Raw genomic sequence first — 72089 nt, 5'->3', positions numbered from 1 at the left:
GATAAGCACGTTTTCTGAAATGCCGCTCTCCCGTCACTCTGGTTAAAGTGTTATGAAAAAAAAGGCTGTTGGGGGCTAGGGAGTATCGAGTTGATCATTATACATGAAGAAATAACCAATTTCATCGTTTGGTTTATGTTTTACACGCGTTTTAAATTTTATTGCCGAAATCGCTTTTTCTCGCCGAGATAAGCACGTTTTCTGAAATGCCGCTCTCCCGTCACTCTGGTTAAAGTGTTATGAAAAAAAAGGCTGTTGGGGGCTAGGGAGTGTCGAGTTGATCATTATACATGAAGAAATAACCAATTTCATCGTTTGGTTTATGTTTTACACGCGTTTTAAATTTTATTGCCGAAATCGCTTTTTCTCGCCGAGATAAGCACGTTTTCTGAAATGCCGCTCTCCCGTCACTCTGGTTAAAGTGTTATGAAAAAAAAAGGCTGTTCGGGGCTAGGGAGTATCGAGTTGATCATTATACATGAAGAAATAACCAATTTCATCGTTTGGTTTATGTTTTACACGCGTTTTAAATTTTATTGCCGAAATCGCTTTTTCTCGCCGAGATAAGCACGTTTTCTGAAATGCCGCTCTCCCGTCACTCTGGTTAAAGTGTTATGAAAAAAAAGGCTGTTGGGGGCTAGGGAGTATCGAGTTGATCATTATACATGAAGAAATAACCAATTTCATCGTTTGGTTTATGTTTTACACGCGTTTTAAATTTTATTGCCGAAATCGCTTTTTCTCGCCGAGATAAGCACGTTTTCTGAAATGCCGCTCTCCCGTCACTCTGGTTAAAGTGTTATGAAAAAAAAGGCTGTTGGGGGCTAGGGAGTATCGAGTTGATCATTATACATGAAGAAATAACCAATTTCATCGTTTGGTTTATGTTTTACACGCGTTTTAAATTTTATTGCCGAAATCGCTTTTTCTCGCCGAGATAAGCACGTTTTCTGAAATGCCGCTCTCCCGTCACTCTGGTTAAAGTGTTATGAAAAAAAAGGCTTTTGGGGGCTAGGGAGTATCGAGTTGATCATTATACATGAAGAAATAACCAATTTCATCGTTTGGTTTATGTTTTACACGCGTTTTAAATTTTATTGCCGAAATCGCTTTTTCTCGCCGAGATAAGCACGTTTTCTGAAATGCCGCTCTCCCGTCACTCTGGTTAAAGTGTTATGAAAAAAAAGGCTGTTGGGGGCTAGGGAGTATCGAGTTGATCATTATACATGAAGAAATAACCAATTTCATCGTTTGGTTTATGTTTTACACGCGTTTTAAATTTTATTGCCGAAATCGCTTTTTCTCGCCGAGATAAGCACGTTTTCTGAAATGCCGCTCTCCCGTCACTCTGGTTAAAGTGTTATGAAAAAAAAGGCTGTTGGGGGCTAGGGAGTATCGAGTTGATCATTATACATGAAGAAATAACCAATTTCATCGTTTGGTTTATGTTTTACACGCGTTTTAAATTTTATTGCCGAAATCGCTTTTTCTCGCCGAGATAAGCACGTTTTCTGAAATGCCGCTCTCCCGTCACTCTGGTTAAAGTGTTATGAAAAAAAAGGCTGTTGGGGGCTAGGGAGTATCGAGTTGATCATTATACATGAAGAAATAACCAATTTCATCGTTTGGTTTATGTTTTACACGCGTTTTAAATTTTATTGCCGAAATCGCTTTTTCTCGCCGAGATAAGCACGTTTTCTGAAATGCCGCTCTCCCGTCACTCTGGTTAAAGTGTTATGAAAAAAAAGGCTGTTGGGGGCTAGGGAGTATCGAGTTGATCATTATACATGAAGAAATAACCAATTTCATCGTTTGGTTTATGTTTTACACGCGTTTTAAATTTTATTGCCGAAATCGCTTTTTCTCGCCGAGATAAGCACGTTTTCTGAAATGCCGCTCTCCCGTCACTCTGGTTAAAGTGTTAAAAAAAAAGGCTGTTGGGGGCTAGGGAGTATCGAGTTGATCATTATACATGAAGAAATAACCAATTTCATCGTTTGGTTTATGTTTTACACGCGTTTTAAATTTTATTGCCGAAATCGCTTTTTCTCGCCGAGATAAGCACGTTTTCTGAAATGCCGCTCTCCCGTCACTCTGGTTAAAGTGTTATGAAAAAAAAGGCTGTTGGGGGCTAGGGAGTATCGAGTTGATCATTATACATGAAGAAATAACCAATTTCATCGTTTGGTTTATGTTTTACACGCGTTTTAAATTTTATTGCCGAAATCGCTTTTTCTCGCCGAGATAAGCACGTTTTCTGAAATGCCGCTCTCCCGTCACTCTGGTTAAAGTGTTATGAAAAAAAAGGCTGTTGGGGGCTAGGGAGTATCGAGTTGATCATTATACATGAAGAAATAACCAATTTCATCGTTTGGTTTATGTTTTACACGCGTTTTAAATTTTATTGCCGAAATCGCTTTTTCTCGCCGAGATAAGCACGTTTTCTGAAATGCCGCTCTCCCGTCACTCTGGTTAAAGTGTTATGAAAAAAAAGGCTGTTGGGGGCTAGGGAGTATCGAGTTGATCATTATACATGAAGAAATAACCAATTTCATCGTTTGGTTTATGTTTTACACGCGTTTTAAATTTTATTGCCGAAATCGCTTTTTCTCGCCGAGATAAGCACGTTTTCTGAAATGCCGCTCTCCCGTCACTCTGGTTAAAGTGTTATGAAAAAAAAGGCTGTTGGGGGCTAGGGAGTATCGAGTTGATCATTATACATGAAGAAATAACCAATTTCATCGTTTGGTTTATGTTTTACACGCGTTTTAAATTTTATTGCCGAAATCGCTTTTTCTCGCCGAGATAAGCACGTTTTCTGAAATGCCGCTCTCCCGTCACTCTGGTTAAAGTGTTATGAAAAAAAAGGCTGTTGGGGGCTAGGGAGTATCGAGTTGATCATTATACATGAAGAAATAACCAATTTCATCGTTTGGTTTATGTTTTACACGCGTTTTAAATTTTATTGCCGAAATCGCTTTTTCTCGCCGAGATAAGCACGTTTTCTGAAATGCCGCTCTCCCGTCACTCTGGTTAAAGTGTTATGAAAAAAAAGGCTGTTGGGGGCTAGGGAGTATCGAGTTGATCATTATACATGAAGAAATAACCAATTTCATCGTTTGGTTTATGTTTTACACGCGTTTTAAATTTTATTGCCGAAATCGCTTTTTCTCGCCGAGATAAGCACGTTTTCTGAAATGCCGCTCTCCCGTCACTCTGGTTAAAGTGTTATGAAAAAAAAGGCTGTTGGGGGCTAGGGAGTATCGAGTTGATCATTATACATGAAGAAATAACCAATTTCATCGTTTGGTTTATGTTTTACACGCGTTTTAAATTTTATTGCCGAAATCGCTTTTTCTCGCCGAGATAAGCACGTTTTCTGAAATGCCGCTCTCCCGTCACTCTGGTTAAAGTGTTATGAAAAAAAAGGCTGTTGGGGGCTAGGGAGTATCGAGTTGATCATTATACATGAAGAAATAACCAATTTCATCGTTTGGTTTATGTTTTACACGCGTTTTAAATTTTATTGCCGAAATCGCTTTTTCTCGCCGAGATAAGCACGTTTTCTGAAATGCCGCTCTCCCGTCACTCTGGTTAAAGTGTTATGAAAAAAAAGGCTGTTGGGGGCTAGGGAGTATCGAGTTGATCATTATACATGAAGAAATAACCAATTTCATCGTTTGGTTTATGTTTTACACGCGTTTTAAATTTTATTGCCGAAATCGCTTTTTCTCGCCGAGATAAGCACGTTTTCTGAAATGCCGCTCTCCCGTCACTCTGGTTAAAGTGTTATGAAAAAAAAGGCTGTTGGGGGCTAGGGAGTATCGAGTTGATCATTATACATGAAGAAATAACCAATTTCATCGTTTGGTTTATGTTTTACACGCGTTTTAAATTTTATTGCCGAAATCGCTTTTTCTCGCCGAGATAAGCACGTTTTCTGAAATGCCGCTCTCCCGTCACTCTGGTTAAAGTGTTATGAAAAAAAAGGCTGTTGGGGGCTAGGGAGTATCGAGTTGATCATTATACATGAAGAAATAACCAATTTCATCGTTTGGTTTATGTTTTACACGCGTTTTAAATTTTATTGCCGAAATCGCTTTTTCTCGCCGAGATAAGCACGTTTTCTGAAATGCCGCTCTCCCGTCACTCTGGTTAAAGTGTTATGAAAAAAAAGGCTGTTGGGGGCTAGGGAGTATCGAGTTGATCATTATACATGAAGAAATAACCAATTTCATCGTTTGGTTTATGTTTTACACGCGTTTTAAATTTTATTGCCGAAATCGCTTTTTCTCGCCGAGATAAGCACGTTTTCTGAAATGCCGCTCTCCCGTCACTCTGGTTAAAGTGTTATGAAAAAAAAGGCTGTTGGGGGCTAGGGAGTATCGAGTTGATCATTATACATGAAGAAATAACCAATTTCATCGTTTGGTTTATGTTTTACACGCGTTTTAAATTTTATTGCCGAAATCGCTTTTTCTCGCCGAGATAAGCACGTTTTCTGAAATGCCGCTCTCCCGTCACTCTGGTTAAAGTGTTATGAAAAAAAAGGCTGTTGGGGGCTAGGGAGTATCGAGTTGATCATTATACATGAAGAAATAACCAATTTCATCGTTTGGTTTATGTTTTACACGCGTTTTAAATTTTATTGCCGAAATCGCTTTTTCTCGCCGAGATAAGCACGTTTTCTGAAATGCCGCTCTCCCGTCACTCTGGTTAAAGTGTTATGAAAAAAAAGGCTGTTGGGGGCTAGGGAGTATCGAGTTGATCATTATACATGAAGAAATAACCAATTTCATCGTTTGGTTTATGTTTTACACGCGTTTTAAATTTTATTGCCGAAATCGCTTTTTCTCGCCGAGATAAGCACGTTTTCTGAAATGCCGCTCTCCCGTCACTCTGGTTAAAGTGTTATGAAAAAAAAGGCTGTTGGGGGCTAGGGAGTATCGAGTTGATCATTATACATGAAGAAATAACCAATTTCATCGTTTGGTTTATGTTTTACACGCGTTTTAAATTTTATTGCCGAAATCGCTTTTTCTCGCCGAGATAAGCACGTTTTCTGAAATGCCGCTCTCCCGTCACTCTGGTTAAAGTGTTATGAAAAAAAAGGCTGTTGGGGGCTAGGGAGTATCGAGTTGATCATTATACATGAAGAAATAACCAATTTCATCGTTTGGTTTATGTTTTACACGCGTTTTAAATTTTATTGCCGAAATCGCTTTTTCTCGCCGAGATAAGCACGTTTTCTGAAATGCCGCTCTCCCGTCACTCTGGTTAAAGTGTTATGAAAAAAAAGGCTGTTGGGGGCTAGGGAGTATCGAGTTGATCATTATACATGAAGAAATAACCAATTTCATCGTTTGGTTTATGTTTTACACGCGTTTTAAATTTTATTGCCGAAATCGCTTTTTCTCGCCGAGATAAGCACGTTTTCTGAAATGCCGCTCTCCCGTCACTCTGGTTAAAGTGTTATGAAAAAAAAGGCTGTTGGGGGCTAGGGAGTATCGAGTTGATCATTATACATGAAGAAATAACCAATTTCATCGTTTGGTTTATGTTTTACACGCGTTTTAAATTTTATTGCCGAAATCGCTTTTTCTCGCCGAGATAAGCACGTTTTCTGAAATGCCGCTCTCCCGTCACTCTGGTTAAAGTGTTATGAAAAAAAAGGCTGTTGGGGGCTAGGGAGTATCGAGTTGATCATTATACATGAAGAAATAACCAATTTCATCGTTTGGTTTATGTTTTACACGCGTTTTAAATTTTATTGCCGAAATCGCTTTTTCTCGCCGAGATAAGCACGTTTTCTGAAATGCCGCTCTCCCGTCACTCTGGTTAAAGTGTTATGAAAAAAAAGGCTGTTGGGGGCTAGGGAGTATCGAGTTGATCATTATACATGAAGAAATAACCAATTTCATCGTTTGGTTTATGTTTTACACGCGTTTTAAATTTTATTGCCGAAATCGCTTTTTCTCGCCGAGATAAGCACGTTTTCTGAAATGCCGCTCTCCCGTCACTCTGGTTAAAGTGTTATGAAAAAAAAGGCTGTTGGGGGCTAGGGAGTATCGAGTTGATCATTATACATGAAGAAATAACCAATTTCATCGTTTGGTTTATGTTTTACACGCGTTTTAAATTTTATTGCCGAAATCGCTTTTTCTCGCCGAGATAAGCACGTTTTCTGAAATGCCGCTCTCCCGTCACTCTGGTTAAAGTGTTATGAAAAAAAAGGCTGTTGGGGGCTAGGGAGTATCGAGTTGATCATTATACATGAAGAAATAACCAATTTCATCGTTTGGTTTATGTTTTACACGCGTTTTAAATTTTATTGCCGAAATCGCTTTTTCTCGCCGAGATAAGCACGTTTTCTGAAATGCCGCTCTCCCGTCACTCTGGTTAAAGTGTTATGAAAAAAAAGGCTGTTGGGGGCTAGGGAGTATCGAGTTGATCATTATACATGAAGAAATAACCAATTTCATTTTATGTTTTACGACGCGTTTTAAATTTTATTGCCGAAATCGCTTTTTCTCGCCGAGATAAGCACGTTTTCTGAAATGCCGCTCTCCCGTCACTCTGGTTAAAGTGTTATGAAAAAAAAGGCTGTTGGGGGCTAGGGAGTATCGAGTTGATCATTATACATGAAGAAATAACCAATTTCATCGTTTGGTTTATGTTTTACACGCGTTTTAAATTTTATTGCCGAAATCGCTTTTTCTCGCCGAGATAAGCACGTTTTCTGAAATGCCGCTCTCCCGTCACTCTGGTTAAAGTGTTATGAAAAAAAAGGCTGTTGGGGGCTAGGGAGTATCGAGTTGATCATTATACATGAAGAAATAACCAATTTCATCGTTTGGTTTATGTTTTACACGCGTTTTAAATTTTATTGCCGAAATCGCTTTTTCTCGCCGAGATAAGCACGTTTTCTGAAATGCCGCTCTCCCGTCACTCTGGTTAAAGTGTTATGAAAAAAAAGGCTGTTGGGGGCTAGGGAGTATCGAGTTGATCATTATACATGAAGAAATAACCAATTTCATCGTTTGGTTTATGTTTTACACGCGTTTTAAATTTTATTGCCGAAATCGCTTTTTCTCGCCGAGATAAGCACGTTTTCTGAAATGCCACTCTCCCGTCACTCTGGTTAAAGTGTTTATGAAAAAAAAGGCTGTTGGGGGGCTAGGGAGTATCGAGTTGATCATTATACATGAAGAAATAACCAATTTCATCGTTTGGTTTATGTTTTACACGCGTTTTAAATTTTATTTGCCGAAATCGCTTTTCTCGCCGAGATAAGCACGTTTTCTGAAATGCCGCTCTCCCGTCACTCTGGTTAAAGTGTTATGAAAAAAAAAGGCTGTTGGGGGCTAGGGAGTATCGAGTTGATCATTATACATGAAGAAAAAACCAATTTCATCGTTTGGTTTATGTTTTACACGCGTTTTAAATTTTATTGCCGAAATCGCTTTTTCTCGCCGAGATAAGCACGTTTTCTGAAATGCCGCTCTCCCGTCACTCTGGTTAAAGTGTTATGAAAAAAAAGGCTGTTGGGGGCTAGGGAGTATCGAGTTGATCATTATACATGAAGAAATAACCAATTTCATCGTTTGGTTATGTTTTACACGCGTTTTAAATTTTATTGCCGAAATCGCTTTTTCTCGCCGAGATAAGCACGTTTTCTGAAATGCCGCTCTCCCCGTCACTCTGGTTAAAGTGTTATGAAAAAAAAGGCTGTTGGGGGCTAGGGAGTGTCGAGTTGATCATTATACATGAAGAAATAACCAATTTCATCGTTTGGTTTATGTTTTACACGCGTTTTAAATTTTATTGCCGAAATCGCTTTTTCTCGCCGAGATAAGCACGTTTTCTGAAATGCCGCTCTCCCGTCACTCTGGTTAAAGTGTTATGAAAAAAAAGGCTGTTGGGGGCTAGGGGGTATCGAGTTGATCATTATACATGAAGAAATAACCAATTTCATCGTTTGGTTTATGTTTTACACGCGTTTTAAATTTTATTGCCGAAATCGCTTTTTCTCGCCGAGATAAGCACGTTTTCTGAAATGCCGCTCTCCCGTCACTCTGTTTAAAGTGTTATGAAAAAAAAGCCTGTTGGGGGCTAGGGAGTATCGAGTTGATCATTATACATGAAGAAATAACCAATTTCATCGTTTGGTTTATGTTTTACACGCGTTTTAAATTTTATTGCCGAAATCGCTTTTTCTCCGCCGAGATAAGCACGTTTTCTGAAATGCCGCTCTCCCCGTCACTCTGGTTAAAGTGTTATGAAAAAAAAGGCCTGTTGGGGGCTAGGGAGTATCGAGTTGATCATTATACATGAAGAAATAACCAATTTCATCGTTTGGTTTATGTTTTACTACGCGTTTTAAATTTTATTGCCGAAATCGCTTTTTCTCGCCGAGATAAGCACGTTTTCTGAAATGCCGCTCTCCCGTCACTCTGGTTAAAGTGTTATGAAAAAAAGGCTGTTGGGGGCTGGGGAGTATCGAGTTGATCATTATACATGAAAAAATAACCAATTTCATCGTTTGGTTTAGTTTTTACACGCGTTTTAAATGTTATTGCCGAAATCGCTTTTTCTCGCCGAGATAAGCACGTTTTCTGAAATGCCGCTCTCCCGTCACTCTGGTTAAAGTGTTATGAAAAAAAAGGCTGTTGGGGGCTAGGGAGTATCGAGTTGATCATTATACATGAAGAAATAACCAATTTCATCGTTTGGTTTATGTTTTACACGCGTTTTAAATTTTATTGCCGAAATCGCTTTTTCTCGCCGAGATAAGCACGTTTTCTGAAATGCCGCTCTCCCGTCACTCTGGTTAAAGTGTTATGAAAAAAAGGCTGTTGGGGGCTAGGGAGTATCGAGTTGATCATTATACATGAAGAAATAACCAATTTCATCGTTTGGTTTATGTTTTACACGCGTTTTAAATTTTATTGCCGAAATCGCTTTTTCTCGCCGAGATAAGCACGTTTTCTGAAATGCCGCTCTCCCGTCACTCTGGTTAAAGTGTTATGAAAAAAAAGGCTGTTGGGGGCTAGGGAGTATCGAGTTGATCATTATACATGAAGAAAATAACCAATTTCATCGTTTGGTTTATGTTTTACACGCGTTTTAAATTTTATTGCCGAAATCGCTTTTTCTCGCCGAGATAAGCACGTTTTCTGAAATGCCGCTCTCCCGTCACTCTGGTTAAAGTGTTATGAAAAAAAAGGCTGTTGGGGGCTAGGGAGTATCGAGTTGATCATTATACATGAAGAAATAACCAATTTCATCGTTTGGTTTATGTTTTACACGCATTTTAAATTTTATTGCCGAAATCGCTTTTTCTCGCCGAGATAAGCACGTTTTCTGAAATGCCGCTCTCCCGTCACTCTGGTTAAAGTGTTATGAAAAAAAAGGCTGTTGGGGGCTAGGGGTATCGAGTTGATCATTATACATGAAGAAATAACCAATTTCATCGTTTGGTTTATGTTTTACACGCGTTTTAAATTTTATTGCCGAAATCGCTTTTTCTCGCCGAGATAAGCACGTTTTCTGAAATGCCGCTCTCCCGTCACTCTGGTTAAAGTGTTATGAAAAAAAAGGCTGTTGGGGGCTAGGGAGTATCGAGTTGATCATTATACATGAAGAAATAACCAATTTCATCGTTTGGTTTATGTTTTACACGCGTTTTAAATTTTATTGCCGAAATCGCTTTTTCTCGCCGAGATAAGCACGTTTTCTGAAATGCCGCTCTCCCGTCACTCTGGTTAAAGTGTTATGAAAAAAAAGGCTGTTGGGGGCTAGGGAGTATCGAGTTGATCATTATACATGAAGAAATAACCAATTTCATCGTTTGGTTATGTTTTACACGCGTTTTAAATTTTATTGCCGAAATCGCTTTTCTCGCCGAGATAAGCACGTTTTCTGAAATGCCGCTCTCCCCGTCACTCTGGTTAAAGTGTTATGAAAAAAAAGGCTGTTGGGGGCTAGGGAGTATCGAGTTGATCATTATACATGAAGAAATAACCAATTTCATCGTTTGGTTTATGTTTTACACGCGTTTTAAATTTTATTGCCGAAATCGCTTTTTCTCGCCGAGATAAGCACGTTTTCTGAAATGCCGCTCTCCCGTCACTCTGGTTAAAGTGTTATAAAAAAAAAGGCTGTTGGGGGCTAGGGAGTATCGAGTTGATCATTATACATGAAGAAATAACCAATTTCATCGTTTGGTTTATGTTTTACACGCGTTTTAAATTTTATTGCTGAAATCGCTTTTTCTCGCCGAGATAAGCACGTTTTCTGAAATGCCGCTCTCCCGTCACTCTGGTTAAAGTGTTATGAAAAAAAAGGCTGTTGGGGGCTAGGGAGTATCGAGTTGATCATTATACATGAAGAAATAACCAATTTCATCGTTTGGTTTATGTTTTACACGCGTTTTAAATTTTATTGCCGAAATCGCTTTTTGTCGCCGAGATAAGCACGTTTTCTGAAATGCCGCTCTCCCGTCACTCTGGTTAAAGTGTTATGAAAAAAAAGGCTGTTGGGGGCTAGGGAGTATCGAGTTGATCATTATACATGAAGAAATAACCAATTTCATCGTTTGGTTTATGTTTTACACGCGTTTTAAATTTATTGCCGAAATCGCTTTTTCTCGCCGAGATAAGCACGTTTTCTGAAATGCCGCTCTCCCGTCACTCTGGTTAAAGTGTTATGAAAAAAAAGGCTGTTGGGGGCTAGGGAGTATCGAGTTGATCATTATACATGAAGAAATAACCAATTTCATCGTTTGGTTTATGTTTTACACGCGTTTTAAATTTTATTGCCGAAATCGCTTTTTCTCGCCGAGATAAGCACGTTTTCTGAAATGCCGCTCTCCCGTCACTCTGGTTAAAGTGTTATGAAAAAAAAGGCTGTTGGGGGCTAGGGAGTATCGAGTTGATCATTATACATGAAGAAATAACCAATTTCATCGTTTGGTTTATGTTTTACACGCGTTTAAATTTTATTGCCGAAATCGCTTTTTCTCGCCGAGATAAGCACGTTTTCTGAAATGCCGCTCTCCCGTCACTCTGGTTAAAGTGTTATGAAAAAAAAAGGCTGTTGGGGGCTAGGGAGTATCGAGTTGATCATTATACATGAAGAAATAACCAATTTCATCGTTTGGTTTATGTTTTACACGCGTTTTAAATTTTATTGCCGAAATCGCTTTTTCTCGCCGAGATAAGCACGTTTTCTGAAATGCCGCTCTCCCGTCACTCTGGTTAAAGTGTTATGAAAAAAAAGGCTGTTGGGGGCTAGGGAGTATCGAGTTGATCATTATACATGAAGAAATAACCAATTTCATCGTTTGGTTTATGTTTTACACGCGTTTTAAATTTTATTGCCGAAATCGCTTTTTCTCGCCGAGATAAGCACGTTTTCTGAAATGCCGCTCTCCCGTCACTCTGGTTAAAGTGTTATGAAAAAAAAGGCTGTTGGGGGCTAGGGAGTATCGAGTTGATCATTATACATGAAGAAATAACCAATTTCATCGTTTGGTTTATGTTTACACGCGTTTTAAATTTTATTGCCGAAATCGCTTTTTCTCGCCGAGATAAGCACGTTTTCTGAAATGCCGCTCTCCCGTCACTCTGGTTAAAGTGTTATGAAAAAAAAAGGCTGTTGGGGGCTAGGGAGTATCGAGTTGATCATTATACATGAAGAAATAACCAATTTCATCGTTTGGTTTATGTTTTACACGCGTTTTAAATTTTATTGCCGAAATCGCTTTTTCTCGCCGAGATAAGCACGTTTTCTGAAATGCCGCTCTCCCGTCACTCTGGTTAAAGTGTTATGAAAAAAAAGGCTGTTGGGGGCTAGGAGTATCGAGTTGATCATTATACATGAAGAAATAACCAATTTCATCGTTTGGTTTATGTTTTACACGCGTTTTAAATTTTATTGCCGAAATCGCTTTTTCTCGCCGAGATAAGCACGTTTTCTGAAATGCCGCTCTCCCGTCACTCTGGTTAAAGTGTTATGAAAAAAAAAGGCTGTTGGGGGCTAGGGAGTATCGAGTTGATCATTATACATGAAGAAATAACCAATTTCATCGTTTGGTTTATGTTTTACACGCGTTTTAAATTTTATTGCCGAAATCGCTTTTTCTCGCCGAGATAAGCACGTTTTCTGAAATGCCGCTCTCCCGTCACTCTGGTTAAAGTGTTATGAAAAAAAAGGCTGTTGGGGGCTAGGGAGTATCGAGTTGATCATTATACATGAAGAAATAACCAATTTCATCGTTTGGTTTATGTTTTACACGCGTTTTAAATTTTATTGCCGAAATCGCTTTTTCTCGCCGAGATAAGCACGTTTTCTGAAATGCCGCTCTCCCGTCACTCTGGTTAAAGTGTTATGAAAAAAAAGGCTGTTGGGGGCTAGGGAGTATCGAGTTGATCATTATACATGAAGAAATAACCAATTTCATCGTTTGGTTTATGTTTTACACGCGTTTTAAATTTTATTGCCGAAATCGCTTTTTCTCGCCGAGATAAGCACGTTTTCTGAAATGCCGCTCTCCCGTCACTCTGGTTAAAGTGTTATGAAAAAAAAGGCTGTTGGGGGCTAGGGAGTATCGAGTTGATCATTATACATGAAGAAATAACCAATTTCATCGTTTGGTTTATGTTTTACACGCGTTTTAAATTTTATTGCCGAAATCGCTTTTTCTCGCCGAGATAAGCACGTTTTCTGAAATGCCGCTCTCCCGTCACTCTGGTTAAAGTGTTATGAAAAAAAAGGCTGTTGGGGGCTAGGGAGTATCGAGTTGATCATTATACATGAAGAAATAACCAATTTCATCGTTTGGTTTATGTTTTACACGCGTTTTAAATTTTATTGCCGAAATCGCTTTTTCTCGCCGAGATAAGCACGTTTTCTGAAATGCCGCTCTCCCGTCACTCTGGTTAAAGTGTTATGAAAAAAAAGGCTGTTGGGGGCTAGGGAGTATCGAGTTGATCATTATACATGAAGAAATAACCAATTTCATCGTTTGGTTTATGTTTTACACGCGTTTTAAATTTTATTGCCGAAATCGCTTTTTCTCGCCGAGATAAGCACGTTTTCTGAAATGCCGCTCTCCCGTCACTCTGGTTAAAGTGTTATGAAAAAAAAGGCTGTTGGGGGCTAGGGAGTATCGAGTTGATCATTATACATGAAGAAATAAGCAATTTCATCGTTTGGTTTATGTTTTACACGCGTTTTAAATTTTATTGCCGAAATCGCTTTTTCTCGCCGAGATAAGCACGTTTTCTGAAATGCCGCTCTCCCGTCACTCTGGTTAAAGTGTTATGAAAAAAAAGGCTGTTGGGGGCTAGGGAGTATCGAGTTGATCATTATACATGAAGAAATAAGCAATTTCATCGTTTGGTTTATGTTTTACACGCGTTTTAAATTTTATTGCCGAAATCGCTTTTTCTCGCCGAGATAAGCACGTTTTCTGAAATGCCGCTCTCCCGTCACTCTGGTTAAAGTGTTATGAAAAAAAAGGCTGTTGGGGGCTAGGGAGTATCGAGTTGATCATTATACATGAAGAAATAAGCAATTTCATCGTTTGGTTTATGTTTTACACGCGTTTTAAATTTTATTGCCGAAATCGCTTTTTCTCGCCGAGATAAGCACGTTTTCTGAAATGCCGCTCTCCCGTCACTCTGGTTAAAGTGTTATGAAAAAAAAGGCTGTTGGGGGCTAGGGAGTATCGAGTTGATCATTATACATGAAGAAATAAGCAATTTCATCGTTTGGTTTATGTTTTACACTCGTTTTAAATTTTATTGCCGAAATCGCTTTTTCTCGCCGAGATAAGCACGTTTTCTGAAATGCCGCTCTCCCGTCACTCTGGTTAAAGTGTTATGAAAAAAAAGGCTGTTGGGGGCTAGGGAGTATCGAGTTGATCATTATACATGAAGAAATAAGCAATTTCATCGTTTGGTTTATGTTTTACACGCGTTTTAAATTTTATTGCCGAAATCGCTTTTTCTCGCCGAGATAAGCACGTTTTCTGAAATGCCGCTCTCCCGTCACTCTGGTTAAAGTGTTATGAAAAAAAAGGCTGTTGGGGGCTAGGGAGTATCGAGTTGATCATTATACATGAAGAAATAACCAATTTCATCGTTTGGTTTATGTTTTACACGCGTTTTAAATTTTATTGCCGAAATCGCTTTTTCTCGCCGAGATAAGCACGTTTTCTGAAATGCCGCTCTCCCGTCACTCTGGTTAAAGTGTTATGAAAAAAAAGGCTGTTGGGGGCTAGGGAGTATCGAGTTGATCATTATACATGAAGAAATAACCAATTTCATCGTTTGGTTTATGTTTTACACGCGTTTTAAATTTTATTGCCGAAATCGCTTTTTCTCGCCGAGATAAGCACGTTTTCTGAAATGCCGCTCTCCCGTCACTCTGGTTAAAGTGTTATGAAAAAAAAGGCTGTTGGGGGCTAGGGAGTATCGAGTTGATCATTATACATGAAAAAATAACCAATTTCATCGTTTGGTTTATGTTTTACACGCGTTTTAAATTTTATTGCCGAAATCGCTTTTTCTCGCCGAGATAAGCACGTTTTCTGAAATGCCGCTCTCCCGTCACTCTGGTTAAAGTGTTATGAAAAAAAAGGCTGTTGGGGGCTAGGGAGTATCGAGTTGATCATTATACATGAAGAAATAACCAATTTCATCGTTTGGTTTATGTTTTACACGCGTTTTAAATTTTATTGCCGAAATCGCTTTTTCTCGCCGAGATAAGCACGTTTTCTGAAATGCCGCTCTCCCGTCACTCTGGTTAAAGTGTTATGAAAAAAAAGGCTGTTGGGGGCTAGGGAGTATCGAGTTGATCATTATACATGAAGAAATAACCAATTTCATCGTTTGGTTTATGTTTTACACGCGTTTTAAATTTTATTGCCGAAATCGCTTTTTCTCGCCGAGATAAGCACGTTTTCTGAAATGCCGCTCTCCCGTCACTCTGGTTAAAGTGTTATGAAAAAAAAGGCTGTTGGGGGCTAGGGAGTATCGAGTTGATCATTATACATGAAGAAATAACCAATTTCATCGTTTGGTTTATGTTTTACACGCGTTTTAAATTTTATTGCCGAAATCGCTTTTTCTCGCCGAGATAAGCACGTTTTCTGAAATGCCGCTCTCCCGTCACTCTGGTTAAAGTGTTATGAAAAAAAAGGCTGTTGGGGGCTAGGGAGTATCGAGTTGATCATTATACATGAAGAAATAACCAATTTCATCGTTTGGTTTATGTTTTACACGCGTTTTAAATTTTATTGCCGAAATCGCTTTTTCTCGCCGAGATAAGCACGTTTTCTGAAATGCCGCTCTCCCGTCACTCTGGTTAAAGTGTTATGAAAAAAAAGGCTGTTGGGGGCTAGGGAGTATCGAGTTGATCATTATACATGAAGAAATAACCAATTTCATCGTTTGGTTTATGTTTTACACGCGTTTTAAATTTTATTGCCGAAATCGCTTTTTCTCGCCGAGATAAGCACGTTTTCTGAAATGCCGCTCTCCCGTCACTCTGGTTAAAGTGTTATGAAAAAAAAGGCTGTTGGGGGCTAGGGAGTATCGAGTTGATCATTATACATGAAGAAATAACCAATTTCATCGTTTGGTTTATGTTTTACACGCGTTTTAAATTTTATTGCCGAAATCGCTTTTTCTCGCCGAGATAAGCACGTTTTCTGAAATGCCGCTCTCCCGTCACTCTGGTTAAAGTGTTATGAAAAAAAAGGCTGTTGGGGGCTAGGGAGTATCGAGTTGATCATTATACATGAAGAAATAACCAATTTCATCGTTTGGTTTATGTTTTACACGCGTTTTAAATTTTATTGCCGAAATCGCTTTTTCTCGCCGAGATAAGCACGTTTTCTGAAATGCCGCTCTCCCGTCACTCTGGTTAAAGTGTTATGAAAAAAAAGGCTGTTGGGGGCTAGGGAGTATCGAGTTGATCATTATACATGAAGAAATAACCAATTTCATCGTTTGGTTTATGTTTTACACGCGTTTTAAATTTTATTGCCGAAATCGCTTTTTCTCGCCGAGATAAGCACGTTTTCTGAAATGCCGCTCTCCCGTCACTCTGGTTAAAGTGTTATGAAAAAAAAGGCTGTTGGGGGCTAGGGAGTATCGAGTTGATCATTATACATGAAGAAATAACCAATTTCATCGTTTGGTTTATGTTTTACACGCGTTTTAAATTTTATTGCCGAAATCGCTTTTTCTCGCCGAGATAAGCACGTTTTCTGAAATGCCGCTCTCCCGTCACTCTGGTTAAAGTGTTATGAAAAAAAAGGCTGTTGGGGGCTAGGGAGTATCGAGTTGATCATTATACATGAAGAAATAACCAATTTCCTCGTTTGGTTTATGTTTTACACGCGTTTTAAATTTTATTGCCGAAATCGCTTTTTCTCGCCGAGATAAGCACGTTTTCTGAAATGCCGCTCTCCCGTCACTCTGGTTAAAGTGTTATGAAAAAAAAGGCTGTTGGGGGCTAGGGAGTATCGAGTTGATCATTATACATGAAGAAATAACCAATTTCCTCGTTTGGTTTATGTTTTACACGCGTTTTAAATTTTATTGCCGAAATCGCTTTTTCTCGCCGAGATAAGCACGTTTTCTGAAATGCCGCTCTCCCGTCACTCTGGTTAAAGTGTTATGAAAAAAAAGGCTGTTGGGGGCTAGGGAGTATCGAGTTGATCATTATACATGAAGAAATAACCAATTTCATCGTTTGGTTTATGTTTTACACGATGCTGAGCTCCAGCTGGAAGTGTAAAAAGAACCGGGCTGGTTAAAAAAAGAACCGGGCGACCCGGTAAAATTGCTTAGCCGGGGCTCTGGAAGCCTAACACGGCGTGATCTTGTCCAAAAAGCCGCTGCTGAGCTCCAGCTGGAAGTGTAAAAAGAACCGGGCTGGTTAAAAAAAAGAACCGGGCGACCCGGTAAAATTGCTTAGCCGGGGCTCTGGAAGCCTAACACGGCGTGATCTTGTCCAAAAAGCCGCTGCTGAGCTCCAGCTGGAAGTGTAAAAAGAACCGGGCTGGTTAAAAAAAAGAACCGGGCGGCCCGGTAAAATTGCTTAGCCGGGGCTCTGGAAGCCTAACCCGGCGTGATACTGTGCAAAAAGCCGCTGCTGAGCTCCAGCTAGAAGTGTAAAAAAAACCGGGCTGGTTAAAAAAAAGAACCGGGCGACCCTGTAAAATTGCTTAGCCGGGGCTCTGGAAGCCTAACACGGCGTGATCTTGTCCAAAAACCCGCTGCTGAGCTCCAGCTGGAAGTGTAAAAAGAACCGGGCTGGTTAAAAAAAAGAACCGGGCGGGCCGGTAAAATTGCTTAGCCGGGGCTCTGGAAGCCTAACACGGCGTGATCTTGTCCAAAAAGCCGCTCGTGAGCTCCAGCTGGAAGTGTAAAAAGAACCGGGCTGGTTCAAAAAAAGAACCGGGCGGCCCGGTAGAATTTCTTAGCCGAGGTCCTGGAAGCCTAACCCGGCGTGATCTTGCGCAAAAAGCCGCTGCTGAGCTCCAGCTGGAAGTGTAAAAAGAACCGGGCTGGTTCAAAAAAAGAACCGGGCGGCCCGGTAAAATTGCTTAGCCGGGGTCCTGGAAGCCTAACGCGGCGTGATCTTGCCCGAAAGTCGGCCTCTATACTTCCATATTAGGTACCAGGCGCTCAGAGCCAACTTGGCAAAAATTTTCTAAGTGCCCACGGCTCTGCGGGGATTGTGCGTCCGACCCGCGCCGGTTCTCCAGCCGGCCTAAAATAACGCAAAACCAGCCTCTCCCCCTGGAGCTCACAGCCAAAGGCGAAACTTTTCTAAGTGCCTACGGCTCTGCGGGCTTTTGAGTCCGCCCCGCGCCGGTTCGTCGGTCGGCCTCAAAAAGCGAAAAATCAGCCTCTCTCCCTGGAGCTCGACTCGAGTTGATCATTATACATGAAGAAATAACCAATTTCATCGTTTGGTTTATGTTTTACACGCGTTTTAAATTTTATTGCCGAAATCGCTTTTTCTCGCCGAGATAAGCACGTTTTCTGAAATGCCGCTCTCCCGTCACTCTGGTTAAAGTGTTATGAAAAAAAAGGCTGTTGGGGGCTAGGGAGTATCGAGTTGATCATTATACATGAAGAAATAACCAATTTCATCGTTTGGTTTATGTTTTACACGCGTTTTAAATTTTATTGCCGAAATCTCTTTTTCTCGCCGAGATAAGCACGTTTTCTGAAATGCCGCTCTCCCGTCACTCTGGTTAAAGTGTTATGAAAAAAAAGGCTGTTGGGGGCTAGGGAGTATCGAGTTGATCATTATACATGAAGAAATAACCAATTTCATCGTTTGATTTATGTTTTACACGCGTTTTAAATTTTATTGCCGAAATCGCTTTTTCTCGCCGAGATAAGCACGTTTTCTGAAATGCCGCTCTCCCGTCACTCTGGTTAAAGTGTTATGAAAAAAAAGTCTGTTGGGGGCTAGGGAGTATCGAGTTGATCATTATACATGAAGAAATAACCAATTTCATCGTTTGGTTTATGTTTTACACGCGTTTTAAATTTTATTGCCGAAATCGCTTTTTCTCGCCGAGATAAGCACGTTTTCTGAAATGCCGCTCTCCCGTCACTCTGGTTAAAGTGTTATGAAAAAAAAGGCTGTTGGGGGCTAGGGAGTATCGAGTTGATCATTATACATGAAGAAATAACCAATTTCATCGTTTGGTTTCTGTTTTACACGCGTTTTAAATTTTATTGCCGAAATCGCTTTTTCTCGCCGAGATAAGCACGTTTTCTGAAATGCCGCTCTCCCGTCACTCTGGTTAAAGTGTTATGAAAAAAAAGGCTGTTGGGGGCTAGGGAGTATCGAGTTGATCATTATACATGAAGAAATAACCAATTTCATCGTTTGGTTTATGTTTTACACGCGTTTTAAATTTTATTGCCGAAATCGCTTTTTCTCGCCGAGATAAGCACGTTTTCTGAAATGCCGCTCTCCCGTCACTCTGGTTAAAGTGTTATGAAAAAAAAAGGCTGTTGGGGGCTAGGGAGTATCGAGTTGATCATTATACATGAAGAAATAACCAATTTCATCGTTTGGTTTATGTTTTACACGCGTTTTAAATTTTATTGCCGAAATCGCTTTTTCTCGCCGAGATAAGCACGTTTTCTGAAATGCCGCTCTCCCGTCACTCTGGTTAAAGTGTTATGAAAAAAAAGGCTGTTGGGGGCTAGGGAGTATCGAGTTGATCATTATACATGAAGAAATAACCAATTTCATCGTTTGGTTTATGTTTTACACGCGTTTTAAATTTTATTGCCGAAATCGCTTTTTCTCGCCGAGATAAGCACGTTTTCTGAAATGCCGCTCTCCCGTCACTCTGGTTAAAGTGTTATGACAAAAAAGGCTGTTGGGGGCTAGGGAGTATCGAGTTGATCATTATACATGAAGAAATAACCAATTTCATCGTTTGGTTTATGTTTTACACGCGTTTTAAATTTTATTGCCGAAATCGCTTTTTCTCGCCGAGATAAGCACGTTTTCTGAAATGCCGCTCTCCCGTCACTCTGGTTAAAGTGTTATGAAAAAAAAGGCTGTTGGGGGCTAGGGAGTATCGAGTTGATCATTATACATGAAGAAATAACCAATTTCATCGTTTGGTTTATGTTTTACACGCGTTTTAAATTTTATTGCCGAAATCGCCTTTTCTCGCCGAGATAAGCACGTTTTCTGAAATGCCGCTCTCCCGTCACTCTGGTTAAAGTGTTATGAAAAAAAAGGCTGTTGGGGGCTAGGGAGTATCGAGTTGATCATTATACATGAAGAAATAACCAATTTCATCGTTTGGTTTATGTTTTACACGCGTTTTAAATTTTATTGCCGAAATCGCTTTTTCTCGCCGAGATAAGCACGTTTTCTGAAATGCCGCTCTCCCGTCACTCTGGTTAAAGTGTTATGAAAAAAAAGGCTGTTGGGGGCTAGGGAGTATCGAGTTGATCATTATACATGAAGAAATAACCAATTTCATCGTTTGGTTTATGTTTTACACGCGTTTTAAATTTTATTGCCGAAATCGCTTTTTCTCGCCGAGATAAGCACGTTTTCTGAAATGCCGCTCTCCCGTCACTCTGGTTAAAGTGTTATGAAAAAAAAGGCTGTTGGGGGCTAGGGAGTATCGAGTTGATCATTATACATGAAGAAATAACCAATTTCATCGTTTGGTTTATGTTTTACACGCGTTTTAAATTTTATTGCCGAAATCGCTTTTTCTCGCCGAGATAAGCACGTTTTCTGAAATGCCGCTCTCCCGTCACTCTGGTTAAAGTGTTATGAAAAAAAAGGCTGTTGGGGGCTAGGGAGTATCGAGTTGATCATTATACATGAAGAAATAACCAATTTCATCGTTTGGTTTATGTTTTACACGCGTTTTAAATTTTATTGCCGAAATCGCTTTTTCTCGCCGAGATAAGCACGTTTTCTGAAATGCCGCTCTCCCGTCACTCTGGTTAAAGTGTTATGAAAAAAAAGGCTGTTGGGGGCTAGGGAGTATCGAGTTGATCATTATACATGAAGAAATAACCAATTTCATCGTTTGGTTTATGTTTTACACGCGTTTTAAATTTTATTGCCGAAATCGCTTTTTCTCGCCGAGATAAGCACGTTTTCTGAAATGCCGCTCTCCCGTCACTCTGGTTAAAGTGTTATGAAAAAAAAGGCTGTTGGGGGCTAGGGAGTATCGAGTTGATCATTATACATGAAGAAATAACCAATTTCATCGTTTGGTTTATGTTTTACACGCGTTTTAAATTTTATTGCCGAAATCGCTTTTTCTCGCCGAGATAAGCACGTTTTCTGAAATGCCGCTCTCCCGTCACTCTGGTTAAAGTGTTATGAAAAAAAAAGGTTGTTGGGGGCTAGGGAGTATCGAGTTGATCATTATACATGAAGAAATAACCAATTTCATCGTTTGGTTTATGTTTTACACGCGTTTTAAATTTTATTGCCGAAATCGCTTTTTCTCGCCGAGATAAGCACGTTTTCTGAAATGCCGCTCTCCCGTCACTCTGGTTAAAGTGTTATGAAAAAAAAGGCTGTTGGGGGCTAGGGAGTATCGAGTTGATCATTATACATGAAGAAATAACCAATTTCATCGTTTGGTTTATGTTTTACACGCGTTTTTAATTTTATTGCCGAAATCGCTTTTTCTCGCCGAGATAAGCACGTTTTCTGAAATGCCGCTCTCCCGTCACTCTGGTTAAAGTGTTATGAAAAAAAAGGCTGTTGGGGGCTAGGGAGTATCGAGTTGATCATTATACATGAAGAAATAACCAATTTCATCGTTTGGTTTATGTTTTACACGCGTTTTTAATTTTATTGCCGAAATCGCTTTTTCTCGCCGAGATAAGCACGTTTTCTGAAATGCCGCTCTCCCGTCACTCTGGTTAAAGTGTTATGAAAAAAAAGGCTGTTGGGGGCTAGGGAGTATCGAGTTGATCATTATACATGAAGAAATAACCAATTTCATCGTTTGGTTTATGTTTTACACGCGTTTTAAATTTTATTGCCGAAATCGCTTTTTCTCGCCGAGATAAGCACGTTTTCTGAAATGCCGCTCTCCCGTCACTCTGGTTAAAGTGTTATGAAAAAAAAGGCTGTTGGGGGCTAGGGAGTATCGAGTTGATCATTATACATGAAGAAATAACCAATTTCATCGTTTGGTTTATGTTTTACACGCGTTTTAAATTTTATTGCCGAAATCGCTTTTTCTCGCCGAGATAAGCACGTTTTCTGAAATGCCGCTCTCCCGTCACTCTGGTTAAAGTGTTATGAAAAAAAAGGCTGTTGGGGGCTAGGGAGTATCGAGTTGATCATTATACATGAAGAAATAACCAATTTCATCGTTTGGTTTATGTTTTACACGCGTTTTAAATTTTATTGCCGAAATCGCTTTTTCTCGCCGAGATAAGCACGTTTTCTGAAATGCCGCTCTCCCGTCACTCTGGTTAAAGTGTTATGAAAAAAAAGGCTGTTGGGGGCTAGGGAGTATCGAGTTGATCATTATACATGAAGAAATAACCAATTTCATCGTTTGGTTTATGTTTTACACGCGTTTTAAATTTTATTGCCGAAATCGCTTTTTCTCGCCGAGATAAGCACGTTTTCTGAAATGCCGCTCTCCCGTCACTCTGGTTAAAGTGTTATGAAAAAAAAGGCTGTTGGGGGCTAGGGAGTATCGAGTTGATCATTATACATGAAGAAATAACCAATTTCATCGTTTGGTTTATGTTTTACACGCGTTTTAAATTTTATTGCCGAAATCGCTTTTTCTCGCCGAGATAAGCACGTTTTCTGAAATGCCGCTCTCCCGTCACTCTGGTTAAAGTGTTATGAAAAAAAAGGCTGTTGGGGGCTAGGGAGTATCGAGTTGATCATTATACATGAAGAAATAACCAATTTCATCGTTTGGTTTATGTTTTACACGCGTTTTAAATTTTATTGCCGAAATCGCTTTTTCTCGCCGAGATAAGCACGTTTTCTGAAATGCCGCTCTCCCGTCACTCTGGTTAAAGTGTTATGAAAAAAAAGGCTGTTGGGGGCTAGGGAGTATCGAGTTGATCATTATACATGAAGAAATAACCAATTTCATCGTTTGGTTTATGTTTTACACGCGTTTTAAATTTTATTGCCGAAATCGCTTTTTCTCGCCGAGATAAGCACGTTTTCTGAAATGCCGCTCTCCCGTCACTCTGGTTAAAGTGTTATGAAAAAAAAGGCTGTTGGGGGCTAGGGAGTATCGAGTTGATCATTATACATGAAGAAATAACCAATTTCATCGTTTGGTTTATGTTTTACACGCGTTTTAAATTTTATTGCCGAAATCGCTTTTTCTCGCCGAGATAAGCACGTTTTCTGAAATGCCGCTCTCCCGTCACTCTGGTTAAAGTGTTATGAAAAAAAAGGCTGTTGGGGGCTAGGGAGTATCGAGTTGATCATTATACATGAAGAAATAACCAATTTCATCGTTTGGTTTATGTTTTACACGCGTTTTAAATTTTATTGCCGAAATCGCTTTTTCTCGCCGAGATAAGCACGTTTTCTGAAATGCCGCTCTCCCGTCACTCTGGTTAAAGTGTTATGAAAAAAAAGGCTGTTGGGGGCTAGGGAGTATCGAGTTGATCATTATACATGAAGAAATAACCAATTTCATCGTTTGGTTTATGTTTTACACGCGTTTTAAATTTTATTGCCGAAATCGCTTTTTCTCGCCGAGATAAGCACGTTTTCTGAAATGCCGCTCTCCCGTCACTCTGGTTAAAGTGTTATGAAAAAAAAGGCTGTTGGGGGCTAGGGAGTATCGAGTTGATCATTATACATGAAGAAATAAGCAATTTCATCGTTTGGTTTATGTTTTACACGCGTTTTAAATTTTATTGCCGAAATCGCTTTTTCTCGCCGAGATAAGCACGTTTTCTGAAATGCCGCTCTCCCGTCACTCTGGTTAAAGTGTTATGAAAAAAAAGGCTGTTGGGGGCTAGGGAGTATCGAGTTGATCATTATACATGAAGAAATAAGCAATTTCATCGTTTGGTTTATGTTTTACACGCGTTTTAAATTTTATTGCCGAAATCGCTTTTTCTCGCCGAGATAAGCACGTTTTCTGAAATGCCGCTCTCCCGTCACTCTGGTTAAAGTGTTATGAAAAAAAAGGCTGTTGGGGGCTAGGGAGTATCGAGTTGATCATTATACATGAAGAAATAAGCAATTTCATCGTTTGGTTTATGTTTTACACGCGTTTTAAATTTTATTGCCGAAATCGCTTTTTCTCGCCGAGATAAGCACGTTTTCTGAAATGCCGCTCTCCCGTCACTCTGGTTAAAGTGTTATGAAAAAAAAAGGCTGTTGGGGGCTAGGGAGTATCGAGTTGATCATTATACATGAAGAAATAACCAATTTCATCGTTTGGTTTATGTTTTACACGCGTTTTAAATTTTATTGCCGAAATCGCTTTTTCTCGCCGAGATAAGCACGTTTTCTGAAATGCCGCTCTCCCGTCACTCTGGTTAAAGTGTTATGAAAAAAAAGGCTGTTGGGGGCTAGGGAGTATCGAGTTGATCATTATACATGAAGAAATAACCAATTTCATCGTTTGGTTTATGTTTTACACGCGTTTTAAATTTTATTGCCGAAATCGCTTTTTCTCGCCGAGATAAGCACGTTTTCTGAAATGCCGCTCTCCCGTCACTCTGGTTAAAGTGTTATGAAAAAAAAGGCTGTTGGGGGCTAGGGAGTATCGAGTTGATCATTATACATGAAGAAATAACCAATTTCATCGTTTGGTTTATGTTTTACACGCGTTTTAAATTTTATTGCCGAAATCGCTTTTTCTCGCCGAGATAAGCACGTTTTCTGAAATGCCGCTCTCCCGTCACTCTGGTTAAAGTGTTATGAAAAAAAAGGCTGTTGGGGGCTAGGGAGTATCGAGTTGATCATTATACATGAAGAAATAACCAATTTCATCGTTTGGTTTATGTTTTACACGCGTTTTAAATTTTATTGCCGAAATCGCCTTTTCTCGCCGAGATAAGCACGTTTTCTGAAATGCCGCTCTCCCGTCACTCTGGTTAAAGTGTTATGAAAAAAAAGGCTGTTGGGGGCTAGGGAGTATCGAGTTGATCATTATACATGAAGAAATAACCAATTTCATCGTTTGGTTTATGTTTTACACGCGTTTTAAATTTTATTGCCGAAATCGCTTTTTCTCGCCGAGATAAGCACGTTTTCTGAAATGCCGCTCTCCCGTCACTCTGGTTAAAGTGTTATGAAAAAAAAGGCTGTTGGGGGCTAGGGAGTATCGAGTTGATCATTATACATGAAGAAATAACCAATTTCATCGTTTGGTTTATGTTTTACACGCGTTTTAAATTTTATTGCCGAAATCGCTTTTTCTCGCCGAGATAAGCACGTTTTCTGAAATGCCGCTCTCCCGTCACTCTGGTTAAAGTGTTATGAAAAAAAAGGCTGTTGGGGGCTAGGGAGTATCGAGTTGATCATTATACATGAAGAAATAACCAATTTCATCGTTTGGTTTATGTTTTACACGATGCTGAGCTCCAGCTGGAAGTGTAAAAAGAACCGGGCTGGTTAAAAAAAGAACCGGGCGACCCGGTAAAATTGCTTAGCCGGGGCTCTGGAAGCCTAACACGGCGTGATCTTGTCCAAAAAGCCGCTGCTGAGCTCCAGCTGGAAGTGTAAAAAGAACCGGGCTGGTTAAAAAAAAGAACCGGGCGACCCGGTAAAATTGCTTAGCCGGGGCTCTGGAAGCCTAACACGGCGTGATCTTGTCCAAAAAGCCGCTGCTGAGCTCCAGCTGGAAGTGTAAAAAGAACCGGGCTGGTTAAAAAAAAGAACCGGGCGGCCCGGTAAAATTGCTTAGCCGGGGCTCTGGAAGCCTAACCCGGCGTGATACTGTGCAAAAAGCCGCTGCTGAGCTCCAGCTAGAAGTGTAAAAAAAACCGGGCTGGTTAAAAAAAAGAACCGGGCGACCCTGTAAAATTGCTTAGCCGGGGCTCTGGAAGCCTAACACGGCGTGATCTTGTCCAAAAACCCGCTGCTGAGCTCCAGCTGGAAGTGTAAAAAGAACCGGGCTGGTTAAAAAAAAGAACCGGGCGGGCCGGTAAAATTGCTTAGCCGGGGCTCTGGAAGCCTAACACGGCGTGATCTTGTCCAAAAAGCCGCTCGTGAGCTCCAGCTGGAAGTGTAAAAAGAACCGGGCTGGTTCAAAAAAAGAACCGGGCGGCCCGGTAGAATTTCTTAGCCGAGGTCCTGGAAGCCTAACCCGGCGTGATCTTGCGCAAAAAGCCGCTGCTGAGCTCCAGCTGGAAGTGTAAAAAGAACCGGGCTGGTTCAAAAAAAGAACCGGGCGGCCCGGTAAAATTGCTTAGCCGGGGTCCTGGAAGCCTAACGCGGCGTGATCTTGCCCGAAAGTCGGCCTCTATACTTCCATATTAGGTACCAGGCGCTCAGAGCCAACTTGGCAAAAATTTTCTAAGTGCCCACGGCTCTGCGGGGATTGTGCGTCCGACCCGCGCCGGTTCTCCAGCCGGCCTAAAATAACGCAAAACCAGCCTCTCCCCCTGGAGCTCACAGCCAAAGGCGAAACTTTTCTAAGTGCCTACGGCTCTGCGGGCTTTTGAGTCCGCCCCGCGCCGGTTCGTCGGTCGGCCTCAAAAAGCGAAAAATCAGCCTCTCTCCCTGGAGCTCGACTCGAGTTGATCATTATACATGAAGAAATAACCAATTTCATCGTTTGGTTTATGTTTTACACGCGTTTTAAATTTTATTGCCGAAATCGCTTTTTCTCGCCGAGATAAGCACGTTTTCTGAAATGCCGCTCTCCCGTCACTCTGGTTAAAGTGTTATGAAAAAAAAGGCTGTTGGGGGCTAGGGAGTATCGAGTTGATCATTATACATGAAGAAATAACCAATTTCATCGTTTGGTTTATGTTTTACACGCGTTTTAAATTTTATTGCCGAAATCTCTTTTTCTCGCCGAGATAAGCACGTTTTCTGAAATGCCGCTCTCCCGTCACTCTGGTTAAAGTGTTATGAAAAAAAAGGCTGTTGGGGGCTAGGGAGTATCGAGTTGATCATTATACATGAAGAAATAACCAATTTCATCGTTTGATTTATGTTTTACACGCGTTTTAAATTTTATTGCCGAAATCGCTTTTTCTCGCCGAGATAAGCACGTTTTCTGAAATGCCGCTCTCCCGTCACTCTGGTTAAAGTGTTATGAAAAAAAAGTCTGTTGGGGGCTAGGGAGTATCGAGTTGATCATTATACATGAAGAAATAACCAATTTCATCGTTTGGTTTATGTTTTACACGCGTTTTAAATTTTATTGCCGAAATCGCTTTTTCTCGCCGAGATAAGCACGTTTTCTGAAATGCCGCTCTCCCGTCACTCTGGTTAAAGTGTTATGAAAAAAAAGGCTGTTGGGGGCTAGGGAGTATCGAGTTGATCATTATACATGAAGAAATAACCAATTTCATCGTTTGGTTTCTGTTTTACACGCGTTTTAAATTTTATTGCCGAAATCGCTTTTTCTCGCCGAGATAAGCACGTTTTCTGAAATGCCGCTCTCCCGTCACTCTGGTTAAAGTGTTATGAAAAAAAAGGCTGTTGGGGGCTAGGGAGTATCGAGTTGATCATTATACATGAAGAAATAACCAATTTCATCGTTTGGTTTATGTTTTACACGCGTTTTAAATTTTATTGCCGAAATCGCTTTTTCTCGCCGAGATAAGCACGTTTTCTGAAATGCCGCTCTCCCGTCACTCTGGTTAAAGTGTTATGAAAAAAAAAGGCTGTTGGGGGCTAGGGAGTATCGAGTTGATCATTATACATGAAGAAATAACCAATTTCATCGTTTGGTTTATGTTTTACACGCGTTTTAAATTTTATTGCCGAAATCGCTTTTTCTCGCCGAGATAAGCACGTTTTCTGAAATGCCGCTCTCCCGTCACTCTGGTTAAAGTGTTATGAAAAAAAAGGCTGTTGGGGGCTAGGGAGTATCGAGTTGATCATTATACATGAAGAAATAACCAATTTCATCGTTTGGTTTATGTTTTACACGCGTTTTAAATTTTATTGCCGAAATCGCTTTTTCTCGCCGAGATAAGCACGTTTTCTGAAATGCCGCTCTCCCGTCACTCTGGTTAAAGTGTTATGAAAAAAAAGGCTGTTGGGGGCTAGGGAGTATCGAGTTGATCATTATACATGAAGAAATAACCAATTTCATCGTTTGGTTTATGTTTTACACGCGTTTTAAATTTTATTGCCGAAATCGCTTTTTCTCGCCGAGATAAGCACGTTTTCTGAAATGCCGCTCTCCCGTCACTCTGGTTAAAGTGTTATGAAAAAAAAGGCTGTTGGGGGCTAGGGAGTATCGAGTTGATCATTATACATGAAGAAATAACCAATTTCATCGTTTGGTTTATGTTTTACACGCGTTTTAAATTTTATTGCCGAAATCGCCTTTTCTCGCCGAGATAAGCACGTTTTCTGAAATGCCGCTCTCCCGTCACTCTGGTTAAAGTGTTATGAAAAAAAAGGCTGTTGGGGGCTAGGGAGTATCGAGTTGATCATTATACATGAAGAAATAACCAATTTCATCGTTTGGTTTATGTTTTACACGCGTTTTAAATTTTATTGCCGAAATCGCTTTTTCTCGCCGAGATAAGCACGTTTTCTGAAATGCCGCTCTCCCGTCACTCTGGTTAAAGTGTTATGAAAAAAAAGGCTGTTGGGGGCTAGGGAGTATCGAGTTGATCATTATACATGAAGAAATAACCAATTTCATCGTTTGGTTTATGTTTTACACGCGTTTTAAATTTTATTGCCGAAATCGCTTTTTCTCGCCGAGATAAGCACGTTTTCTGAAATGCCGCTCTCCCGTCACTCTGGTTAAAGTGTTATGAAAAAAAAGGCTGTTGGGGGCTAGGGAGTATCGAGTTGATCATTATACATGAAGAAATAACCAATTTCATCGTTTGGTTTATGTTTTACACGATGCTGAGCTCCAGCTGGAAGTGTAAAAAGAACCGGGCTGGTTAAAAAAAGAACCGGGCGACCCGGTAAAATTGCTTAGCCGGGGCTCTGGAAGCCTAACACGGCGTGATCTTGTCCAAAAAGCCGCTGCTGAGCTCCAGCTGGAAGTGTAAAAAGAACCGGGCTGGTTAAAAAAAAGAACCGGGCGACCCGGTAAAATTGCTTAGCCGGGGCTCTGGAAGCCTAACACGGCGTGATCTTGTCCAAAAAGCCGCTGCTGAGCTCCAGCTGGAAGTGTAAAAAGAACCGGGCTGGTTAAAAAAAAGAACCGGGCGGCCCGGTAAAATTGCTTAGCCGGGGCTCTGGAAGCCTAACCCGGCGTGATACTGTGCAAAAAGCCGCTGCTGAGCTCCAGCTAGAAGTGTAAAAAAAACCGGGCTGGTTAAAAAAAAGAACCGGGCGACCCTGTAAAATTGCTTAGCCGGGGCTCTGGAAGCCTAACACGGCGTGATCTTGTCCAAAAACCCGCTGCTGAGCTCCAGCTGGAAGTGTAAAAAGAACCGGGCTGGTTAAAAAAAAGAACCGGGCGGGCCGGTAAAATTGCTTAGCCGGGGCTCTGGAAGCCTAACACGGCGTGATCTTGTCCAAAAAGCCGCTCGTGAGCTCCAGCTGGAAGTGTAAAAAGAACCGGGCTGGTTCAAAAAAAGAACCGGGCGGCCCGGTAGAATTTCTTAGCCGAGGTCCTGGAAGCCTAACCCGGCGTGATCTTGCGCAAAAAGCCGCTGCTGAGCTCCAGCTGGAAGTGTAAAAAGAACCGGGCTGGTTCAAAAAAAGAACCGGGCGGCCCGGTAAAATTGCTTAGCCGGGGTCCTGGAAGCCTAACGCGGCGTGATCTTGCCCGAAAGTCGGCCTCTATACTTCCATATTAGGTACCAGGCGCTCAGAGCCAACTTGGCAAAAATTTTCTAAGTGCCCACGGCTCTGCGGGGATTGTGCGTCCGACCCGCGCCGGTTCTCCAGCCGGCCTAAAATAACGCAAAACCAGCCTCTCCCCCTGGAGCTCACAGCCAAAGGCGAAACTTTTCTAAGTGCCTACGGCTCTGCGGGCTTTTGAGTCCGCCCCGCGCCGGTTCGTCGGTCGGCCTCAAAAAGCGAAAAATCAGCCTCTCTCCCTGGAGCTCGACTCGAGTTGATCATTATACATGAAGAAATAACCAATTTCATCGTTTGGTTTATGTTTTACACGCGTTTTAAATTTTATTGCCGAAATCGCTTTTTCTCGCCGAGATAAGCACGTTTTCTGAAATGCCGCTCTCCCGTCACTCTGGTTAAAGTGTTATGAAAAAAAAGGCTGTTGGGGGCTAGGGAGTATCGAGTTGATCATTATACATGAAGAAATAACCAATTTCATCGTTTGGTTTATGTTTTACACGCGTTTTAAATTTTATTGCCGAAATCTCTTTTTCTCGCCGAGATAAGCACGTTTTCTGAAATGCCGCTCTCCCGTCACTCTGGTTAAAGTGTTATGAAAAAAAAGGCTGTTGGGGGCTAGGGAGTATCGAGTTGATCATTATACATGAAGAAATAACCAATTTCATCGTTTGATTTATGTTTTACACGCGTTTTAAATTTTATTGCCGAAATCGCTTTTTCTCGCCGAGATAAGCACGTTTTCTGAAATGCCGCTCTCCCGTCACTCTGGTTAAAGTGTTATGAAAAAAAAGTCTGTTGGGGGCTAGGGAGTATCGAGTTGATCATTATACATGAAGAAATAACCAATTTCATCGTTTGGTTTATGTTTTACACGCGTTTTAAATTTTATTGCCGAAATCGCTTTTTCTCGCCGAGATAAGCACGTTTTCTGAAATGCCGCTCTCCCGTCACTCTGGTTAAAGTGTTATGAAAAAAAAGGCTGTTGGGGGCTAGGGAGTATCGAGTTGATCATTATACATGAAGAAATAACCAATTTCATCGTTTGGTTTCTGTTTTACACGCGTTTTAAATTTTATTGCCGAAATCGCTTTTTCTCGCCGAGATAAGCACGTTTTCTGAAATGCCGCTCTCCCGTCACTCTGGTTAAAGTGTTATGAAAAAAAAGGCTGTTGGGGGCTAGGGAGTATCGAGTTGATCATTATACATGAAGAAATAACCAATTTCATCGTTTGGTTTATGTTTTACACGCGTTTTAAATTTTATTGCCGAAATCGCTTTTTCTCGCCGAGATAAGCACGTTTTCTGAAATGCCGCTCTCCCGTCACTCTGGTTAAAGTGTTATGAAAAAAAAAGGCTGTTGGGGGCTAGGGAGTATCGAGTTGATCATTATACATGAAGAAATAACCAATTTCATCGTTTGGTTTATGTTTTACACGCGTTTTAAATTTTATTGCCGAAATCGCTTTTTCTCGCCGAGATAAGCACGTTTTCTGAAATGCCGCTCTCCCGTCACTCTGGTTAAAGTGTTATGAAAAAAAAGGCTGTTGGGGGCTAGGGAGTATCGAGTTGATCATTATACATGAAGAAATAACCAATTTCATCGTTTGGTTTATGTTTTACACGCGTTTTAAATTTTATTGCCGAAATCGCTTTTTCTCGCCGAGATAAGCACGTTTTCTGAAATGCCGCTCTCCCGTCACTCTGGTTAAAGTGTTATGAAAAAAAAGGCTGTTGGGGGCTAGGGAGTATCGAGTTGATCATTATACATGAAGAAATAACCAATTTCATCGTTTGGTTTATGTTTTACACGCGTTTTAAATTTTATTGCCGAAATCGCTTTTTCTCGCCGAGATAAGCACGTTTTCTGAAATGCCGCTCTCCCGTCACTCTGGTTAAAGTGTTATGAAAAAAAAGGCTGTTGGGGGCTAGGGAGTATCGAGTTGATCATTATACATGAAGAAATAACCAATTTCATCGTTTGGTTTATGTTTTACACGCGTTTTAAATTTTATTGCCGAAATCGCCTTTTCTCGCCGAGATAAGCACGTTTTCTGAAATGCCGCTCTCCCGTCACTCTGGTTAAAGTGTTATGAAAAAAAAGGCTGTTGGGGGCTAGGGAGTATCGAGTTGATCATTATACATGAAGAAATAACCAATTTCATCGTTTGGTTTATGTTTTACACGCGTTTTAAATTTTATTGCCGAAATCGCTTTTTCTCGCCGAGATAAGCACGTTTTCTGAAATGCCGCTCTCCCGTCACTCTGGTTAAAGTGTTATGAAAAAAAAGGCTGTTGGGGGCTAGGGAGTATCGAGTTGATCATTATACATGAAGAAATAACCAATTTCATCGTTTGGTTTATGTTTTACACGCGTTTTAAATTTTATTGCCGAAATCGCTTTTTCTCGCCGAGATAAGCACGTTTTCTGAAATGCCGCTCTCCCGTCACTCTGGTTAAAGTGTTATGAAAAAAAAGGCTGTTGGGGGCTAGGGAGTATCGAGTTGATCATTATACATGAAGAAATAACCAATTTCATCGTTTGGTTTATGTTTTACACGCGTTTTAAATTTTATTGCCGAAATCGCTTTTTCTCGCCGAGATAAGCACGTTTTCTGAAATGCCGCTCTCCCGTCACTCTGGTTAAAGTGTTATGAAAAAAAAGGCTGTTGGGGGCTAGGGAGTATCGAGTTGATCATTATACATGAAGAAATAACCAATTTCATCGTTTGGTTTATGTTTTACACGCGTTTTAAATTTTATTGCCGAAATCGCTTTTTCTCGCCGAGATAAGCACGTTTTCTGAAATGCCGCTCTCCCGTCACTCTGGTTAAAGTGTTATGAAAAAAAAGGCTGTTGGGGGCTAGGGAGTATCGAGTTGATCATTATACATGAAGAAATAACCAATTTCATCGTTTGGTTTATGTTTTACACGCGTTTTAAATTTTATTGCCGAAATCGCTTTTTCTCGCCGAGATAAGCACGTTTTCTGAAATGCCGCTCTCCCGTCACTCTGGTTAAAGTGTTATGAAAAAAAAGGCTGTTGGGGGCTAGGGAGTATCGAGTTGATCATTATACATGAAGAAATAACCAATTTCATCGTTTGGTTTATGTTTTACACGCGTTTTAAATTTTATTGCCGAAATCGCTTTTTCTCGCCGAGATAAGCACGTTTTCTGAAATGCCGCTCTCCCGTCACTCTGGTTAAAGTGTTATGAAAAAAAAGGCTGTTGGGGGCTAGGGAGTATCGAGTTGATCATTATACATGAAGAAATAACCAATTTCATCGTTTGGTTTATGTTTTACACGCGTTTTAAATTTTATTGCCGAAATCGCTTTTTCTCGCCGAGATAAGCACGTTTTCTGAAATGCCGCTCTCCCGTCACTCTGGTTAAAGTGTTATGAAAAAAAAGGCTGTTGGGGGCTAGGGAGTATCGAGTTGATCATTATACATGAAGAAATAACCAATTTCATCGTTTGGTTTATGTTTTACACGCGTTTTAAATTTTATTGCCGAAATCGCTTTTTCTCGCCGAGATAAGCACGTTTTCTGAAATGCCGCTCTCCCGTCACTCTGGTTAAAGTGTTATGAAAAAAAAGGCTGTTGGGGGCTAGGGAGTATCGAGTTGATCATTATACATGAAGAAATAACCAATTTCATCGTTTGGTTTATGTTTTACACGCGTTTTAAATTTTATTGCCGAAATCGCTTTTTCTCGCCGAGATAAGCACGTTTTCTGAAATGCCGCTCTCCCGTCACTCTGGTTAAAGTGTTATGAAAAAAAAGGCTGTTGGGGGCTAGGGAGTATCGAGTTGATCATTATACATGAAGAAATAACCAATTTCATCGTTTGGTTTATGTTTTACACGCGTTTTAAATTTTATTGCCGAAATCGCTTTTTCTCGCCGAGATAAGCACGTTTTCTGAAATGCCGCTCTCCCGTCACTCTGGTTAAAGTGTTATGAAAAAAAAGGCTGTTGGGGGCTAGGGAGTATCGAGTTGATCATTATACATGAAGAAATAACCAATTTCATCGTTTGGTTTATGTTTTACACGCGTTTTAAATTTTATTGCCGAAATCGCTTTTTCTCGCCGAGATAAGCACGTTTTCTGAAATGCCGCTCTCCCGTCACTCTGGTTAAAGTGTTATGAAAAAAAAGGCTGTTGGGGGCTAGGGAGTATCGAGTTGATCATTATACATGAAGAAATAACCAATTTCATCGTTTGGTTTATGTTTTACACGCGTTTTAAATTTTATTGCCGAAATCGCTTTTTCTCGCCGAGATAAGCACGTTTTCTGAAATGCCGCTCTCCCGTCACTCTGGTTAAAGTGTTATGAAAAAAAAGGCTGTTGGGGGCTAGGGAGTATCGAGTTGATCATTATACATGAAGAAATAACCAATTTCATCGTTTGGTTTATGTTTTACACGCGTTTTAAATTTTATTGCCGAAATCGCTTTTTCTCGCCGAGATAAGCACGTTTTCTGAAATGCCGCTCTCCCGTCACTCTGGTTAAAGTGTTATGAAAAAAAAGGCTGTTGGGGGCTAGGGAGTATCGAGTTGATCATTATACATGAAGAAATAACCAATTTCATCGTTTGGTTTATGTTTTACACGCGTTTTAAATTTTATTGCCGAAATCGCTTTTTCTCGCCGAGATAAGCACGTTTTCTGAAATGCCGCTCTCCCGTCACTCTGGTTAAAGTGTTATGAAAAAAAAGGCTGTTGGGGGCTAGGGAGTATCGAGTTGATCATTATACATGAAGAAATAACCAATTTCATCGTTTGGTTTATGTTTTACACGCGTTTTAAATTTTATTGCCGAAATCGCTTTTTCTCGCCGAGATAAGCACGTTTTCTGAAATGCCGCTCTCCCGTCACTCTGGTTAAAGTGTTATGAAAAAAAAGGCTGTTGGGGGCTAGGGAGTATCGAGTTGATCATTATACATGAAGAAATAACCAATTTCATCGTTTGGTTTATGTTTTACACGCGTTTTAAATTTTATTGCCGAAATCGCTTTTTCTCGCCGAGATAAGCACGTTTTCTGAAATGCCGCTCTCCCGTCACTCTGGTTAAAGTGTTATGAAAAAAAAGGCTGTTGGGGGCTAGGGAGTATCGAGTTGATCATTATACATGAAGAAATAACCAATTTCATCGTTTGGTTTATGTTTTACACGCGTTTTAAATTTTATTGCCGAAATCGCTTTTTCTCGCCGAGATAAGCACGTTTTCTGAAATGCCGCTCTCCCGTCACTCTGGTTAAAGTGTTATGAAAAAAAAGGCTGTTGGGGGCTAGGGAGTATCGAGTTGATCATTATACATGAAGAAATAACCAATTTCATCGTTTGGTTTATGTTTTACACGCGTTTTAAATTTTATTGCCGAAATCGCTTTTTCTCGCCGAGATAAGCACGTTTTCTGAAATGCCGCTCTCCCGTCACTCTGGTTAAAGTGTTATGAAAAAAAAGGCTGTTGGGGGCTAGGGAGTATCGAGTTGATCATTATACATGAAGAAATAACCAATTTCATCGTTTGGTTTATGTTTTACACGCGTTTTAAATTTTATTGCCGAAATCGCTTTTTCTCGCCGAGATAAGCACGTTTTCTGAAATGCCGCTCTCCCGTCACTCTGGTTAAAGTGTTATGAAAAAAAAGGCTGTTGGGGGCTAGGGAGTATCGAGTTGATCATTATACATGAAGAAATAACCAATTTCATCGTTTGGTTTATGTTTTACACGCGTTTTAAATTTTATTGCCGAAATCGCTTTTTCTCGCCGAGATAAGCACGTTTTCTGAAATGCCGCTCTCCCGTCACTCTGGTTAAAGTGTTATGAAAAAAAAGGCTGTTGGGGGCTAGGGAGTATCGAGTTGATCATTATACATGAAGAAATAACCAATTTCATCGTTTGGTTTATGTTTTACACGCGTTTTAAATTTTATTGCCGAAATCGCTTTTTCTCGCCGAGATAAGCACGTTTTCTGAAATGCCGCTCTCCCGTCACTCTGGTTAAAGTGTTATGAAAAAAAAGGCTGTTGGGGGCTAGGGAGTATCGAGTTGATCATTATACATGAAGAAATAACCAATTTCATCGTTTGGTTTATGTTTTACACGCGTTTTAAATTTTATTGCCGAAATCGCTTTTTCTCGCCGAGATAAGCACGTTTTCTGAAATGCCGCTCTCCCGTCACTCTGGTTAAAGTGTTATGAAAAAAAAGGCTGTTGGGGGCTAGGGAGTATCGAGTTGATCATTATACATGAAGAAATAACCAATTTCATCGTTTGGTTTATGTTTTACACGCGTTTTAAATTTTATTGCCGAAATCGCTTTTTCTCGCCGAGATAAGCACGTTTTCTGAAATGCCGCTCTCCCGTCACTCTGGTTAAAGTGTTATGAAAAAAAAGGCTGTTGGGGGCTAGGGAGTATCGAGTTGATCATTATACATGAAGAAATAACCAATTTCATCGTTTGGTTTATGTTTTACACGCGTTTTAAATTTTATTGCCGAAATCGCTTTTTCTCGCCGAGATAAGCACGTTTTCTGAAATGCCGCTCTCCCGTCACTCTGGTTAAAGTGTTATGAAAAAAAAGGCTGTTGGGGGCTAGGGAGTATCGAGTTGATCATTATACATGAAGAAATAACCAATTTCATCGTTTGGTTTATGTTTTACACGCGTTTTAAATTTTATTGCCGAAATCGCTTTTTCTCGCCGAGATAAGCACGTTTTCTGAAATGCCGCTCTCCCGTCACTCTGGTTAAAGTGTTATGAAAAAAAAGGCTGTTGGGGGCTAGGGAGTATCGAGTTGATCATTATACATGAAGAAATAACCAATTTCATCGTTTGGTTTATGTTTTACACGCGTTTTAAATTTTATTGCCGAAATCGCTTTTTCTCGCCGAGATAAGCACGTTTTCTGAAATGCCGCTCTCCCGTCACTCTGGTTAAAGTGTTATGAAAAAAAAGGCTGTTGGGGGCTAGGGAGTATCGAGTTGATCATTATACATGAAGAAATAACCAATTTCATCGTTTGGTTTATGTTTTACACGCGTTTTAAATTTTATTGCCGAAATCGCTTTTTCTCGCCGAGATAAGCACGTTTTCTGAAATGCCGCTCTCCCGTCACTCTGGTTAAAGTGTTATGAAAAAAAAGGCTGTTGGGGGCTAGGGAGTATCGAGTTGATCATTATACATGAAGAAATAACCAATTTCATCGTTTGGTTTATGTTTTACACGCGTTTTAAATTTTATTGCCGAAATCGCTTTTTCTCGCCGAGATAAGCACGTTTTCTGAAATGCCGCTCTCCCGTCACTCTGGTTAAAGTGTTATGAAAAAAAAGGCTGTTGGGGGCTAGGGAGTATCGAGTTGATCATTATACATGAAGAAATAACCAATTTCATCGTTTGGTTTATGTTTTACACGCGTTTTAAATTTTATTGCCGAAATCGCTTTTTCTCGCCGAGATAAGCACGTTTTCTGAAATGCCGCTCTCCCGTCACTCTGGTTAAAGTGTTATGAAAAAAAAGGCTGTTGGGGGCTAGGGAGTATCGAGTTGATCATTATACATGAAGAAATAACCAATTTCATCGTTTGGTTTATGTTTTACACGCGTTTTAAATTTTATTGCCGAAATCGCTTTTTCTCGCCGAGATAAGCACGTTTTCTGAAATGCCGCTCTCCCGTCACTCTGGTTAAAGTGTTATGAAAAAAAAGGCTGTTGGGGGCTAGGGAGTATCGAGTTGATCATTATACATGAAGAAATAACCAATTTCATCGTTTGGTTTATGTTTTACACGCGTTTTAAATTTTATTGCCGAAATCGCTTTTTCTCGCCGAGATAAGCACGTTTTCTGAAATGCCGCTCTCCCGTCACTCTGGTTAAAGTGTTATGAAAAAAAAGGCTGTTGGGGGCTAGGGAGTATCGAGTTGATCATTATACATGAAGAAATAACCAATTTCATCGTTTGGTTTATGTTTTACACGCGTTTTAAATTTTATTGCCGAAATCGCTTTTTCTCGCCGAGATAAGCACGTTTTCTGAAATGCCGCTCTCCCGTCACTCTGGTTAAAGTGTTATGAAAAAAAAGGCTGTTGGGGGCTAGGGAGTATCGAGTTGATCATTATACATGAAGAAATAACCAATTTCATCGTTTGGTTTATGTTTTACACGCGTTTTAAATTTTATTGCCGAAATCGCTTTTTCTCGCCGAGATAAGCACGTTTTCTGAAATGCCGCTCTCCCGTCACTCTGGTTAAAGTGTTATGAAAAAAAAGGCTGTTGGGGGCTAGGGAGTATCGAGTTGATCATTATACATGAAGAAATAACCAATTTCATCGTTTGGTTTATGTTTTACACGCGTTTTAAATTTTATTGCCGAAATCGCTTTTTCTCGCCGAGATAAGCACGTTTTCTGAAATGCCGCTCTCCCGTCACTCTGGTTAAAGTGTTATGAAAAAAAAGGCTGTTGGGGGCTAGGGAGTATCGAGTTGATCATTATACATGAAGAAATAACCAATTTCATCGTTTGGTTTATGTTTTACACGCGTTTTAAATTTTATTGCCGAAATCGCTTTTTCTCGCCGAGATAAGCACGTTTTCTGAAATGCCGCTCTCCCGTCACTCTGGTTAAAGTGTTATGAAAAAAAAGGCTGTTGGGGGCTAGGGAGTATCGAGTTGATCATTATACATGAAGAAATAACCAATTTCATCGTTTGGTTTATGTTTTACACGCGTTTTAAATTTTATTGCCGAAATCGCTTTTTCTCGCCGAGATAAGCACGTTTTCTGAAATGCCGCTCTCCCGTCACTCTGGTTAAAGTGTTATGAAAAAAAAGGCTGTTGGGGGCTAGGGAGTATCGAGTTGATCATTATACATGAAGAAATAACCAATTTCATCGTTTGGTTTATGTTTTACACGCGTTTTAAATTTTATTGCCGAAATCGCTTTTTCTCGCCGAGATAAGCACGTTTTCTGAAATGCCGCTCTCCCGTCACTCTGGTTAAAGTGTTATGAAAAAAAAGGCTGTTGGGGGCTAGGGAGTATCGAGTTGATCATTATACATGAAGAAATAACCAATTTCATCGTTTGGTTTATGTTTTACACGCGTTTTAAATTTTATTGCCGAAATCGCTTTTTCTCGCCGAGATAAGCACGTTTTCTGAAATGCCGCTCTCCCGTCACTCTGGTTAAAGTGTTATGAAAAAAAAGGCTGTTGGGGGCTAGGGAGTATCGAGTTGATCATTATACATGAAGAAATAACCAATTTCATCGTTTGGTTTATGTTTTACACGCGTTTTAAATTTTATTGCCGAAATCGCTTTTTCTCGCCGAGATAAGCACGTTTTCTGAAATGCCGCTCTCCCGTCACTCTGGTTAAAGTGTTATGAAAAAAAAGGCTGTTGGGGGCTAGGGAGTATCGAGTTGATCATTATACATGAAGAAATAACCAATTTCATCGTTTGGTTTATGTTTTACACGCGTTTTAAATTTTATTGCCGAAATCGCTTTTTCTCGCCGAGATAAGCACGTTTTCTGAAATGCCGCTCTCCCGTCACTCTGGTTAAAGTGTTATGAAAAAAAAGGCTGTTGGGGGCTAGGGAGTATCGAGTTGATCATTATACATGAAGAAATAACCAATTTCATCGTTTGGTTTATGTTTTACACGCGTTTTAAATTTTATTGCCGAAATCGCTTTTTCTCGCCGAGATAAGCACGTTTTCTGAAATGCCGCTCTCCCGTCACTCTGGTTAAAGTGTTATGAAAAAAAAGGCTGTTGGGGGCTAGGGAGTATCGAGTTGATCATTATACATGAAGAAATAACCAATTTCATCGTTTGGTTTATGTTTTACACGCGTTTTAAATTTTATTGCCGAAATCGCTTTTTCTCGCCGAGATAAGCACGTTTTCTGAAATGCCGCTCTCCCGTCACTCTGGTTAAAGTGTTATGAAAAAAAAGGCTGTTGGGGGCTAGGGAGTATCGAGTTGATCATTATACATGAAGAAATAACCAATTTCATCGTTTGGTTTATGTTTTACACGCGTTTTAAATTTTATTGCCGAAATCGCTTTTTCTCGCCGAGATAAGCACGTTTTCTGAAATGCCGCTCTCCCGTCACTCTGGTTAAAGTGTTATGAAAAAAAAGGCTGTTGGGGGCTAGGGAGTATCGAGTTGATCATTATACATGAAGAAATAACCAATTTCATCGTTTGGTTTATGTTTTACACGCGTTTTAAATTTTATTGCCGAAATCGCTTTTTCTCGCCGAGATAAGCACGTTTTCTGAAATGCCGCTCTCCCGTCACTCTGGTTAAAGTGTTATGAAAAAAAAGGCTGTTGGGGGCTAGGGAGTATCGAGTTGATCATTATACATGAAGAAATAACCAATTTCATCGTTTGGTTTATGTTTTACACGCGTTTTAAATTTTATTGCCGAAATCGCTTTTTCTCGCCGAGATAAGCACGTTTTCTGAAATGCCGCTCTCCCGTCACTCTGGTTAAAGTGTTATGAAAAAAAAGGCTGTTGGGGGCTAGGGAGTATCGAGTTGATCATTATACATGAAGAAATAACCAATTTCATCGTTTGGTTTATGTTTTACACGCGTTTTAAATTTTATTGCCGAAATCGCTTTTTCTCGCCGAGATAAGCACGTTTTCTGAAATGCCGCTCTCCCGTCACTCTGGTTAAAGTGTTATGAAAAAAAAGGCTGTTGGGGGCTAGGGAGTATCGAGTTGATCATTATACATGAAGAAATAACCAATTTCATCGTTTGGTTTATGTTTTACACGCGTTTTAAATTTTATTGCCGAAATCGCTTTTTCTCGCCGAGATAAGCACGTTTTCTGAAATGCCGCTCTCCCGTCACTCTGGTTAAAGTGTTATGAAAAAAAAGGCTGTTGGGGGCTAGGGAGTATCGAGTTGATCATTATACATGAAGAAATAACCAATTTCATCGTTTGGTTTATGTTTTACACGCGTTTTAAATTTTATTGCCGAAATCGCTTTTTCTCGCCGAGATAAGCACGTTTTCTGAAATGCCGCTCTCCCGTCACTCTGGTTAAAGTGTTATGAAAAAAAAGGCTGTTGGGGGCTAGGGAGTATCGAGTTGATCATTATACATGAAGAAATAACCAATTTCATCGTTTGGTTTATGTTTTACACGCGTTTTAAATTTTATTGCCGAAATCGCTTTTTCTCGCCGAGATAAGCACGTTTTCTGAAATGCCGCTCTCCCGTCACTCTGGTTAAAGTGTTATGAAAAAAAAGGCTGTTGGGGGCTAGGGAGTATCGAGTTGATCATTATACATGAAGAAATAACCAATTTCATCGTTTGGTTTATGTTTTACACGCGTTTTAAATTTTATTGCCGAAATCGCTTTTTCTCGCCGAGATAAGCACGTTTTCTGAAATGCCGCTCTCCCGTCACTCTGGTTAAAGTGTTATGAAAAAAAAGGCTGTTGGGGGCTAGGGAGTATCGAGTTGATCATTATACATGAAGAAATAACCAATTTCATCGTTTGGTTTATGTTTTACACGCGTTTTAAATTTTATTGCCGAAATCGCTTTTTCTCGCCGAGATAAGCACGTTTTCTGAAATGCCGCTCTCCCGTCACTCTGGTTAAAGTGTTATGAAAAAAAAGGCTGTTGGGGGCTAGGGAGTATCGAGTTGATCATTATACATGAAGAAATAACCAATTTCATCGTTTGGTTTATGTTTTACACGCGTTTTAAATTTTATTGCCGAAATCGCTTTTTCTCGCCGAGATAAGCACGTTTTCTGAAATGCCGCTCTCCCGTCACTCTGGTTAAAGTGTTATGAAAAAAAAGGCTGTTGGGGGCTAGGGAGTATCGAGTTGATCATTATACATGAAGAAATAACCAATTTCATCGTTTGGTTTATGTTTTACACGCGTTTTAAATTTTATTGCCGAAATCGCTTTTTCTCGCCGAGATAAGCACGTTTTCTGAAATGCCGCTCTCCCGTCACTCTGGTTAAAGTGTTATGAAAAAAAAGGCTGTTGGGGGCTAGGGAGTATCGAGTTGATCATTATACATGAAGAAATAACCAATTTCATCGTTTGGTTTATGTTTTACACGCGTTTTAAATTTTATTGCCGAAATCGCTTTTTCTCGCCGAGATAAGCACGTTTTCTGAAATGCCGCTCTCCCGTCACTCTGGTTAAAGTGTTATGAAAAAAAAGGCTGTTGGGGGCTAGGGAGTATCGAGTTGATCATTATACATGAAGAAATAACCAATTTCATCGTTTGGTTTATGTTTTACACGCGTTTTAAATTTTATTGCCGAAATCGCTTTTTCTCGCCGAGATAAGCACGTTTTCTGAAATGCCGCTCTCCCGTCACTCTGGTTAAAGTGTTATGAAAAAAAAGGCTGTTGGGGGCTAGGGAGTATCGAGTTGATCATTATACATGAAGAAATAACCAATTTCATCGTTTGGTTTATGTTTTACACGCGTTTTAAATTTTATTGCCGAAATCGCTTTTTCTCGCCGAGATAAGCACGTTTTCTGAAATGCCGCTCTCCCGTCACTCTGGTTAAAGTGTTATGAAAAAAAAGGCTGTTGGGGGCTAGGGAGTATCGAGTTGATCATTATACATGAAGAAATAACCAATTTCATCGTTTGGTTTATGTTTTACACGCGTTTTAAATTTTATTGCCGAAATCGCTTTTTCTCGCCGAGATAAGCACGTTTTCTGAAATGCCGCTCTCCCGTCACTCTGGTTAAAGTGTTATGAAAAAAAAGGCTGTTGGGGGCTAGGGAGTATCGAGTTGATCATTATACATGAAGAAATAACCAATTTCATCGTTTGGTTTATGTTTTACACGCGTTTTAAATTTTATTGCCGAAATCGCTTTTTCTCGCCGAGATAAGCACGTTTTCTGAAATGCCGCTCTCCCGTCACTCTGGTTAAAGTGTTATGAAAAAAAAGGCTGTTGGGGGCTAGGGAGTATCGAGTTGATCATTATACATGAAGAAATAACCAATTTCATCGTTTGGTTTATGTTTTACACGCGTTTTAAATGTTATTGCCGAAATCGCTTTTTCTCGCCGAGATAAGCACGTTTTCTGAAATGCCGCTCTCCCGTCACTCTGGTTAAAGTGTTATGAAAAAAAAGGCTGTTGGGGGCTAGGGAGTATCGAGTTGATCATTATACATGAAGAAATAACCAATTTCATCGTTTGGTTTATGTTTTACACGCGTTTTAAATTTTATTGCCGAAATCGCTTTTTCTCGCCGAGATAAGCACGTTTTCTGAAATGCCGCTCTCCCGTCACTCTGGTTAAAGTGTTATGAAAAAAAAGGCTGTTGGGGGCTAGGGAGTATCGAGTTGATCATTATACATGAAGAAATAGCCAATTTCATCGTTTGGTTTATGTTTTACACGCGTTTTAAATGTTATTGCCGAAATCGCTTTTTCTCGCCGAGATAAGCACGTTTTCTGAAATGCCGCTCTCCCGTCACTCTGGTTAAAGTGTTATGAAAAAAAAGGCTGTTGGGGGCTAGGGAGTATCGAGTTGATCATTATACATGAAGAAATAACCAATTTCATCGTTTGGTTTATGTTTTACACGCGTTTTAAATTTTATTGCCGAAATCGCTTTTTCTCGCCGAGATAAGCACGTTTTCTGAAATGCCGCTCTCCCGTCACTCTGGTTAAAGTGTTATGAAAAAAAAGGCTGTTGGGGGCTAGGGAGTATCGAGTTGATCATTATACATGAAGAAATAACCAATTTCATCGTTTGGTTTATGTTTTACACGCGTTTTAAATTTTATTGCCGAAATCGCTTTTTCTCGCCGAGATAAGCACGTTTTCTGAAATGCCGCTCTCCCGTCACTCTGGTTAAAGTGTTATGAAAAAAAAGGCTGTTGGGGGCTAGGGAGTATCGAGTTGATCATTATACATGAAGAAATAACCAATTTCATCGTTTGGTTTATGTTTTACACGCGTTTTAAATTTTATTGCCGAAATCGCTTTTTCTCGCCGAGATAAGCACGTTTTCTGAAATGCCGCTCTCCCGTCACTCTGGTTAAAGTGTTATGAAAAAAAAGGCTGTTGGGGGCTAGGGAGTATCGAGTTGATCATTATACATGAAGAAATAACCAATTTCATCGTTTGGTTTATGTTTTACACGCGTTTTAAATTTTATTGCCGAAATCGCTTTTTCTCGCCGAGATAAGCACGTTTTCTGAAATGCCGCTCTCCCGTCACTCTGGTTAAAGTGTTATGAAAAAAAAGGCTGTTGGGGGCTAGGGAGTATCGAGTTGATCATTATACATGAAGAAATAACCAATTTCATCGTTTGGTTTATGTTTTACACGCGTTTTAAATTTTATTGCCGAAATCGCTTTTTCTCGCCGAGATAAGCACGTTTTCTGAAATGCCGCTCTCCCGTCACTCTGGTTAAAGTGTTATGAAAAAAAAGGCTGTTGGGGGCTAGGGAGTATCGAGTTGATCATTATACATGAAGAAATAACCAATTTCATCGTTTGGTTTATGTTTTACACGCGTTTTAAATTTTATTGCCGAAATCGCTTTTTCTCGCCGAGATAAGCACGTTTTCTGAAATGCCGCTCTCCCGTCACTCTGGTTAAAGTGTTATGAAAAAAAAGGCTGTTGGGGGCTAGGGAGTATCGAGTTGATCATTATACATGAAGAAATAACCAATTTCATCGTTTGGTTTATGTTTTACACGCGTTTTAAATTTTATTGCCGAAATCGCTTTTTCTCGCCGAGATAAGCACGTTTTCTGAAATGCCGCTCTCCCGTCACTCTGGTTAAAGTGTTATGAAAAAAAAGGCTGTTGGGGGCTAGGGAGTATCGAGTTGATCATTATACATGAAGAAATAACCAATTTCATCGTTTGGTTTATGTTTTACACGCGTTTTAAATTTTATTGCCGAAATCGCTTTTTCTCGCCGAGATAAGCACGTTTTCTGAAATGCCGCTCTCCCGTCACTCTGGTTAAAGTGTTATGAAAAAAAAGGCTGTTGGGGGCTAGGGAGTATCGAGTTGATCATTATACATGAAGAAATAACCAATTTCATCGTTTGGTTTATGTTTTACACGCGTTTTAAATTTTATTGCCGAAATCGCTTTTTCTCGCCGAGATAAGCACGTTTTCTGAAATGCCGCTCTCCCGTCACTCTGGTTAAAGTGTTATGAAAAAAAAGGCTGTTGGGGGCTAGGGAGTATCGAGTTGATCATTATACATGAAGAAATAACCAATTTCATCGTTTGGTTTATGTTTTACACGCGTTTTAAATTTTATTGCCGAAATCGCTTTTTCTCGCCGAGATAAGCACGTTTTCTGAAATGCCGCTCTCCCGTCACTCTGGTTAAAGTGTTATGAAAAAAAAGGCTGTTGGGGGCTAGGGAGTATCGAGTTGATCATTATACATGAAGAAATAACCAATTTCATCGTTTGGTTTATGTTTTACACGCGTTTTAAATTTTATTGCCGAAATCGCTTTTTCTCGCCGAGATAAGCACGTTTTCTGAAATGCCGCTCTCCCGTCACTCTGGTTAAAGTGTTATGAAAAAAAAGGCTGTTGGGGGCTAGGGAGTATCGAGTTGATCATTATACATGAAGAAATAACCAATTTCATCGTTTGGTTTATGTTTTACACGCGTTTTAAATTTTATTGCCGAAATCGCTTTTTCTCGCCGAGATAAGCACGTTTTCTGAAATGCCGCTCTCCCGTCACTCTGGTTAAAGTGTTATGAAAAAAAAGGCTGTTGGGGGCTAGGGAGTATCGAGTTGATCATTATACATGAAGAAATAACCAATTTCATCGTTTGGTTTATGTTTTACACGCGTTTTAAATTTTATTGCCGAAATCGCTTTTTCTCGCCGAGATAAGCACGTTTTCTGAAATGCCGCTCTCCCGTCACTCTGGTTAAAGTGTTATGAAAAAAAAGGCTGTTGGGGGCTAGGGAGTATCGAGTTGATCATTATACATGAAGAAATAACCAATTTCATCGTTTGGTTTATGTTTTACACGCGTTTTAAATTTTATTGCCGAAATCGCTTTTTCTCGCCGAGATAAGCACGTTTTCTGAAATGCCGCTCTCCCGTCACTCTGGTTAAAGTGTTATGAAAAAAAAGGCTGTTGGGGGCTAGGGAGTATCGAGTTGATCATTATACATGAAGAAATAACCAATTTCATCGTTTGGTTTATGTTTTACACGCGTTTTAAATTTTATTGCCGAAATCGCTTTTTCTCGCCGAGATAAGCACGTTTTCTGAAATGCCGCTCTCCCGTCACTCTGGTTAAAGTGTTATGAAAAAAAAGGCTGTTGGGGGCTAGGGAGTATCGAGTTGATCATTATACATGAAGAAATAACCAATTTCATCGTTTGGTTTATGTTTTACACGCGTTTTAAATTTTATTGCCGAAATCGCTTTTTCTCGCCGAGATAAGCACGTTTTCTGAAATGCCGCTCTCCCGTCACTCTGGTTAAAGTGTTATGAAAAAAAAGGCTGTTGGGGGCTAGGGAGTATCGAGTTGATCATTATACATGAAGAAATAACCAATTTCATCGTTTGGTTTATGTTTTACACGCGTTTTAAATTTTATTGCCGAAATCGCTTTTTCTCGCCGAGATAAGCACGTTTTCTGAAATGCCGCTCTCCCGTCACTCTGGTTAAAGTGTTATGAAAAAAAAGGCTGTTGGGGGCTAGGGAGTATCGAGTTGATCATTATACATGAAGAAATAACCAATTTCATCGTTTGGTTTATGTTTTACACGCGTTTTAAATTTTATTGCCGAAATCGCTTTTTCTCGCCGAGATAAGCACGTTTTCTGAAATGCCGCTCTCCCGTCACTCTGGTTAAAGTGTTATGAAAAAAAAGGCTGTTGGGGGCTAGGGAGTATCGAGTTGATCATTATACATGAAGAAATAACCAATTTCATCGTTTGGTTTATGTTTTACACGCGTTTTAAATTTTATTGCCGAAATCGCTTTTTCTCGCCGAGATAAGCACGTTTTCTGAAATGCCGCTCTCCCGTCACTCTGGTTAAAGTGTTATGAAAAAAAAGGCTGTTGGGGGCTAGGGAGTATCGAGTTGATCATTATACATGAAGAAATAACCAATTTCATCGTTTGGTTTATGTTTTACACGCGTTTTAAATTTTATTGCCGAAATCGCTTTTTCTCGCCGAGATAAGCACGTTTTCTGAAATGCCGCTCTCCCGTCACTCTGGTTAAAGTGTTATGAAAAAAAAGGCTGTTGGGGGCTAGGGAGTATCGAGTTGATCATTATACATGAAGAAATAACCAATTTCATCGTTTGGTTTATGTTTTACACGCGTTTTAAATTTTATTGCCGAAATCGCTTTTTCTCGCCGAGATAAGCACGTTTTCTGAAATGCCGCTCTCCCGTCACTCTGGTTAAAGTGTTATGAAAAAAAAGGCTGTTGGGGGCTAGGGAGTATCGAGTTGATCATTATACATGAAGAAATAACCAATTTCATCGTTTGGTTTATGTTTTACACGCGTTTTAAATTTTATTGCCGAAATCGCTTTTTCTCGCCGAGATAAGCACGTTTTCTGAAATGCCGCTCTCCCGTCACTCTGGTTAAAGTGTTATGAAAAAAAAGGCTGTTGGGGGCTAGGGAGTATCGAGTTGATCATTATACATGAAGAAATAACCAATTTCATCGTTTGGTTTATGTTTTACACGCGTTTTAAATTTTATTGCCGAAATCGCTTTTTCTCGCCGAGATAAGCACGTTTTCTGAAATGCCGCTCTCCCGTCACTCTGGTTAAAGTGTTATGAAAAAAAAGGCTGTTGGGGGCTAGGGAGTATCGAGTTGATCATTATACATGAAGAAATAACCAATTTCATCGTTTGGTTTATGTTTTACACGCGTTTTAAATTTTATTGCCGAAATCGCTTTTTCTCGCCGAGATAAGCACGTTTTCTGAAATGCCGCTCTCCCGTCACTCTGGTTAAAGTGTTATGAAAAAAAAGGCTGTTGGGGGCTAGGGAGTATCGAGTTGATCATTATACATGAAGAAATAACCAATTTCATCGTTTGGTTTATGTTTTACACGCGTTTTAAATTTTATTGCCGAAATCGCTTTTTCTCGCCGAGATAAGCACGTTTTCTGAAATGCCGCTCTCCCGTCACTCTGGTTAAAGTGTTATGAAAAAAAAGGCTGTTGGGGGCTAGGGAGTATCGAGTTGATCATTATACATGAAGAAATAACCAATTTCATCGTTTGGTTTATGTTTTACACGCGTTTTAAATTTTATTGCCGAAATCGCTTTTTCTCGCCGAGATAAGCACGTTTTCTGAAATGCCGCTCTCCCGTCACTCTGGTTAAAGTGTTATGAAAAAAAAGGCTGTTGGGGGCTAGGGAGTATCGAGTTGATCATTATACATGAAGAAATAACCAATTTCATCGTTTGGTTTATGTTTTACACGCGTTTTAAATTTTATTGCCGAAATCGCTTTTTCTCGCCGAGATAAGCACGTTTTCTGAAATGCCGCTCTCCCGTCACTCTGGTTAAAGTGTTATGAAAAAAAAGGCTGTTGGGGGCTAGGGAGTATCGAGTTGATCATTATACATGAAGAAATAACCAATTTCATCGTTTGGTTTATGTTTTACACGCGTTTTAAATTTTATTGCCGAAATCGCTTTTTCTCGCCGAGATAAGCACGTTTTCTGAAATGCCGCTCTCCCGTCACTCTGGTTAAAGTGTTATGAAAAAAAAGGCTGTTGGGGGCTAGGGAGTATCGAGTTGATCATTATACATGAAGAAATAACCAATTTCATCGTTTGGTTTATGTTTTACACGCGTTTTAAATGTTATTGCCGAAATCGCTTTTTCTCGCCGAGATAAGCACGTTTTCTGAAATGCCGCTCTCCCGTCACTCTGGTTAAAGTGTTATGAAAAAAAAGGCTGTTGGGGGCTAGGGAGTATCGAGTTGATCATTATACATGAAGAAATAACCAATTTCATCGTTTGGTTTATGTTTTACACGCGTTTTAAATTTTATTGCCGAAATCGCTTTTTCTCGCCGAGATAAGCACGTTTTCTGAAATGCCGCTCTCCCGTCACTCTGGTTAAAGTGTTATGAAAAAAAAGGCTGTTGGGGGCTAGGGAGTATCGAGTTGATCATTATACATGAAGAAATAACCAATTTCATCGTTTGGTTTATGTTTTACACGCGTTTTAAATTTTATTGCCGAAATCGCTTTTTCTCGCCGAGATAAGCACGTTTTCTGAAATGCCGCTCTCCCGTCACTCTGGTTAAAGTGTTATGAAAAAAAAGGCTGTTGGGGGCTAGGGAGTATCGAGTTGATCATTATACATGAAGAAATAACCAATTTCATCGTTTGGTTTATGTTTTACACGCGTTTTAAATGTTATTGCCGAAATCGCTTTTTCTCGCCGAGATAAGCACGTTTTCTGAAATGCCGCTCTCCCGTCACTCTGGTTAAAGTGTTATGAAAAAAAGGCTGTTGGGGGCTAGGGAGTATCGAGTTGATCATTATACATGAAGAAATAACCAATTTCATCGTTTGGTTTATGTTTTACACGCGTTTTAAATTTTATTGCCGAAATCGCTTTTTCTCGCCGAGATAAGCACGTTTTCTGAAATGCCGCTCTCCCGTCACTCTGGTTAAAGTGTTATGAAAAAAAAGGCTGTTGGGGGCTAGGGAGTATCGAGTTGATCATTATACATGAAGAAATAACCAATTTCATCGTTTGGTTTATGTTTTACACGCGTTTTAAATTTTATTGCCGAAATCGCTTTTTCTCGCCGAGATAAGCACGTTTTCTGAAATGCCGCTCTCCCGTCACTCTGGTTAAAGTGTTATGAAAAAAAAGGCTGTTGGGGGCTAGGGAGTATCGAGTTGATCATTATACATGAAGAAATAACCAATTTCATCGTTTGGTTTATGTTTTACACGCGTTTTAAATTTTATTGCCGAAATCGCTTTTTCTCGCCGAGATAAGCACGTTTTCTGAAATGCCGCTCTCCCGTCACTCTGGTTAAAGTGTTATGAAAAAAAAGGCTGTTGGGGGCTAGGGAGTATCGAGTTGATCATTATACATGAAGAAATAACCAATTTCATCGTTTGGTTTATGTTTTACACGCGTTTTAAATTTTATTGCCGAAATCGCTTTTTCTCGCCGAGATAAGCACGTTTTCTGAAATGCCGCTCTCCCGTCACTCTGGTTAAAGTGTTATGAAAAAAAAGGCTGTTGGGGGCTAGGGAGTATCGAGTTGATCATTATACATGAAGAAATAACCAATTTCATCGTTTGGTTTATGTTTTACACGCGTTTTAAATTTTATTGCCGAAATCGCTTTTTCTCGCCGAGATAAGCACGTTTTCTGAAATGCCGCTCTCCCGTCACTCTGGTTAAAGTGTTATGAAAAAAAAGGCTGTTGGGGGCTAGGGAGTATCGAGTTGATCATTATACATGAAGAAATAACCAATTTCATCGTTTGGTTTATGTTTTACACGCGTTTTAAATTTTATTGCCGAAATCGCTTTTTCTCGCCGAGATAAGCACGTTTTCTGAAATGCCGCTCTCCCGTCACTCTGGTTAAAGTGTTATGAAAAAAAAGGCTGTTGGGGGCTAGGGAGTATCGAGTTGATCATTATACATGAAGAAATAACCAATTTCATCGTTTGGTTTATGTTTTACACGCGTTTTAAATTTTATTGCCGAAATCGCTTTTTCTCGCCGAGATAAGCACGTTTTCTGAAATGCCGCTCTCCCGTCACTCTGGTTAAAGTGTTATGAAAAAAAAAGGCTGTTGGGGGCTAGGGAGTATCGAGTTGATCATTATACATGAAGAAATAACCAATTTCATCGTTTGGTTTATGTTTTACACGCGTTTTAAATTTTATTGCCGAAATCGCTTTTTCTCGCCGAGATAAGCACGTTTTCTGAAATGCCGCTCTCCCGTCACTCTGGTTAAAGTGTTATGAAAAAAAAGGCTGTTGGGGGCTAGGGAGTATCGAGTTGATCATTATACATGAAGAAATAACCAATTTCATCGTTTGGTTTATGTTTTACACGCGTTTTAAATTTTATTGCCGAAATCGCTTTTTCTCGCCGAGATAAGCACGTTTTCTGAAATGCCGCTCTCCCGTCACTCTGGTTAAAGTGTTATGAAAAAAAAGGCTGTTGGGGGCTAGGGAGTATCGAGTTGATCATTATACATGAAGAAAAAACCAATTTCATCGTTTGGTTTATGTTTTACACGCGTTTTAAATTTTATTGCCGAAATCGCTTTTTCTCGCCGAGATAAGCACGTTTTCTGAAATGCCGCTCTCCCGTCACTCTGGTTAAAGTGTTCTGAAAAAAAAGGCTGTTGGGGGCTAGGGAGTATCGAGTTGATCATTATACATGAAGAAATAACCAATTTCATCGTTTGGTTTATGTTTTACACGCGTTTTAAATTTTATTGCCGAAATCGCTTTTTCTCGCCGAGATAAGCACGTTTTCTGAAATGCCGCTCTCCCGTCACTCTGGTTAAAGTGTTATGAAAAAAAAGGCTGTTGGGGGCTAGGGAGTATCGAGTTGATCATTATACATGAAGAAATAACCAATTTCATCGTTTGGTTTATGTTTTACACGCGTTTTAAATTTTATTGCCGAAATCGCTTTTTCTCGCCGAGATAAGCACGTTTTCTGAAATGCCGCTCTCCCGTCACTCTGGTTAAAGTGTTATGAAAAAAAAGGCTGTTGGGGGCTAGGGAGTATCGAGTTGATCATTATACATGAAGAAATAACCAATTTCATCGTTTGGTTTATGTTTTACACGCGTTTTAAATTTTATTGCCGAAATCGCTTTTTCTCGCCGAGATAAGCACGTTTTCTGAAATGCCGCTCTCCCGTCACTCTGGTTAAAGTGTTATGAAAAAAAAGGCTGTTGGGGGCTAGGGAGTATCGAGTTGATCATTATACATGAAGAAATAACCAATTTCATCGTTTGGTTTATGTTTTACACGATGCTGAGCTCCAGCTGGAAGTGTAAAAAGAACCGGGCTGGTTAAAAAAAGAACCGGGCGACCCGGTAAAATTGCTTAGCCGGGGCTCTGGAAGCCTAACACGGCGTGATCTTGTCCAAAAAGCCGCTGCTGAGCTCGAGCTGGAAGTGTAAAAAGAACCGGGCTGGTTAAAAAAAAAGAACCGGCCGACCCGGTAAAATTGCTTAGCCGGGGCTCTGGAAGCCTAACACGGCGTGATCTTGTCCAAAAAGCCGCTGCTGAGCTCCAGCTGGAAGTGTAAAAAGAACCGGGCTGGTTAAAAAAAAGAACCGGGCGGCCCGGTAAAATTGCTTAGCCGGGGCTCTGGAAGCCTAACCCGGCGTGATACTGTGCAAAAAGCCGCTGCTGAGCTCCAGCTGGAAGTGTAAAAAAAACCGGGCTGGTTAAAAAAAAGAACCGGGCGACCCTGTAAAATTGCTTAGCCGGGGCTCTGGAAGCCTAACACGGCGTGATCTTGTCCAAAAACCCGCTGCTGAGCTCCAGCTGGAAGTGTAAAAAGAACCGGGCTGGTTAAAAAAAAGAACCGGGCGGGCCGGTAAAATTGCTTAGCCGGGGCTCTGGAAGCCTAACACGGCGTGATCTTGTCCAAAAAGCCGCTCGTGAGCTCCAGCTGGAAGTGTAAAAAGAACAGGGCTGGTTCAAAAAAAGAACCGGGCGGCCCGGTAGAATTGCTTAGCCGAGGTCCTGGAAGCCTAACCCGGCGTGATCTTAGGCAAAAAGCCGCTGCTGACCTCCAGCTGGAAGTGTAAAAAGAACCGGGCTGGTTCAAAAAAAGAACCGGGCGGCCCGGTAAAATTGCTTAGCCGGGGTCCTGGAAGCCTAACGCGGCGTGATCTTGCCCGAAAGTCGGCCTCTATACTTCCATATTAGGTACCAGGCGCTCAGAGCCAACTTGGCAAAAATTTTCTAAGTGCCCACGGCTCTGCGGGGATTGTGCGTACGACCCGCGCCGGTTCTCCAGCCGGCCTAAAATAACGCAAAACCAGCCTCTCCCCCTGGAGCTAACAGCCAAAGGCGAAACTTTTCTAAGTGCCTACGGCTCTGCGGGCTTTTGAGTCCGCCCCGCGCCGGTTCGTCGGTCGGCCTCAAAAAGCGAAAAATCAGCCTCTCTCCCTGGAGCTCGACTCGAGTTGATCATTATACATAAAGAAATAACCAATTTCATCGTTTGGTTTATGTTTTACACGCGTTTTAAATTTTATTGCCGAAATCGCTTTTTCTCGCCGAGATAAGCACGTTTTCTGAAATGCCGCTCTCCCGTCACTCTGGTTAAAGTGTTATGAAAAAAAAGGCTGTTGGGGGCTAGGGAGTATCGAGTTGATCATTATACATGAAGAAATAACCAATTTCATCGTTTGGTTTATGTTTTACACGCGTTTTAAATTTTATTGCCGAAATCGCTTTTTCTCGCCGAGATAAGCACGTTTTCTGAAATGCCGCTCTCCCGTCACTCTGGTTAAAGTGTTATGAAAAAAAAGGCTGTTGGGGGCTAGGGAGTATCGAGTTGATCATTATACATGAAGAAATAACCAATTTCATCGTTTGGTTTATGTTTTACACGCGTTTTAAATTTTATTGCCGAAATCGCTTTTTCTCGCCGAGATAAGCACGTTTTCTGAAATGCCGCTCTCCCGTCACTCTGGTTAAAGTGTTATGAAAAAAAAGGCTGTTGGGGGCTAGGGAGTATCGAGTTGATCATTATACATGAAGAAATAACCAATTTCATCGTTTGGTTTATGTTTTACACGCGTTTTAAATTTTATTGCCGAAATCGCTTTTTCTCGCCGAGATAAGCACGTTTTCTGAAATGCCGCTCTCCCGTCACTCTGGTTAAAGTGTTATGAAAAAAAAGGCTGTTGGGGGCTAGGGAGTATCGAGTTGATCATTATACATGAAGAAATAACCAATTTCATCGTTTGGTTTATGTTTTACACGCGTTTTAAATTTTATTGCCGAAATCGCTTTTTCTCGCCGAGATAAGCACGTTTTCTGAAATGCCGCTCTCCCGTCACTCTGGTTAAAGTGTTATGAAAAAAAAGGCTGTTGGGGGCTAGGGAGTATCGAGTTGATCATTATACATGAAGAAATAACCAATTTCATCGTTTGGTTTATGTTTTACACGCGTTTTAAATTTTATTGCCGAAATCGCTTTTTCTCGCCGAGATAAGCACGTTTTCTGAAATGCCGCTCTCCCGTCACTCTGGTTAAAGTGTTATGAAAAAAAAGGCTGTTGGGGGCTAGGGAGTATCGAGTTGATCATTATACATGAAGAAATAACCAATTTCATCGTTTGGTTTATGTTTTACACGCGTTTTAAATTTTATTGCCGAAATCGCTTTTTCTCGCCGAGATAAGCACGTTTTCTGAAATGCCGCTCTCCCGTCACTCTGGTTAAAGTGTTATGAAAAAAAAGGCTGTTGGGGGCTAGGGAGTATCGAGTTGATCATTATACATGAAGAAATAACCAATTTCATCGTTTGGTTTATGTTTTACACGCGTTTTAAATTTTATTGCCGAAATCGCTTTTTCTCGCCGAGATAAGCACGTTTTCTGAAATGCCGCTCTCCCGTCACTCTGGTTAAAGTGTTATGAAAAAAAAGGCTGTTGGGGGCTAGGGAGTATCGAGTTGATCATTATACATGAAGAAATAACCAATTTCATCGTTTGGTTTATGTTTTACACGCGTTTTAAATTTTATTGCCGAAATCGCTTTTTCTCGCCGAGATAAGCACGTTTTCTGAAATGCCGCTCTCCCGTCACTCTGGTTAAAGTGTTATGAAAAAAAAGGCTGTTGGGGGCTAGGGAGTATCGAGTTGATCATTATACATGAAGAAATAACCAATTTCATCGTTTGGTTTATGTTTTACACGATGCTGAGCTCCAGCTGGAAGTGTAAAAAGAACCGGGCTGGTTAAAAAAAGAACCGGGCGACCCGGTAAAATTGCTTAGCCGGGGCTCTGGAAGCCTAACACGGCGTGATCTTGTCCAAAAAGCCGCTGCTGAGCTCGAGCTGGAAGTGTAAAAAGAACCGGGCTGGTTAAAAAAAAAGAACCGGCCGACCCGGTAAAATTGCTTAGCCGGGGCTCTGGAAGCCTAACACGGCGTGATCTTGTCCAAAAAGCCGCTGCTGAGCTCCAGCTGGAAGTGTAAAAAGAACCGGGCTGGTTAAAAAAAAGAACCGGGCGGCCCGGTAAAATTGCTTAGCCGGGGCTCTGGAAGCCTAACCCGGCGTGATACTGTGCAAAAAGCCGCTGCTGAGCTCCAGCTGGAAGTGTAAAAAAAACCGGGCTGGTTAAAAAAAAGAACCGGGCGACCCTGTAAAATTGCTTAGCCGGGGCTCTGGAAGCCTAACACGGCGTGATCTTGTCCAAAAACCCGCTGCTGAGCTCCAGCTGGAAGTGTAAAAAGAACCGGGCTGGTTAAAAAAAAGAACCGGGCGGGCCGGTAAAATTGCTTAGCCGGGGCTCTGGAAGCCTAACACGGCGTGATCTTGTCCAAAAAGCCGCTCGTGAGCTCCAGCTGGAAGTGTAAAAAGAACCGGGCTGGTTCAAAAAAAGAACCGGGCGGCCCGGTAGAATTGCTTAGCCGAGGTCCTGGAAGCCTAACCCGGCGTGATCTTAGGCAAAAAGCCGCTGCTGAGCTCCAGCTGGAAGTGTAAAAAGAACCGGGCTGGTTCAAAAAAAGAACCGGGCGGCCCGGTAAAATTGCTTAGCCGGGGTCCTGGAAGCCTAACGCGGCGTGATCTTGCCCGAAAGTCGGCCTCTATACTCCATATTAGGTACCAGGCGCTCAGAGCCAACTTGGCAAAAATTTTCTAAGTGCCCACGGCTCTGCGGGGATTGTGCGTCCGACCCGCGCCGGTTCTCCAGCCGGCCTAAAATAACGCAAAACCAGCCTCTCCCCCTGGAGCTCACAGCCAAAGGCGAAACTTTTCTAAGTGCCTACGGCTCTGCGGGCTTTTGAGTCCGCCCCGCGCCGGTTCGTCGGTCGGCCTCAAAAAGCGAAAAATCAGCCTCTCTCCCTGGAGCTCGACTCGAGTTGATCATTATACATGAAGAAATAACCAATTTCATCGTTTGGTTTATGTTTTACACGCGTTTTAAATTTTATTGCCGAAATCGCTTTTTCTCGCCGAGATAAGCACGTTTTCTGAAATGCCGCTCTCCCGTCACTCTGGTTAAAGTGTTATGAAAAAAAAGGCTGTTGGGGGCTAGGGAGTATCGAGTTGATCATTATACATGAAGAAATAACCAATTTCATCGTTTGGTTTATGTTTTACACGCGTTTTAAATTTTATTGCCGAAATCGCTTTTTCTCGCCGAGATAAGCACGTTTTCTGAAATGCCGCTCTCCCGTCACTCTGGTTAAAGTGTTATGAAAAAAAAGGCTGTTGGGGGCTAGGGAGTATCGAGTTGATCATTATACATGAAGAAATAACCAATTTCATCGTTTGGTTTATGTTTTACACGCGTTTTAAATTTTATTGCCGAAATCGCTTTTTCTCGCCGAGATAAGCACGTTTTCTGAAATGCCGCTCTCCCGTCACTCTGGTTAAAGTGTTATGAAAAAAAAAGGCTGTTGGGGGCTAGGGAGTATCGAGTTGATCATTATACATGAAGAAATAACGAATTTCATCGTTTGGTTTATGTTTTACACGCGTTTTAAATTTTATTGCCGAAATCGCTTTTTCTCGCCGAGATAAGCACGTTTTCTGAAATGCCGCTCTCCCGTCACTCTGGTTAAAGTGTTATGAATAAAAAGGCTGTTGGGGGCTAGGGAGTATCGAGTTGATCATTATACATGAAGAAATAACCAATTTCATCGTTTGGTTTATGTTTTACACGCGTTTTAAATTTTATTGCCGAAATCGCTTTTTCTCGCCGAGATAAGCACGTTTTCTGAAATGCCGCTCTCCCGTCACTCTGGTTAAAGTGTTATGAAAAAAAAGGCTGTTGGGGGCTAGGGAGTATCGAGTTGATCATTATACATGAAGAAATTACCAATTTCATCGTTTGGTTTATGTTTTACACGCGTTTTAAATGTTATTGCCGAAATCGCTTTTTCTCGCCGAGATAAGCACGTTTTCTGAAATGCCGCTCTCCCGTCACTCTGGTTAAAGTGTTATGAAAAAAAAGGCTGTTGGGGGCTAGGGAGTATCGAGTTGATCATTATACATGAAGAAATTACCAATTTCATCGTTTGGTTTATGTTTTACACGCGTTTTAAATGTTATTGCCGAAATCGCTTTTTCTCGCCGAGATAAGCACGTTTTCTGAAATGCCGCTCTCCCGTCACTCTGGTTAAAGTGTTATGAAAAAAAAGGCTGTTGGGGACTAGGGAGTATCGAGTTGATCATTATACATGAAGAAATAACCAATTTCATCGTTTGGTTTATGTTTTACACGCGTTTTAAATTTTATTGCCGAAATCGCTTTTTCTCGCCGAGATAAGCACGTTTTCTGAAATGCCGCTCTCCCGTCACTCTGGTTAAAGTGTTATGAAAAAAAAGGCTGTTGGGGGCTAGGGAGTATCGAGTTGATCATTATACATGAAGAAATAACCAATTTCATCGTTTGGTTTATGTTTTACACGCGTTTTAAATTTTATTGCCGAAATCGCTTTTTCTCGCCGAGATAAGCACGTTTTCTGAAATGCCGCTCTCCCGTCACTCTGGTTAAAGTGTTATGAAAAAAAAGGCTGTTGGGGGCTAGGGAGTATCGAGTTGATCATTATACATGAAGAAATAACCAATTTCATCGTTTGGTTTATGTTTTACACGCGTTTTAAATTTTATTGCCGAAATCGCTTTTTCTCGCCGAGATAAGCACGTTTTCTGAAATGCCGCTCTCCCGTCACTCTGGTTAAAGTGTTATGAAAAAAAAGGCTGTTGGGGGCTAGGGAGTATCGAGTTGATCATTATACATGAAGAAATAACCAATTTCATCGTTTGGTTTATGTTTTACACGATGCTGAGCTCCAGCTGGAAGTGTAAAAAGAACCGGGCTGGTTAAAAAAAGAACCGGGCGACCCGGTAAAATTGCTTAGCCGGGGCTCTGGAAGCCTAACATGGCGTGATCTTGTCCAAAAAGCCGCTGCTGAGCTCGAGCTGGAAGTGTAAAAAGAACCGGGCTGGTTAAAAAAAAAGAACCGGCCGACCCGGTAAAATTGCTTAGCCGGGGCTCTGGAAGCCTAACACGGCGTGATCTTGTCCAAAAAGCCGCTGCTGAGCTCCAGCTGGAAGTGTAAAAAGAACCGGGCTGGTTAAAAAAAAGAACCGGGCGGCCCGGTAAAATTGCTTAGCCGGGGCTCTGGAAGCCTAACCCGGCGTGATACTGTGCAAAAAGCCGCTGCTGAGCTCCAGCTGGAAGTGTAAAAAAAACCGGGCTGGTTAAAAAAAAGAACCGGGCGACCCTGTAAAATTGCTTAGCCGGGGCTCTGGAAGCCTAACACGGCGTGATCTTGTCCAAAAACCCGCTGCTGAGCTCCAGCTGGAAGTGTAAAAAGAACCGGGCTGGTTAAAAAAAAGAACCGGGCGGGCCGGTAAAATTGCTTAGCCGGGGCTCTGGAAGCCTAACACGGCGTGATCTTGTCCAAAAAGCCGCTCGTGAGCTCCAGCTGGAAGTGTAAAAAGAACCGGGCTGGTTCAAAAAAAGAACCGGGCGGCCCGGTAGAATTGCTTAGCCGAGGTCCTGGAAGCCTAACCCGGCGTGATCTTAGGCAAAAAGCCGCTGCTGAGCTCCAGCTGGAAGTGTAAAAAGAACCGGGCTGGTTCAAAAAAAGAACCGGGCGGCCCGGTAAAATTGCTTAGCCGGGGTCCTGGAAGCCTAACGCGGCGTGATCTTGCCCGAAAGTCGGCCTCTATACTTCCATATTAGGTACCAGGCGCTCAGAGCCAACTTGGCAAAAATTTTCTAAGTGCCCACGGCTCTGCGGGGATTGTGCGTCCGACCCGCGCCGGTTCTCCAGCCGGCCTAAAATAACGCAAAACCAGCCTCTCCCCCTGGAGCTCACAGCCAAAGGCGAAACTTTTCTAAGTGCCTACGGCTCTGCGGGCTTTTGAGTCCGCCCCGCGCCGGTTCGTCGGTCGGCCTCAAAAAGCGAAAAATCAGCCTCTCTCCCTGGAGCTCGACTCGAGTTGATCATTATACATGAAGAAATAACCAATTTCATCGTTTGGTTTATGTTTTACACGCGTTTTAAATTTTATTGCCGAAATCGCTTTTTCTCGCCGAGATAAGCACGTTTTCTGAAATGCCGCTCTCCCGTCACTCTGGTTAAAGTGTTATGAAAAAAAAGGCTGTTGGGGGCTAGGGAGTATCGAGTTGATCTTTATACATGAAGAAATAACCAATTTCATCGTTTGGTTTATGTTTTACACGCGTTTTAAATTTTATTGCCGAAATCGCTTTTTCTCGCCGAGATAAGCACGTTTTCTGAAATGCCGCTCTCCCGTCACTCTGGTTAAAGTGTTATGAAAAAAAAGGCTGTTGGGGGCTAGGGAGTATCGAGTTGATCATTATACATGAAGAAATAACCAATTTCATCGTTTGGTTTATGTTTTACACGCGTTTTAAATTTTATTGCCGAAATCGCTTTTTCTCGCCGAGATAAGCACGTTTTCTGAAATGCCGCTCTCCCGTCACTCTGGTTAAAGTGTTATGAAAAAAAAGGCTGTTGGGGGCTAGGGAGTATCGAGTTGATCATTATACATGAAGAAATAACCAATTTCATCGTTTGGTTTATGTTTTACACGCGTTTTAAATTTTATTGCCGAAATCGCTTTTTCTCGCCGAGATAAGCACGTTTTCTGAAATGCCGCTCTCCCGTCACTCTGGTTAAAGTGTTATGAAAAAAAAGGCTGTTGGGGGCTAGGGAGTATCGAGTTGATCATTATACATGAAGAAATAACCAATTTCATCGTTTGGTTTATGTTTTACACGCGTTTTAAATTTTATTGCCGAAATCGCTTTTTCTCGCCGAGATAAGCACGTTTTCTGAAATGCCGCTCTCCCATTCGTAGTTGACACTTTGTGTCATTTTATCCGAGCGGGCGGGCGCCTCGAGAGGCTTAATGTTGCTTATTTGTAACAACAGTTTATTCTTAATTGAATATTTCCCTGCTGGTAATTTGGTTTAAAAAAAACAACAACTATTGAGTGATAAGGTTATCCAACATTGGAAATACAATTCAAAAGGTTGATAGCACTTTGTACATAACAACAACACAATGGATTCTCTGAGCATTGGTATATACAATACCGTCAGTTGAATAAATAAACCACAAAAGTCAACTTATGGAACGGAAAAGAATGTTAAAAAAAAAAAAAAGAATACAGTCATGTTATACACATTTCTGAAAATAAAAACCCAGCAAATTAAGTTCAAGAGTTAGGAGACGGTTAAAGTGTTATGAAAAAAAAAGGCTGTTGGGGGCTAGGGAGTATCGAGTTGATCATTTGGTTTATGTTTTACACGCGTTTTAAATTTTATTGCCGAAATCGCTTTTTATCGCCGAGATAAGCACGTTTTCTGAAATGCCGCTCTCCCGTCACTCTGGTTAAAGTGTTATGAAAAAAAAGGCTGTTGGGGGCTAGGGAGTATCGAGTTGATCATTATACATGAAGAAATAACCAATTTCATCGTTTGGTTTATGTTTTACACGCGTTTTAAATTTTATTGCCGAAATCGCTTTTTCTCGCCGAGATAAGCACGTTTTCTGAAATGCCGCTCTCCCGTCACTCTGGTTAAAGTGTTATGAAAAAAAAGGTTTGGTTTATGTTTTACACGCGTTTTAAATTTTATTGCCGAAATCGCTTTTTCTCGCCGAGATAAGCACGTTTTCTGAAATGCCGCTCTCCCGTCACTCTGGTTAAAGTGTTATGAAAAAAAAGGCTGTTGGGGGCTAGGGAGTATCGAGTTGATCATTATACATGAAGAAATAACCAATTTCATCGTTTGTTGATCATTATACATGAAGAAATAACCAATTTCATCGTTTGGTTTATGTTTTACACGCGTTTTAAATTTTATTGCCGAAATCGCTTTTTCTCGCCGAGATAAGCACGTTTTCTGAAATGCCGCTCTCCCGTCACTCTGGTTAAAGTGTTATGAAAAAAAAGGCTGTTGGGGGCTAGGGAGTATCGCGTTGATCATTATACTTGAAGAAATAACCAATTTCATCGTTTGGTTTATGTTTTACACGCGTTTTAAATATTATTGCCGAAATCGCTTTTTCTCGCCGAGATAAGCACGTTTTCTGAAATGCCGCTCTCCCGTCACTCTGGTTAAAGTGTTATGAAAAAAAAGGCTGTTGGGGGCTAGGGAGTATCGAGTTGATCATTATACATGAAGAAATAACCAATTTCATCGTTTGGTTTATGTTTTACACGCGTTTTAAATTTTATTGCCGAAATCGCTTTTTCTCGCCGAGATAAGCACGTTTTCTGAAATGCCGCTCTCCCGTCACTCTGGTTAAAGTGTTATGAAAAAAAAGGCTGTTGGGGGCTAGGGAGTATCGAGTTGATCATTATACATGAAGAAATAACCAATTTCATCGTTTGGTTTATGTTTTACACGCGTTTTAAATTTTATTGCCGAAATCGCTTTTTCTCGCCGAGATAAGCACGTTTTCTGAAATGCCGCTCTCCCGTCACTCTGGTTAAAGTGTTATGAAAAAAAAGGCTGTTGGGGGCTAGGGAGTATCGAGTTGATCATTATACATGAAGAAATAACCAATTTCATCGTTTGGTTTATGTTTTACACGCGTTTTAAATTTTATTGCCGAAATCGCTTTTTCTCGCCGAGATAAGCACGTTTTCTGAAATGCCGCTCTCCCGTCACTCTGGTTAAAGTGTTGTGAAAAAAAAGGCTGTTGGGGGCTAGGGAGTATCGAGTTGATCATTATACATGAAGAAATAACGAATTTCATCGTTTGGTTTATGTTTTACACGCGTTTTAAATTTTATTGCCGAAATCGCTTTTTCTCGCCGAGATAAGCACGTTTTCTGAAATGCCGCTCTCCCGTCACTCTGGTTAAAGTGTTATGAATAAAAAGGCTGTTGGGGGCTAGGGAGTATCGAGTTGATCATTATACATGAAGAAATAACCAATTTCATCGTTTGGTTTATGTTTTACACGCGTTTTAAATTTTATTGCCGAAATCGCTTTTTCTCGCCGAGATAAGCACGTTTTCTGAAATGCCGCTCTCCCGTCACTCTGGTTAAAGTGTTATGAAAAAAAAGGCTGTTGGGGGCTAGGGAGTATCGAGTTGATCATTATACATGAAGAAATTACCAATTTCATCGTTTGGTTTATGTTTTACACGCGTTTTAAATGTTATTGCCGAAATCGCTTTTTCTCGCCGAGATAAGCACGTTTTCTGAAATGCCGCTCTCCCGTCACTCTGGTTAAAGTGTTATGAAAAAAAAGGCTGTTGGGGGCTAGGGAGTATCGAGTTGATCATTATACATGAAGAAATAACCAATTTCATCGTTTGGTTTATGTTTTACACGCGTTTTAAATTTTATTGCCGAAATCGCTTTTTCTCGCCGAGATAAGCACGTTTTCTGAAATGCCGCTCTCCCGTCACTCTGGTTAAAGTGTTATGAAAAAAAAGGCTGTTGGGGGCTAGGGAGTATCGAGTTGATCATTATACATGAAGAAATAACCAATTTCATCGTTTGGTTTATGTTTTACACGCGTTTTAAATTTTATTGCCGAAATCGCTTTTTCTCGCCGAGATAAGCACGTTTTCTGAAATGCCGCTCTCCCGTCACTCTGGTTAAAGTGTTATGAAAAAAAAGGCTGTTGGGGGCTAGGGAGTATCGAGTTGATCATTATACATGAAGAAATAACCAATTTCATCGTTTGGTTTATGTTTTACACGCGTTTTAAATTTTATTGCCGAAATCGCTTTTTCTCGCCGAGATAAGCACGTTTTCTGAAATGCCGCTCTCCCGTCACTCTGGTTAAAGTGTTATGAAAAAAAAGGCTGTTGGGGGCTAGGGAGTATCGAGTTGATCATTATACATGAAGAAATAACCAATTTCATCGTTTGGTTTATGTTTTACACGCGTTTTAAATTTTATTGCCGAAATCGCTTTTTCTCGCCGAGATAAGCACGTTTTCTGAAATGCCGCTCTCCCGTCACTCTGGTTAAAGTGTTATGAAAAAAAAGGCTGTTGGGGGCTAGGGAGTATCGAGTCGATCATTATACATGAAGAAATAACCAATTTCATCGTTTGGTTTATGTTTTACACGCGTTTTAAATGTTATTGCCGAAATCGCTTTTTCTCGCCGAGATAAGCACGTTTTCTGAAATGCCGCTCTCCCGTCACTCTGGTTAAAGTGTTATGAAAAAAAAGGCTGTTGGGGGCTAGGGAGTATCGAGTCGATCATTATACATGAAGAAATAACCAATTTCATCGTTTGGTTTATGTTTTACACGCGTTTTAAATGTTATTGCCGAAATCGCTTTTTCTCGCCGAGATAAGCACGTTTTCTGAAATGCCGCTCTCCCGTCACTCTGGTTAAAGTGTTATGAAAAAAAAGGCTGTTGGGGGCTAGGGAGTATCGAGTTGATCATTATACATGAAGAAATAACCAATTTCATCGTTTGGTTTATGTTTTACACGCGTTTTAAATTTTATTGCCGAAATCGCTTTTTCTCGCCGAGATAAGCACGTTTTCTGAAATGCCGCTCTCCCGTCACTCTGGTTAAAGTGTTATGAAAAAAAAGGTTTGGTTTATGTTTTACACGCGTTTTAAATTTTATTGCCGAAATCGCTTTTTCTCGCCGAGATAAGCACGTTTTCTGAAATGCCGCTCTCCCGTCACTCTGGTTAAAGTGTTATGAAAAAAAAGGCTGTTGGGGGCTAGGGAGTATCGAGTTGATCATTATACATGAAGAAATAACCAATTTCATCGTTTGTTGATCATTATACATGAAGAAATAACCAATTTCATCGTTTGGTTTATGTTTTACACGCGTTTTAAATTTTATTGCCGAAATCGCTTTTTCTCGCCGAGATAAGCACGTTTTCTGAAATGCCGCTCTCCCGTCACTCTGGTTAAAGTGTTATGAAAAAAAAGGCTGTTGGGGGCTAGGGAGTATCGAGTTGATCATTATACATGAAGAAATAACCAATTTCATCGTTTGGTTTATGTTTTACACGCGTTTTAAATGTTATTGCCGAAATCGCTTTTTCTCGCCGAGATAAGCACGTTTTCTGAAATGCCGCTCTCCCGTCACTCTGGTTAAAGTGTTATGAAAAAAAAGGCTGTTGGGGGCTAGGGAGTATCGAGTTGATCATTATACATGAAGAAATTACCAATTTCATCGTTTGGTTTATGTTTTACACGCGTTTTAAATGTTATTGCCGAAATCGCTTTTTCTCGCCGAGATAAGCACGTTTTCTGAAATGCCGCTCTCCCGTCACTCTGGTTAAAGTGTTATGAAAAAAAAGGCTGTTGGGGGCTAGGGAGTATCGAGTTGATCATTATACATGAAGAAATAACCAATTTCATCGTTTGGTTTATGTTTTACACGCGTTTTAAATTTTATTGCCGAAATCGCTTTTTCTCGCCGAGATAAGCACGTTTTCTGAAATGCCGCTCTCCCGTCACTCTGGTTAAAGTGTTATGAAAAAAAAGGCTGTTGGGGGCTAGGGAGTATCGAGTTGATCATTATACATGAAGAAATAACCAATTTCATCGTTTGGTTTATGTTTTACACGCGTTTTAAATTTTATTGCCGAAATCGCTTTTTCTCGCCGAGATAAGCACGTTTTCTGAAATGCCGCTCTCCCGTCACTCTGGTTAAAGTGTTATGAAAAAAAAGGCTGTTGGGGGCTAGGGAGTATCGAGTTGATCATTATACATGAAGAAATAACCAATTTCATCGTTTGGTTTATGTTTTACACGCGTTTTAAATTTTATTGCCGAAATCGCTTTTTCTCGCCGAGATAAGCACGTTTTCTGAAATGCCGCTCTCCCGTCACTCTGGTTAAAGTGTTATGAAAAAAAAGGCTGTTGGGGGCTAGGGAGTATCGAGTTGATCATTATACATGAAGAAATAACCAATTTCATCGTTTGGTTTATGTTTTACACGCGTTTTAAATTTTATTGCCGAAATCGCTTTTTCTCGCCGAGATAAGCACGTTTTCTGAAATGCCGCTCTCCCGTCACTCTGGTTAAAGTGTTATGAAAAAAAAGGCTGTTGGGGGCTAGGGAGTATCGAGTTGATCATTATACATGAAGAAATAACCAATTTCATCGTTTGGTTTATGTTTTACACGCGTTTTAAATTTTATTGCCGAAATCGCTTTTTCTCGCCGAGATAAGCACGTTTTCTGAAATGCCGCTCTCCCGTCACTCTGGTTAAAGTGTTATGAAAAAAAAGGCTGTTGGGGGCTAGGGAGTATCGAGTTGATCATTATACATGAAGAAATAACCAATTTCATCGTTTGGTTTATGTTTTACACGCGTTTTAAATTTTATTGCCGAAATCGCTTTTTCTCGCCGAGATAAGCACGTTTTCTGAAATGCCGCTCTCCCGTCACTCTGGTTAAAGTGTTATGAAAAAAAAGGCTGTTGGGGGCTAGGGAGTATCGAGTTGATCATTATACATGAAGAAATAACCAATTTCATCGTTTGGTTTATGTTTTACACGATGCTGAGCTCCAGCTGGAAGTGTAAAAAGAACCGGGCTGGTTAAAAAAAGAACCGGGCGACCCGGTAAAATTGCTTAGCCGGGGCTCTGGAAGCCTAACACGGCGTGATCTTGTCCAAAAAGCCGCTGCTGAGCTCGAGCTGGAAGTGTAAAAAGAACCGGGCTGGTTAAAAAAAAAGAACCGGCCGACCCGGTAAAATTGCTTAGCCGGGGCTCTGGAAGCCTAACACGGCGTGATCTTGTCCAAAAAGCCGCTGCTGAGCTCCAGCTGGAAGTGTAAAAAGAACCGGGCTGGTTAAAAAAAAGAACCGGGCGGCCCGGTAAAATTGCTTAGCCGGGGCTCTGGAAGCCTAACCCGGCGTGATACTGTGCAAAAAGCCGCTGCTGAGCTCCAGCTGGAAGTGTAAAAAAAACCGGGCTGGTTAAAAAAAAGAACCGGGCGACCCTGTAAAATTGCTTAGCCGGGGCTCTGGAAGCCTAACACGGCGTGATCTTGTCCAAAAACCCGCTGCTGAGCTCCAGCTGGAAGTGTAAAAAGAACCGGGCTGGTTAAAAAAAAGAACCGGGCGGGCCGGTAAAATTGCTTAGCCGGGGCTCTGGAAGCCTAACACGGCGTGATCTTGTCCAAAAAGCCGCTCGTGAGCTCCAGCTGGAAGTGTAAAAAGAACCGGGCTGGTTCAAAAAAAGAACCGGGCGGCCCGGTAGAATTGCTTAGCCGAGGTCCTGGAAGCCTAACCCGGCGTGATCTTAGGCAAAAAGCCGCTGCTGAGCTCCAGCTGGAAGTGTAAAAAGAACCGGGCTGGTTCAAAAAAAGAACCGGGCGGCCCGGTAAAATTGCTTAGCCGGGGTCCTGGAAGCCTAACGCGGCGTGATCTTGCCCGAAAGTCGGCCTCTATACTTCCATATTAGGTACCAGGCGCTCAGAGCCAACTTGGCAAAAATTTTCTAAGTGCCCACGGCTCTGCGGGGATTGTGCGTCCGACCCGCGCCGGTTCTCCAGCCGGCCTAAAATAACGCAAAACCAGCCTCTCCCCCTGGAGCTCACAGCCAAAGGCGAAACTTTTCTAAGTGCCTACGGCTCTGCGGGCTTTTGAGTCCGCCCCGCGCCGGTTCGTCGGTCGGCCTCAAAAAGCGAAAAATCAGCCTCTCTCCCTGGAGCTCGACTCGAGTTGATCATTATACATGAAGAAATAACCAATTTCATCGTTTGGTTTATGTTTTACACGCGTTTTAAATTTTATTGCCGAAATCGCTTTTTCTCGCCGAGATAAGCACGTTTTCTGAAATGCCGCTCTCCCGTCACTCTGGTTAAAGTGTTATGAAAAAAAAGGCTGTTGGGGGCTAGGGAGTATCGAGTTGATCATTATACATGAAGAAATAACCAATTTCATCGTTTGGTTTATGTTTTACACGCGTTTTAAATTTTATTGCCGAAATCGCTTTTTCTCGCCGAGATAAGCACGTTTTCTGAAATGCCGCTCTCCCGTCACTCTGGTTAAAGTGTTATGAAAAAAAAGGCTGTTGGGGGCTAGGGAGTATCGAGTTGATCATTATACATGAAGAAATAACCAATTTCATCGTTTGGTTTATGTTTTACACGCGTTTTAAATTTTATTGCCGAAATCGCTTTTTCTCGCCGAGATAAGCACGTTTTCTGAAATGCCGCTCTCCCGTCACTCTGGTTAAAGTGTTATGAAAAAAAAGGCTGTTGGGGGCTAGGGAGTATCGAGTTGATCATTATACATGAAGAAATAACCAATTTCATCGTTTGGTTTATGTTTTACACGCGTTTTAAATTTTATTGCCGAAATCGCTTTTTCTCGCCGAGATAAGCACGTTTTCTGAAATGCCGCTCTCCCGTCACTCTGGTTAAAGTGTTATGAAAAAAAAGGCTGTTGGGGGCTAGGGAGTATCGAGTTGATCATTATACATGAAGAAATAACCAATTTCATCGTTTGGTTTATGTTTTACACGCGTTTTAAATTTTATTGCCGAAATCGCTTTTTCTCGCCGAGATAAGCACGTTTTCTGAAATGCCGCTCTCCCATTCGTAGTTGACACTTTGTGTCATTTTATCCGAGCGGGCGGGCGCCTCGAGAGGCTTAATGTTGCTTATTTGTAACAACAGTTTATTCTTAATTGAATATTTCCCTGCTGGTAATTTGGTTTAAAAAAAACAACAACTATTGAGTGATAAGGTTATCCAACATTGGAAATACAATTCAAAAGGTTGATAGCACTTTGTACATAACAACAACACAATGGATTCTCTGAGCATTGGTATATACAATACCGTCAGTTGAATAAATAAACCACAAAAGTCAACTTATGGAACGGAAAAGAATGTTAAAAAAAAAAAAAAGAATACAGTCATGTTATACACATTTCTGAAAATAAAAACCCAGCAAATTAAGTTCAAGAGTTAGGAGACGGTTAAAGTGTTATGAAAAAAAAAGGCTGTTGGGGGCTAGGGAGTATCGAGTTGATCATTTGGTTTATGTTTTACACGCGTTTTAAATTTTATTGCCGAAATCGCTTTTTATCGCCGAGATAAGCACGTTTTCTGAAATGCCGCTCTCCCGTCACTCTGGTTAAAGTGTTATGAAAAAAAAGGCTGTTGGGGGCTAGGGAGTATCGAGTTGATCATTATACATGAAGAAATAACCAATTTCATCGTTTGGTTTATGTTTTACACGCGTTTTAAATTTTATTGCCGAAATCGCTTTTTCTCGCCGAGATAAGCACGTTTTCTGAAATGCCGCTCTCCCGTCACTCTGGTTAAAGTGTTATGAAAAAAAAGGTTTGGTTTATGTTTTACACGCGTTTTAAATTTTATTGCCGAAATCGCTTTTTCTCGCCGAGATAAGCACGTTTTCTGAAATGCCGCTCTCCCGTCACTCTGGTTAAAGTGTTATGAAAAAAAAGGCTGTTGGGGGCTAGGGAGTATCGAGTTGATCATTATACATGAAGAAATAACCAATTTCATCGTTTGTTGATCATTATACATGAAGAAATAACCAATTTCATCGTTTGGTTTATGTTTTACACGCGTTTTAAATTTTATTGCCGAAATCGCTTTTTCTCGCCGAGATAAGCACGTTTTCTGAAATGCCGCTCTCCCGTCACTCTGGTTAAAGTGTTATGAAAAAAAAGGCTGTTGGGGGCTAGGGAGTATCGCGTTGATCATTATACTTGAAGAAATAACCAATTTCATCGTTTGGTTTATGTTTTACACGCGTTTTAAATATTATTGCCGAAATCGCTTTTTCTCGCCGAGATAAGCACGTTTTCTGAAATGCCGCTCTCCCGTCACTCTGGTTAAAGTGTTATGAAAAAAAAGGCTGTTGGGGGCTAGGGAGTATCGAGTTGATCATTATACATGAAGAAATAACCAATTTCATCGTTTGGTTTATGTTTTACACGCGTTTTAAATTTTATTGCCGAAATCGCTTTTTCTCGCCGAGATAAGCACGTTTTCTGAAATGCCGCTCTCCCGTCACTCTGGTTAAAGTGTTATGAAAAAAAAGGCTGTTGGGGGCTAGGGAGTATCGAGTTGATCATTATACATGAAGAAATAACCAATTTCATCGTTTGGTTTATGTTTTACACGATGCTGAGCTCCAGCTGGAAGTGTAAAAAGAACCGGGCTGGTTAAAAAAAGAACCGGGCGACCCGGTAAAATTGCTTAGCCGGGGCTCTGGAAGCCTAACACGGCGTGATCTTGTCCAAAAAGCCGCTGCTGAGCTCGAGCTGGAAGTGTAAAAAGAACCGGGCTGGTTAAAAAAAAAGAACCGGCCGACCCGGTAAAATTGCTTAGCCGGGGCTCTGGAAGCCTAACACGGCGTGATCTTGTCCAAAAAGCCGCTGCTGAGCTCCAGCTGGAAGTGTAAAAAGAACCGGGCTGGTTAAAAAAAAGAACCGGGCGGCCCGGTAAAATTGCTTAGCCGGGGCTCTGGAAGCCTAACCCGGCCTGATACTGTGCAAAAAGCCGCTGCTGAGCTCCAGCTGGAAGTGTAAAAAAAACCGGGCTGGTTAAAAAAAAGAACCGGGCGACCCTGTAAAATTGCTTAGCCGGGGCTCTGGAAGCCTAACACGGCGTGATCTTGTCCAAAAACCCGCTGCTGAGCTCCAGCTGGAAGTGTAAAAAGAACCGGGCTGGTTAAAAAAAAGAACCGGGCGGGCCGGTAAAATTGCTTAGCCGGGGCTCTGGAAGCCTAACACGGCGTGATCTTGTCCAAAAAGCCGCTCGTGAGCTCCAGCTGGAAGTGTAAAAAGAACCGGGCTGGTTCAAAAAAAGAACCGGGCGGCCCTGTAGAATTGCTTAGCCGAGGTCCTGGAAGCCTAACCCGGCGTGATCTTAGGCAAAAAGCCGCTGCTGAGCTCCAGCTGGAAGTGTAAAAAGAACCGGGCTGGTTCAAAAAAAGAACCGGGCGGCCCGGTAAAATTGCTTAGCCGGGGTCCTGGAAGCCTAACGCGGCGTGATCTTGCCCGAAAGTCGGCCTCTATACTTCCATATTAGGTACCAGGCGCTCAGAGCCAACTTGGCAAAAATTTTCTAAGTGCCCACGGCTCTGCGGGGATTGTGCGTCCGACCCGCGCCGGTTCTCCAGCCGGCCTAAAATAACGCAAAACCAGCCTCTCCCCCTGGAGCTCACAGCCAAAGGCGAAACTTTTCTAAGTGCCTACGGCTCTGCGGGCTTTTGAGTCCGCCCCGCGCCGGTTCGTCGGTCGGCCTCAAAAAGCGAAAAATCAGCCTCTCTCCCTGGAGCTCGACTCGAGTTGATCATTATACATGAAGAAATAACCAATTTCATCGTTTGGTTTATGTTTTACACGCGTTTTAAATTTTATTGCCGAAATCGCTTTTTCTCGCCGAGATAAGCACGTTTTCTGAAATGCCGCTCTCCCGTCACTCTGGTTAAAGTGTTATGAAAAAAAAGGCTGTTGGGGGCTAGGGAGTATCGAGTTGATCATTATACATGAAGAAATAACCAATTTCATCGTTTGGTTTATGTTTTACACGCGTTTTAAATTTTATTGCCGAAATCGCTTTTTCTCGCCGAGATAAGCACGTTTTCTGAAATGCCGCTCTCCCGTCACTCTGGTTAAAGTGTTATGAAAAAAAAGGCTGTTGGGGGCTAGGGAGTATCGAGTTGATCATTATACATGAAGAAATAACCAATTTCATCGTTTGGTTTATGTTTTACACGCGTTTTAAATTTTATTGCCGAAATCGCTTTTTCTCGCCGAGATAAGCACGTTTTCTGAAATGCCGCTCTCCCGTCACTCTGGTTAAAGTGTTGTGAAAAAAAAGGCTGTTGGGGGCTAGGGAGTATCGAGTTGATCATTATACATGAAGAAATAACGAATTTCATCGTTTGGTTTATGTTTTACACGCGTTTTAAATTTTATTGCCGAAATCGCTTTTTCTCGCCGAGATAAGCACGTTTTCTGAAATGCCGCTCTCCCGTCACTCTGGTTAAAGTGTTATGAATAAAAAGGCTGTTGGGGGCTAGGGAGTATCGAGTTGATCATTATACATGAAGAAATAACCAATTTCATCGTTTGGTTTATGTTTTACACGCGTTTTAAATTTTATTGCCGAAATCGCTTTTTCTCGCCGAGATAAGCACGTTTTCTGAAATGCCGCTCTCCCGTCACTCTGGTTAAAGTGTTATGAAAAAAAAGGCTGTTGGGGGCTAGGGAGTATCGAGTTGATCATTATACATGAAGAAATTACCAATTTCATCGTTTGGTTTATGTTTTACACGCGTTTTAAATGTTATTGCCGAAATCGCTTTTTCTCGCCGAGATAAGCACGTTTTCTGAAATGCCGCTCTCCCGTCACTCTGGTTAAAGTGTTATGAAAAAAAAGGCTGTTGGGGGCTAGGGAGTATCGAGTTGATCATTATACATGAAGAAATAACCAATTTCATCGTTTGGTTTATGTTTTACACGCGTTTTAAATTTTATTGCCGAAATCGCTTTTTCTCGCCGAGATAAGCACGTTTTCTGAAATGCCGCTCTCCCGTCACTCTGGTTAAAGTGTTATGAAAAAAAAGGCTGTTGGGGGCTAGGGAGTATCGAGTTGATCATTATACATGAAGAAATAACCAATTTCATCGTTTGGTTTATGTTTTACACGCGTTTTAAATTTTATTGCCGAAATCGCTTTTTCTCGCCGAGATAAGCACGTTTTCTGAAATGCCGCTCTCCCGTCACTCTGGTTAAAGTGTTATGAAAAAAAAGGCTGTTGGGGGCTAGGGAGTATCGAGTTGATCATTATACATGAAGAAATAACCAATTTCATCGTTTGGTTTATGTTTTACACGCGTTTTAAATTTTATTGCCGAAATCGCTTTTTCTCGCCGAGATAAGCACGTTTTCTGAAATGCCGCTCTCCCGTCACTCTGGTTAAAGTGTTATGAAAAAAAAGGCTGTTGGGGGCTAGGGAGTATCGAGTTGATCATTATACATGAAGAAATAACCAATTTCATCGTTTGGTTTATGTTTTACACGCGTTTTAAATTTTATTGCCGAAATCGCTTTTTCTCGCCGAGATAAGCACGTTTTCTGAAATGCCGCTCTCCCGTCACTCTGGTTAAAGTGTTATGAAAAAAAAGGCTGTTGGGGGCTAGGGAGTATCGAGTCGATCATTATACATGAAGAAATAACCAATTTCATCGTTTGGTTTATGTTTTACACGCGTTTTAAATGTTATTGCCGAAATCGCTTTTTCTCGCCGAAATAAGCACGTTTTCTGAAATGCCGCTCTCCCGTCACTCTGGTTAAAGTGTTATGAAAAAAAAGGCTGTTGGGGGCTAGGGAGTATCGAGTCGATCATTATACATGAAGAAATAACCAATTTCATCG

This window comes from Syngnathus leptorhynchus, unplaced genomic scaffold (assembly GCF_054491065.1).
Source record: "Syngnathus leptorhynchus isolate UIUO unplaced genomic scaffold, UIUO_Slep HiC_scaffold_58, whole genome shotgun sequence".
Taxonomy (NCBI): Eukaryota; Metazoa; Chordata; class Actinopteri; order Syngnathiformes; family Syngnathidae; genus Syngnathus; species Syngnathus leptorhynchus.
Note: the sequence above shows the minus strand (reverse complement) of the source record.